The sequence below is a fragment of the Geotrypetes seraphini genome, chromosome 10, assembly GCF_902459505.1.
Source record: "Geotrypetes seraphini chromosome 10, aGeoSer1.1, whole genome shotgun sequence".
Classification (NCBI taxonomy): Eukaryota; Metazoa; Chordata; class Amphibia; order Gymnophiona; family Dermophiidae; genus Geotrypetes; species Geotrypetes seraphini.
This window is the reverse complement of record NC_047093.1, coordinates 139,677,657-139,738,604: the sequence shown is the minus strand read 5'-3', so window position 1 is coordinate 139,738,604 and position 60,948 is coordinate 139,677,657. Positions and strand designations below refer to the sequence as shown.

General features: G+C 46.6%; 2 protein-coding genes across 7 annotated transcripts; both read right to left on the bottom strand.

Moving 5' to 3' along the window:
* Window positions 1-281: 281 nt before the first annotated feature.
* Window positions 282-33,541, bottom strand: LOC117367885 (C-Jun-amino-terminal kinase-interacting protein 4-like). Of its 5 annotated transcripts, XM_033960947.1 has the most exons (29): window positions 33,316-33,358; window positions 33,095-33,159; window positions 32,303-32,857; window positions 28,478-28,598; window positions 27,615-27,685; window positions 27,004-27,095; window positions 23,339-23,435; window positions 22,294-22,441; window positions 21,296-21,386; window positions 20,969-21,129; window positions 20,445-20,502; window positions 16,476-16,628; window positions 13,751-13,802; window positions 13,421-13,551; window positions 13,125-13,178; window positions 12,732-12,878; window positions 11,272-11,404; window positions 10,905-11,003; window positions 10,561-10,617; window positions 10,177-10,324; window positions 8,933-9,047; window positions 6,849-6,929; window positions 5,698-5,765; window positions 5,403-5,551; window positions 4,165-4,336; window positions 2,780-2,893; window positions 2,545-2,700; window positions 1,053-1,175; window positions 282-944 (listed from the first exon to the last, which is right to left on the bottom strand). In XM_033960947.1, exons 3-29 carry the CDS (start codon window positions 32,606-32,608, stop codon window positions 835-837), a joined length of 3,207 nt encoding a protein of 1,068 aa, XP_033816838.1. In that variant the 5' UTR covers window positions 32,609-32,857; window positions 33,095-33,159; window positions 33,316-33,358; the 3' UTR covers window positions 282-834. The 5 variants fall into 5 exon arrangements, with proteins under 5 accessions (XP_033816838.1, XP_033816837.1, XP_033816836.1 ...); XM_033960946.1 differs by lacking the exons at window positions 33,095-33,159; window positions 33,316-33,358 and adding an exon at window positions 33,413-33,541; XM_033960945.1 differs by having other exon boundaries at window positions 33,095-33,398.
* Window positions 33,542-36,868: 3,327 nt separating this feature from the next.
* Window positions 36,869-50,853, bottom strand: IL11 (interleukin 11). 2 transcript variants are annotated; one of them, XM_033962159.1, is made up of 5 exons: window positions 50,415-50,853; window positions 43,061-43,224; window positions 42,467-42,553; window positions 41,721-41,879; window positions 36,869-39,818 (listed from the first exon to the last, which is right to left on the bottom strand). In XM_033962159.1, exons 1-5 carry the CDS (start codon window positions 50,425-50,427, stop codon window positions 39,651-39,653), a joined length of 591 nt encoding a protein of 196 aa, XP_033818050.1. In that variant the 5' UTR covers window positions 50,428-50,853; the 3' UTR covers window positions 36,869-39,650. The 2 variants fall into 2 exon arrangements, with proteins under 2 accessions (XP_033818050.1, XP_033818051.1); XM_033962160.1 differs by lacking the exon at window positions 50,415-50,853 and adding an exon at window positions 44,828-44,986.
* Window positions 50,854-60,948: the final 10,095 nt, after the last annotated feature.

Here is a 60,948-nt window from a genome sequence, read left to right as displayed (position 1 = left end):
CCAGTACCCGGCAGAACCCCAAAGAGTAGCAACATTCCAGAGCTGAGATTGTGATGTCATAATGCCTCATTCCACCAATGCAAACAAGCCAACCAACCTCATCAGTGATGTCACAGTGGCTTGACTGTCCTATTCTTGGCTCACAAAAGAGCTGCCATACTGGGACAGACCGAATGCCCATCAAGCAGGCTCTGGTGTTTCCACAGTGGCCAATCCAGGTTCCAAATCCCTTCAGTCCAGTTTCTTAGATAACTTTCCAGTAATCTGTACGCATGTAGAAAAATGTCCAATTTATTGAGGTCTGGAATTTAACACAGGTTCATCCCTTTTCAGTAAGTTTGTTGAATTTTTTTTTTTTTCTTTCAGAAGGTTTTAGATCTCTCTAGGCTCTGTGATGCCCCCAGATCTCCACCACTAACAGGCACTTTGATGTCACCAGCATAGTGCAGCATAACACTGTCTCCGGGTTGCAACCCAGTCCGATTTAACATACTCTTCGGGATTTCCTGGGATTCACGGTGCATTCCCTTCCAAGTCGTCCCTGAGAGCAGACACTAATTGAACAAGCACCATCCACCCCAGCACAGCACCTGCCAACGAACCAGTTGAGTGCGATGTGCTGGGGTGGAGGGGAAGGATTTCTGCAGTTAATTTACTTAAATACATGAAAAAAAAAAACACCCCTTCTGGGAAAGGACTTGGTTCATGTGAGTCCGAGACTTTGTTTATGAGTCCAGCATGAAAAGGGACGACAACGCCACTATGAGGTCTGGCCACGAGACCCAGCTGAGCTCAAATACCCGTTCTTCCACTCCTCCTTCTCCTTCCCGGAAGTCACGTCTGCACCTGCCACACGATGAGATGGCTCCTTTCAGCCCGTCGGTGTCGGGGGTTCGTGAGAAGCAGGTCCCCAAATCCTTCATCTGTGTCTCCTGTGTCATCCCCTGGAGGGATGAGGGGACAAGAAAAACAGAAAAAGTCAAGCAGAGATAGGGAGATGCATCCCTCAGAGACCCAGCATGTGGCAATGGGAGGCGCTGTACCGCACTCACCTATCCGGAGGTTAATGTAACCTTCGCCCCCACTCATCACCAGCACGGTGCCTTGGGTGCCACCGCCATGTTCCAGCGTGCTCACCGTTTCCCGTGCTTCTGACAAGCCTGTACTGATGCAGCCTGGAGGCAAAAGACAGAAAGCAGAGAAGGAGATGAAGAGATGAGGAACCGGGCAGCCAATCGCTACATGTCACGCTCGAGGCGGACGCTAACACGGCACAGCTACGGGATTCTCAAAGCGAAGCGGAACCTCAGGGAAACAAATGCATCTCGGTAACGAGTGATGGAAAGTTCTAGAAAAGCAAAAAACAAAAGGAATTGACCCCAAAATATCCACAAAGAAGAAAATCCAGAGAAAACCAAAAAAAACTCTGTGGAGTGATGATGTTCCTAAATGGACTTTATTTGAAAGTGTCAAAGTTCCAAAGGTACACTGAAATCATCCACATAAAATAATTCCATCCACATAAAAGTAAATCATCCACATAAGAGCCTTAAAGGACCTAGTCCGCTAGGGATACAGGACCGAACACGATCCGCGTTTCGACAAAAAGTCTTCTTCAGGGGTCTCACTTCCGGCTCACCACACAATTGTTTCCCACGTACTCACCTTTATAGGACCCCCAGGGACCCCTGAAGAAGACTTTTTGTTGAAACGCAGACCGTGTTGGGTCCTGTATCCCTAGCGGACTAGGTCCTTTAAGGCTCTTATGTGGATGATTTACTTTTATGTGGATGGAATTATTTTATGTGGATGATTTCAGTGTACCTTTGGAACTTTGACACTTTCAAATAAAGTCCATTTAGGAACATCGTCACTCCACAGAGTTTTTTTTGTTTTCTCTGGAAGTTCTAGAAAAGAACAGGAAAACTTAGGGGGGGTGGAAAAGGATATTTGTTTGGCTTCTATTTCCCTTCAAGACTAGAAGTATAATGTAACATTCCCTATTTCTCCACCGTTAGCCTTGAGAAAAAAATGGGAAAATAGGGTTCAGGGTTTATATGTATTCAATTTTTAATTTTGTTTTGGTTTTTTCAGGCCTTCACACCTGTAACTGTAACACGCAGGCTGAGCAGAGGGACTGACAGATCTAGGACAGCAGGGACTGTGCAAGAGGATTGAGGGTCCCGGTAATATGGAGTGTCCCAAATCTGTCCTTGGAATCCCCCCAGCCAGTCATGATTCTTTCTTTCTTTTTGGTTTTAATTTTATAAACACAGTCATACAAAACATCCCAGCCAGTCAGGCTTTCAATTGAATATGCACAAGGCAGATTTCCACATATTGTTTTCCATTGTATGCAAATACATCTTTTGCATATTCATCGTGGACATCCTGAAATCCTGACAGGCTGTGAACTGGTTTAGCAGGCTCTGGTGCAGTACATCATATTCGTGTGCAGGAGGGCTGAGTGTTCCCACCGGAGGATCTACATGGCAGGACTAAGTGTTCCTACCGCTTGGCCCAAAGATGCCATGGTTTCTCTACCTGGGACGGCGACAAAGAACTTGACAGCGTCACGGTGCCCATGGAAGCATATCTGGGCGTAGTCAACGTCGCAGTATGACACAGTGGGAGAGGTCAGCGCAGAATCATTTGGCGTGCCTTTCGGGACCATCAAGGAGTTTGAATGGTTGGAAAATCCTGTCGGAAAATAAGAGAGTTTGAGCTGGGAGAAGGAAGGATCACTTATAGACTGGAAATGTGGAAGGGAGGAGCTCACCAGCAGAGAAAGGGATGGAGAGGACGGTACCACCCATGGTTCCGATCCACAACCTGTTACACTGCACCTCCAGTGCTGAGACATGGGTGAAGGGAGCCCCAAAAGTGCTACAGCCTGTAAGGAGAGAGGAGAAAAGGACATGACTCTCAGTACAACTCTTGTGGGGATTGAAAGCAGAGCTGGTGGGGTGGCATTTCTTAACTCAACATATTTGTAAAAATAAAATAGAAGAACGGGCAAATGCGTTTTCTGATTTAGAGACCTACACTGCACAAGCATTCTGTATCCCAACGGGAGCCCTGCCCCCTGGTGGAGAAACTGCATGCTTACCCTCTATTCTGCCCCCTGGTGGAGAGACCTCACACGACCCTGTCTCTCCAGCATTGGCCTCTGTTCATTGGTTGCCTATTGGAAGATGTTGTATCTTTAAGGCCCTGGTTTTGGGTTTTAAAATCTTTCATAATATGGGTTCCAGATTATATGTTAAAGAAATGATCAATTTATGTTCCTGGACGGTCTTTAAGGCCACAAGGAGAGAGACGGCTGTGTATGCCTTCAGGACGATCCCTTCATTTAGAAAATGCTCGTAGGTGAGTTTATTCTCATTTCATGCCCAAACAGTGGAATCAAATCCCATCTACTACCAGATGTACAGCGCTGTACAGAGTCACAAAGAAGAAAACAGTCCCTGCTCGAAAGAGCTTACAATCTAAACAGACAAACAGGATGTCATGGATTCAGCTGGCTGGGTTGGAGGGCAGTGGAGCGGGGTTAAGGATTGAAGACTATATCAAAAAAGTGGGTTTTCAGTCTGCTTTTAAACAAGGGAAGGGAAGGGGCTTGGCGGACAAACTTGGGTAATTTATTCCAAGGCATAGGGGGCAGCCAGATGAAAGGAACGAAGTCTGGAATTGGCCGATTGTTAAATCATTGGAAGGGATGTTGAGTTTCAGGAGAGCTGTGAAAAACTTATCTTTCAATTTTTTTTATTTTTTTTTAAGTCTGCAAATGTGGCTTTTGATTTTTAAATTGACACTTGAATGGGTTTTAAATATTCTATAACTGCGGAAGCTAATTTCAATTTGGGCAAGAGTGTTTAGATTATTCTGCTGTTGATTTATATTATGTGTGTGGATTTGTAACCCGCTCTGGGCTCTTTTAGAACAGGCTAAAGAATTGACCCCCCCCCCATCCAACACACACACACACACCCTTTTACAAAACCGCAAAAGTGGCTTTTAGCGCAGGTCGGCACGCCGAATGCTTTGCCGTTGTTCCCCACACTCATAGAACAGCGCTGAGCATTCAACACACCAGCCTGTGCTAATAGCCACATCCACTCGTTTGTAAAAGGGGGGGGAGGGGCTGAGCAAATCAATAAATACCCAGCATTCTCTGCACGAGGGGTTCCAGTGGAAGCTTCTGCAGTATCTGCCCTGTCTGTGCATGGAAGAGGCGTAAGGTGGCGTCCAGACGCGCCGATGCCCACACACCGTCCCCGGCTGCTGCCATATGCCGTACCTGCCTCTCAGGATGCAAGGTCGCCTCAAACCATTTCTACATTAGGGTGAGAAAAGAAGACAATGGATCCTGTGACTACGCGAGATAGTAGCTGTCTCGTGTTTTTCGGCTTCATTCTCAACTCTGTTATTTTAATTAATTTAGTTATTTTTAAAATACTTATAGCCCATAGTTCTGCTACAAAAAACACTCAAATATTCACTAAAACCTCCAGTGGTTAATATGCTGAATATTTTCCCTAAATTTCACCTTACCATAACTCAAAAGGTAGATACTGGCTAAGGGAAAAGACTTCAGAAGCCACGGGGTGCTAATGCTGAGAGGGAGAGGGAGATAAAAATATCGGCTCTCCCTCATGCATCGATCATCAGCCAAAACATCAAGTATCTGAAGAGATCGGCGATATTGAAGCCTTTTGAAAGTTAAGTTCAGCTTTTTGGTCCAGTAGAGATTGTTACAATACTCAATACGATCGTTACGAACATATTAGAGTAACAAGGGTTTTTGGCTGACGATCGAAGCGTGAGGGAGAGACGATATTTTTATCTCCCTCTCCCTCTCAGCATTAGCACCCCGTGGTTTCTGAAGCCTTTTCCCTTAGCCAGTATCTACCTTTTCAATTATGGTAAGGTGAAGTTTAGGTAAAGTATTCAGCATATTAACCACTGGAGGTTTTTGTGAATATTTGAGTGTCTTCATTGACTCCAGTTCCTCTTTGTTGCAAAGTAATTTGGGATTACAAAAAACGTACATAATAAAATCCAAAACAATGCATGCAATTAAATACTATTACAGAAGGTACAGGAAACAAGGGAATGGAAATCCTTCAAGGCCAAAGAAGGTCCATCCTACCACAAGAAAATTGAAGACCCTCAAGGCCACAAGAACACAACCTAATAAAATTAAAACAAACATTCTCTCTTCAATATCACAACAGAATCAAAAAATAATGACCATACTAAATAAAATAAATAAAAATGTTTATAAATTCTCTTTTCTCAAATAAAAATGGCTTTACACCCTTCCGGAACTCTAAAATGTTAGTAGCCTGCTTGATCTCAACAGGTTTTCTCCCTCACTCCAACTCCATATACTGCCTTACCTCAATCTTGGCCATGCATGGATCCACTACATAAATCCGGTTTCTGTATCCACACCACACCTTGTCCCCAACAGTTACAGCACATCGTATCGATTGAGGGGGTCTTCCGAGCTCCACCACTCGGGGGGCCTCCAAGTCCCACTGCCGGCCTATGAGGGAGGGGACAAGGTAGCAGAAAGTCGAGAAGATGAGAAGCGGAGTAGATCACCAAGATGAATAAATCAAAGGACGCAGAGGAAGACACGCTTGAGAATGGATTGTGTGGGATCGATCCCACTGGAAGGCTCACACCTACTTGCATTGCGATGGAAGATCGCCAAGGTCCCGTCGCCCAGAGCAGCAATGGCCCGGTCTCTGGTGTGACTGCAGAGAAGAAACATTAATATAGAGAGACTACTCCATCTATCCAGCTTACAAGGCTGTTGAGCTTCACATGAGCTCAGGGAAGGGAGAAGGTACATGAAATAAGGGAATGGAAATCATTCAAGGCCAAAGGAAGGTCCATCTGACTACATGAGCTAAGAAAATTGAAGACCCTCAAGGCCACAAGAACAAACATAAGGGAGGTCCCTCAAGACCACAAGAATCAGTGAGGTTTTGAGTAGCATGGAATGAACTTTGCTAGCATGATCTGCCAGGTGATCTGGACCAGCTACTCTCAGAGACAAGATGCTGGGCTCAATGGACCGCAGAACATACCACCAGTCCTAAAGATACTTGCCCAGCTCTCTCTCCCTTCTCTGATGGACGTTTCTCTAAGAGGTTCAGCACCCCTGTCTCCTTGTGAAGGGTAAGCTCTCACCTAAATGTAGGCATTAATCACAGGTCTAGTTTATAGACGCAGTTGGCACCTGGTATTTCTTCCTCTCCTCCGATCCCTCCCACCGTACTTTTGCCAGCAAAGAACTAGAGGATTCAATAAGCAGCAACGCATTCCCCCTTCCCACTGAATATCCTGTTTGGGGGACCAGGAAGTTGTGTAAGAGGAAAGACTCAGAGACGGTGCAAACATGGGGAATGAAAAGCTGCTGGTGCAAACCTAATGTATTTAAAGGTACTGGGGGGGTGTCTGGGGAGAGGAATTAAGTGACCTCCCAATTGCCTAGGGGGAGTTAGGGATGCCAGGTGAGGTGAGAAGCGGGGGCTGAGGTTGTCGTGCCTACCCATGCTGGATTCAGACCTGTCCAAAATTAAATTGGGTGTCTGCCCACACTCCTTATTCTCTGCTCACCAGTCTTAATCATTCCCATCAACAGCCGTTCTGTTTGTCTATCAAGTTCCCTATGATGTAAACCCCAATCTCTGGTCCTGTGTTCTTTTCTAGAGGAAGGACCTAGAACCAGCGAACACTCTGGAACCCCAATTCTCCAACCTCTAATGCCCGCTATAGTCTTTGGGTAGCTAGGCTGTCTTTAGGTGAGGGAGAGCCAAGCTGATGGTACTCACACAAGGCTGTGAATGGCGTCCTTCAGCTGTGCTGTCCGCACACATTTTCTCCAGTCGGATACAGCGGGGTGGATGTACAACCTGAAGGAGAAACGAAGAAAGTGAGGGGAGGGTTACTGGAAGACCCGATCTACTACGGGATCATATCCAGCCGGATATGACCGCTGTCATTCCCGGATATTCTTTAGGGTTACCAGATTTTCTCCTTAAAAAAGGAGGGCACCTGGCCCTGCACCGTTCCACCCCCCAGCCCCATCCCTCTCTGACCTCAGCCCTTCCTCCATCCCCGAGCTCGGGGCCGTCTCTGGATGTCCTCTGCACATGGGCAGACATCAACATGATGACTTCACACGGATACATGCATGCAAGTGATGTCACCGCATCGATGTCCACACATGAGCAGAGGACATCCAGAGATGGCCTTGAGTTTGGGGACTTCCAAAACCTGGACAAACTGCCGGGTTTTAGAAATCCCTCCAGGCACCTGGACGGTCCTCTAAAAAGAGGACATGTTCGGGTTTTTCCGGACGTCTGGTAGCCCTATGTGAAGCCAGCTAAGGCGTAGCCAGTTGTCGACATTCAGAACTTAAAAGCAGGTGCAGAAGAACAGGCGCAGATGTGTGCTTTCACTTTCAGCTTTGTTTGGACACGTGCACGTGTTTGAAACATGTTGTCTGTCTTTAAAATTTCCATGGGCTTCCTTCCACATGCATAACGAGACATAACCAGCATTTAAATGTGAAGGACTGACAAGAAATCTTCTCTGCAAAACCTTCCCAGACACTCACTCAAAAATTCTCACATTACATAGAAACATAGAAAATGACGGCAGAAAAGGGCTATAGCCCATCAAGTCTGCCCACTCTATTAACCCTCCCTAACTACCCTCCTAGAGATCACACTCAGGTGGCGATACTTTACACTTCCCTCGTAGAGATCCGATGTGGCCATCCCACTTATTCTTGAAATCAGGCACGCTGTTGGCCATGATCACCTGCTCTGGGAGCTTGTTAGAATGGTCAACCACTCTCTCTGTGAAGAAATACTTCCTGGTGTCGCCATGAAATTTCCCGCCCCTGAGTTTCAGCGGATGTGCGTGCATTAAAAAGGGCATGATTTTTTTATTACATAAGAACATATCCTAAGAATAAGCAGTTGATTTCCCTAAGCCATCTCAATAATGGCCTATTGACTTCTCTTGTAGGAAATTATCTAAAACTTTTTTAAACCCGGCTAAGCTAACCGCATACAATGGAATACCTAAATTACCTCATCGGCACACTGTACATTTTAATACTATTTGTAGTTACATCTTCTTCCGCACTAGTTAACAACCATGCAAAAGTTCTCTCTTTATTCCTTGGATCGTAAAACCTTCAGTAACCCTGCCGATAAGCCCACGGTTGCTTTCTGCATCAGTCTCTCAGGGAAGGACAAAGATAGACGGTGATTGTTGCATTTAAATCAGAGGGTTAGAGATAACACATTCTACAGGGTAGTGCATCCCTTGATTTGAGGCTGAATTCTGCACTCTGACATGGAGGTTTTTATGTGTTTGTTTTCATTAATTTTCTTTTTCCCACATGGGTTTAATTTGTGTACGTTTGATTTTAACCCACTTAGGGCCTCTTTTATGAAGCCATTTAGCGTGGGCCATTGTAGTAACTGCCCCAAAGCTCATAGGGATTTGAAAGGGCTTTGGGGCCGTTGCTGTGTAACTTTGTAAAAAGGGAGGGGCTTAGATTTTATAGATAACGCAGAACAGAAATCAAACAAATGAATGACAGTATCTCAATAAGGCAAACTGTCTAACTTCTCTGGAGATTTAAGGTTCTTTTTTTAAAGGAATTTCCAAGTTGTAGAGGTGAAAATTATTCCATCTTCACTGCTAGGAGGGAGGTTACACTATACCCCATCCCCATACTAGTTGTCCTTATCAAGGAAAAACACCCCCCCCCCCAGTCTGCAAAACTCCTACTACAGACAGAAAATTGTGGCAAAAAAACTAAACCAAGAACATAGAATATTCCCATTTTTTTACATGTACATTTATCTAGTAACTTTTGCCTTACGACTCCATTTACCTGCCTTCCTGGGTCCCAAACCACACTGTCACTAGGCAGCTCGATGTGGCTGAGACTGCAGCCGCCACACCCTCCTGGTCAGCCTCTGGGACATCTCCCAAGTCCAGTCTGTAGCCTGTCAAGAAAAGCACAAATGTTAACCCTGTAACACAATTCGTGTGTACCACATATAAATATCAGAGAATGAATGCGGAAGGTTTGGGGGTTAGTAATTCATTTAATAAAGTGTGGAGCTCATTGACGACATTTGCTACATCGCAATAATGGTCACGTATGTCTCCTTTTCTTAGATTTCCTTACACATCCAGGGTGGGTGGGTGGGGGGAGGGAAGTGTATTTTGAGGATTAAAATGACTTAATTATAATATTGAAGTCAAATAATATGTCTTATTGTATTAATAATTGGGAGGAGGGTGAGAGAAATGATTGTTTTATGTATTACTTGTGTAATTAATAGTGTGTTTTATGCAGTATTTTATGTTCAATTAATTGTATTGCACTGTCAAAGTTTGAAAATCAATAAAGATTAAAAAAAAAAACAAAAAAAAAAAACACCCCACTGTAACACAATTGTTCCTATGTGGCTGCTCAGGTCCTATCACTTTTATCCAAGTTAACACCTTTTTTTTTTTTTTTTTTTTGGTAAATCTTTATTCATTTTCAAATAAGGTGGCAGCACACTTCATCGTCCATGCTGGTCGTCCTGGGATACATATCTGATCTCTTTCATTCATCAAAGTACAAGCTGTGCATCGACCACAGCAAAATAACCCGCTGGGTTGCCATCGGATATTGAAAGCATTTTTAAATGCAGTTGAGGCTTTTTCTCCACTATTAGGAAATGTGCTTCAGTGGGTATCTTCACCACTAGGTTAATAACATTGAGTATATTTTTGAGATTTAAATGTCTCTATTGTATCCCCCTTTTCCCATACGCCCACCAACCATTTTAGTAGCCTTCCTCTGGACTGGCTCCAAGTGAATAAAGAACAAGTTAGTGAAAAAAGACCTAGAGAAATATTTGTCAGAGAAATCCCCACAATCAGCAAGCCAGTCCGCATTTGAAGCAAACATCACTGGCCTGTTGTGCTTCAGATTCCAGTTTCCCTCTGCAGTATACCTCTATACGAATAAAAATTTCTAATCAGCAAGCTGTCATATGTGATCTCGTTGTCACAAAGCCATTGCAGACACGGTTGTTTTTATAATGACAGATCAGTATTCCCCTCACTGCTCATGCTCACCAGGCATGCTGCTGACGCACAGAATGTGGGAGTTGGGGATCACAAACTGGTCCACAACATGATTGGAGCGACTGGCGTCGATCACCATCACCTCGCTGACAGAATGAGTTCGGGAGCAGATCCAGACTAAGCTAGGGGAGGGTTTGGCCTGCCAAGACAAAGGGGGAGACGTGTCAATGGAATTGTTGAGGGCAAGCAGGCCCAGATCCCAGCAAACACGTTCAAACTCTCACACACAACTCTCGGAGACAACACGAAGAGCAGTACTTGTCACCCCATATTGCATGTTCACATCCTCTATGCTTCCCTGCACCGAACTCCCTCGGGTCAGGTGTTCCACCCGGTGGCCACAGAACAAATAGCAGCTAGAGTTCAGAGCTTTACCTGTTTCCTGGCATCTCGTTCTGGATCCATGCTGCACATTCCAGTAGCACACCAGAGCTGAAATACATCAAAACCGCAGAAATAACAAAATAAATAAATAAAGAGAGGAAACCAGAGAAGGAGAAAGGTAGAAGAGTGACAAAAAAACAAGAAAAAGTAAGGCTGAAATAGGACACTTTAAACGAATCAAACCCAAGACAAAGGACCAGAAACAAAGATGAAAGAAACAGAATGAGGATGAGAAATAGAAGAGTAAGATGTAAGGAAAGGAGAGACAGAGAGAGAAAAATGAAGCTAGGAAGAGAGGTGATACACAGAGAATTCTGTGTAAGCTCCATAGTCACCTTGGTGCTGGGGTCCTTCTGATCGAGCAGACGCAGCTGAACCAGCGCAGGGATCCGCCCCCCGATCCTCTCAGCCTCCCCGATGCCTCCCTGGACCTCCTGGAATGAAGAAAGCAGCGCTGCATTATTGCTCTTACCACAGGGTTCATCGTTCTCTCTGTTTTATCCGTTATGATGATATACGGTAGATTTTATGCACTCTGTACAAGCCATCAATTGAAAAGCTGGAATAAAGGCTTAAAGCCTTCGGCCCTCTTTGCTCACAAAGCTGCAGCCGGGTGACTTGGGAAAACTCGCTCTGTTTTGCAAAAAGGTTTAACTTAAATTGCCCGGTTCCATCTCTCCTCAACTCCCCTCCCCCTCCCACCTTTCTGGCTAACGCTGGTGGGTAACTCCAGCCGTGCAGCTGTTCCCGTCCATGTTCATTCCAGATGTGTGCTCGGATCTGGCGGTACTGCTCCCTCTTCTGCTGCCGCGCAGACACTGAGGCGATGTCCCCGCTGTGGGAATGGAGGAAGAGAGAGAGAGCATGCGGTTACAGCGTGGTCAGAAGGCAGGTCTCCTTCATGCACAGATAGGATCCAAGGAAAAGATAGATCTCCTTTCTACAACATGCAGGATTATAACCTGTGCACAGGGCAGGTCTCCATTTCACAGCGCTCAGAAACACACCTCAAGCACAGAGCAGGTCTCCTTTACACAGAACATAGGAACACACACGAAGCATAGGGCAGGTCTCCTTTACGCAGCGCTCGGGATCACACCTCAAACACAGGGCAGGTCTCCTTTACACAGGGCTGAGGATCATACTTCAACACAGAGCAGGTCTCCTTTATAGAGTGCTCCAGATTACACACTTAGCACAGGGCAGGTCTCAGTAAAGGAGATTTGGATATAGTGAGTTACAATCAGATACACTTAGGTATTTCCCTGTACCCGGAGGCCTCATAATTTGTTTGTACCTGGGGCAGTAAAGAGTTAAGTGACTTGCCTTATCTCACAAGATAGCAGTGGGATCCCTGATTCTCAGCTTGCTGTATTAACCAATAGATTATTTATTTATATATTACCTATCAATGGAGATTGTCTAAGTGGCTTACATTCAGCTACTCAAGCATTTTCCCCTATTTGTCCTTGTGGGCCCACAATCAATCTAATGTACCTGGGGCAGTGGAGGATTAAGTGACCTGCCCAAGGTCACAAGGAGCAGCGTGGGGCTTGAACCCACAACCTCAGGGTGCTGAGGTTGTAGCCACTTGTGATGTGATCTGAGTGCTGGCTAAAGGAGGACTGGCCGTGTTCATGAGGTGTGATCCTGAACACAGCGCTGGGTAAAGGAGACCTGCTCTGTGCTTGAGGTATGAGCCTGAGCCCTGCGTAAAGGAGACCTGTTCTGTACTATGTGTGTGAACTGGAGCACTCCATGTTGGCTGTCTCGCCCCCCTCCCAACCCTCCTTCACTGGGGTATATCGACACATGCCAGATCCAGTGGCGCTCTTGAGCAGTGACCACACACTGAGGGTCCCCCTTGTAATTGGCCATTGCTTTTCTCCTGAGGCTTGCCTGAGGTGAGATTTGAACCTGGCCCTTCCCCAATCCCAGCCTGTTGTTCTTACCATTACACTGCTCCACTGACAAATACAAACAGCCTGGTGAAACCTCCATGTGTTTTTATATTGTTTAAATAAGACAGGATAACTGAAAAGCTTGTCAAAGACACATTGAGTTATTTAAAGATACCCTTAGTCCAAACACAGTTATCTGCTGGACTATGTCTCAGAGACAGAGCTCATGGTGTGGCTCCCCCTGGCTCTCATCTCACTTACTCTGCCTGAGAGGCGTCCCGCGATGAGATGCCCCCAGTTCCTGTTGGATTTGGATAGGTCACAGTGGAAAGAGAGTGAAGCGCGTGCAGCTGGGGTGGGGAACCCGAGGACCTCTCTCCCGCATCAGAACTGAACAAACGGTCAAAGCTACAGCGGAGAAAGAGAAAAGAACAGCACAGCGATTGAGCGTTTCCATAGGAAATGATGCAAGCAATACCTGGAGGAAGTCACAGCTCCTGCAGTAACAGCCTCTCCCAGCAGGAGGTGCTCTAGGGAATGATTCAATAGTGCTGGGTGCAGGGGAGCGCCTAACTCCTGCGGCCCCAGCCTCTCCCAGCAGGAGGCATTATAAGTGACACTGGAAGAAGTTAAGGGCGTTACAGTCCCACATACATTTTCCAGAAGGAGGACCGTCTAATCTGTGCGTTCTGAACATCCTTTGAAACCCTGCGAAATAAGCAAAAACCAAATAAATCTCTGGAAGTTTCAATTTGCAGTCAGACAAAAGTAAGAAAGGTGGGACACAGACAAGCTGCCGTGCAGACATAACCTCTCTTGGACTCTTTGGCCCCCGCTGCATGCTGGGAGTGGTAGTCCTCTGCCTTTTTGTACAGAACTCAGAGCTACCTCGTCTTCCAAAGCTATAAACCCTAGTAATCTGGTACCCCTCATCCTATCCTGTGACGTACCGGAGCAGTTCCGTCCGGCGAATGGCCTCTTGCAGCTCCATTAGCCTCTCTTTGTACTGATTGCGCTCCATCAGCACCCGCGCCATCTCAGCCCTCGTGAAGCGCCGGCGTTGAGCCGCCGGAGTGTCAGCCTGACGAGAAAACATAGAGGCGAAAGGGGTAATCATGAAAACATATCCCTCACTTTCCTCATACTCACCCTAGAGCCCTCCACTGTGCTATTATACGTCAAGACCCTCATTCCCAGCCCTCTCTCCCCCTCCCCCCACCCCGTCCACAGCACATCTTTATCTGCATCGGCACGGCACGCTCTTTCTGATCGCAACATACCTCTGAGTCTTCTCTGCTCTGTTTTCTGGCTTCCTCCAATTCCTGATGCAGCCTAGATGAAACATTTTAAACATGTTTTAGAAAAGAAAAACGGATGAGAAAACGTCAATCTATATATATAAAATCGGAGGTATGTATGTATGTGTGTGTGTATGTGCCGCGATCACGCAAAAACGGCTTGACCGATTTGAACGAAACTTGGTATGCAGATCCCTCACTACCTGGAGTGATATGTTCTGGGGGTCTCGCGGCCCACCTGCACACGTGGGCGGAGCTACAAACATAACATCAGATTTCAACCATTCATGTCAATGGAAAAAATGTAAAAAGCTGCCATTCTCACAGTAATTCAAAAACGGCTTGACCGATTTGAACGAAACTTGGTATGCAGATCCCTCACTACCTGGGGTGATATGTTCTGGGGGTCTCGCGGCCCACCTGCACACGTGGGCGGAGCTACAAACAGAAAATCAGATTTCACCCATTCATGTCAATGGAAAAAATGTAAAAAGCTGCCATTCTCACAGTAATTCAAAAACGGCTTGACCGATTTGAACGAACCTTGGTATGGATCCCTCACTACCTGGGTTGATATGTTCTGGGGGTCTCTTCACCCAAGAATTTATATGTTCTTGCTCCTGGAGGTGAAACTAAAAATGTTGTTTCTAATCAAGTTTTGTGTTAGTTGTATTGTATTCATTTTGTCAAATATTTCACATTATAATTTGAATATTGTACTTTTTATAAAGCTGTAAAAAAATAATTTCATCCACCACTATAAAGTATCTTTATTTGAATCCATTTACAGTGTTATTGCTATAATTAAATACCCGTGCAACGCCGGGTCATCAGCTAGTATTTATTAAACGTCTCCAGAGCTCATGATCTTGTAGGAAACAGTTACATAATACTCCTGCATACCCAAGCATTACCGGCTGTAAATACAAAACCTTTCTGGATAGAACTTTTATGTACCAAGCAAATAAACAACAACACTGGCTAGACAACTACATTAATGGAGCTAGACTGACCTATAATGCCTTTAGAAAAGCCATAAAAACTGCCTTATTCGACAGAAATATCACCTAAAAAGTATCTACACCAAACACTATTATTTCAAATATGTCCACTCCTGTGTATAAGTCTGAAATTCTTAATAATTGTAACTCGCTGACTGTCCAGCTCTCTTCGATGTGAACCGCCTAGAAGTCTCGTATAGAAGAATAAAGTTATTATTATTATTATTCCTGCGTGTCTTTTACAAATATATGGATGGGGTGATGAGCTATGTTTGCGGGGATTTGGGGAGAGGGAGGACTTTCCGACACATTTGGTGAATTTGTCTGAAAGGGTTTTGGAGGGTGTGTTAACATTATTTTACCAAACCATAAACATTACTCATGGAAATTAATTTTGGCGGCTGCGTGGACACATCTCCAGTCAGTGAGGTCCTTGCCAATGTTGACTATATTTACCCGATGTCTAAGTTGACGGCCGTGTGGAGGGGACTCGGTAAAACACGGACCCCACGGATCTTACACGCGCGCCTTTAAAACTCTGCTCACCTCAGTTTGGACAAATGCAGTTTGTAATTTCAGTTTATCTCTGACGGACCTCACAGCCTTAGCATGGGGTCTGCAAAGATCCTTGTTTTAACTCCCAAGAACCTCACGTATCCTACTCACCCCATGTATCTTCATCTTACCTCCTCCAACAGATCTATGAGGTTCACGGGAGATAACACAAGGCTCTAGAATCAAGTGATATTGTATGTTTAAATGTTATTTTATGATACACTTGTTGTAAGATGTAAAATAAATAAAGAATTTAAAAAAAAAATTGGAGTATATCAAATAAAAAAAATTAAAAAAAAAGGATCCGTAGAGTGAGCGAGATCCGGGAGGACCATGGGAGTTAAAAAAAAATGAGGAACCCTAAGGACACCATACCACGGCCGCTTTCTTTCAAAGGTCATGCGCTTTTAGTTCCGTGTTTTAACTTTTACACTTGCTGATTTCTTTTCCCTTTGTGGTTGGGATCGGGAGGGGGGGTAAAACGCGGACCCCACAGAGATCCTCGTTTTAACTCCCGCAGATCTCAGGGATCCCTATCATCCCCGAGGTGAGCAGATTTTTATGGGCATGCGGTTAAGATCTGCGAGGTCTGTGTTTTTACCCAGTCCCCATGTAGAGGAGCAAGCTTGATTTCATTCTAAATGATCTGAGATACTGTGGGTGTAACTCTACAAGACTCGGAGAGACCACTCGCAAAGAAGGTGAGGTCTGGATTAAATGATCTGTTATGTACAGTTTACGGAGAGGAGTCTATCCATTGTACTGGGATGGTATGGCATGGGTGGTGTCAGGGGAGGGATATTTTTATTTGCTAATTGTTACCATGTTCAGCAAAATTATGTTGCCTGAATTATGTTTGGAGAACTGTGGACATAGTTAGAATAACAACTGTTATCATTTTAATTGAAAATAATATAAATAAATAAATAGAAAAGAAAAATGATAATCATGGAAATAATTCTTGGGTTGCAATGTTAGTGAATGCTATAGAGATTTCTTCCCCTCAACCTTGCACAATGGACTGAAAGAGCATCGAGTGGTTGGATGTCGGTCAGTCCATATTCAGGAGCCGTCTTTGCTTCAGGAAATTCAAGGTTGGTTAATAAAGAGACAGAGAAAGGAGGCTGAGCTTCTCGCTTCCGCCCTGTTACCTCTGCACCTCATGCTCCGTCTCCCGGATTTTCGTCTGTCCGCGTCCCAGGTTCTGCTGCAGAGCTTCCACTTCCCGCCTCAGGCCCTCCCTCTCGGCTGTCAGCTCTTCCACACGAGCAATTAGGCTCTTTCGGGCCACATCAACCACCGTTCTGAAAAAGTGAGTTGAACGTAAAGATGGAGTGCACCTCACCTCCCCCCCATCTCTTAGATTCAGTATGGTGGAAGTTTCCTGCCCTTGAGACCGTGCTCCCAAATAGCCCTGACCATTCTCAACGGTAGACTCCAAGATACCCAACACACCAAGATTATATCATTCCTAAAAAAGAACAGAAGGTGACTAGACCTCTAAATACCCAATGTACTAAGACTGAACCACTCCCAAGAGGGCAGAGGAGGGACATTGACCAGATCACCAGATATGCCAAGAACCAAATTCTAGGGAGAGAAATCGAGCAGGTGCACAGACCCAAACACTTAAGGATCTAAGCAACCCGAAAGGGAGCTATAATGAGCAGACTCCTAGATGGAACAGGAATCAAACACAGTCAAGGAAGAAATGCCAAGGAGATAATCAAATCCCAATGAGCAAAGAGCCTACTTCTGCCAAAAGGAAGAAACAAGAAGCAACAGGGGAAAGGAAATGGGACTTGTATACTGCCTTTTTGTGGTTACACATTCAAAGTGGTTTACATGTATTCAGGTACAGGATTAAATGATTTGTCCAGAGTCACAAGGAGAAGTACTGGGATTGATCCCACAAGTTCTGGGTGCAGCGGTAGCATCTCTACCACTGGCCTGTTCTTCACCTCCAGTAGTAATTGGAATCAATACTACACACCAACTGGAACTAAACTAAAACTTAACTTTATATACCGGGTCTTCAACCAAAGGAAGCTCGACGCGGTTAACAATAAGTTAAAAGATAAGCTAAAGTACAAGAGAATTCATTTTCAAAATGGTTAGTGAATTAAAAAAGTTTTTTAAAGATTTACGAAAAGATTGGAAGGAGCTGGGACACCTCAAAATTAGAGGAAGTTCATTCCACAATTGGGGAAATTTAAACACCAGAGAAAGGCTAAAATTCTCAACTCCTTGAATTCCTTTCCCAGGAGGGAGAGAAATTTTAAATCGATGAGTACCTCTCGCATATGAAAATCTATAAACATTCCATGGAAGAGGAACAAGCGGAACAAAAATACCATATAAAATTTTTAAAATAACACATAAACATTTAAACTGGATTCTGAGATAAACCGGGAGCCAATGGAGATTCAAAAGCAAAGGAGTCACAGAGTCGAATTTAATTTTTCCGTAAATCAACTTTGTAGCGGTATTCTGAATCAATTGTAGTCTTTGAAGGCAGTTCTTTGTGATGCCGAGATATAAATGATTGGACCAAGACAGAAAAATGACGTTGATGGAAAAGAGATCTGACCTTCCTCAGCATTCGTAAACTGAAAAGACATTTCTTAACCAATATATCAACACAGCACACCCACTGGAATCAACATATCACTAGCATGTACCCAATGGAACCAACATATCAACACCACGCACCAATGGAACCAACATATCAACACTGTACACCCACTGGAACCAACATATCAACACTGTACACCCACTGGAACCAACGTATCACTAGCATGCACCCAATGGAACCGACATATCAACACCACGCACCAATGGAACCAACATATCAACACTGTACACCCACTGGAACCAACATATAAACACTGTACACCTACTGGAATTAATGTATCAATGTTATGCACCGAATGGAACCAATGTATCAACACAGCACACCCACTGGAACCAATGTATCAATAACATGCACCAACTGGAACCAACATATCAACACTGTACACCCACTAGAACTAATATATCAACACAGCACACCCACTGGAACCAACATATAAACACTGTACACCCACTGGAACTAAAATATCAATGTCATGCACCCAGTGGAACCAATGTATCAACACAGCATACCCAGTGGAACCAACATATCAATACCACGCACCCAATGGAACCAATGTATCAACACAGCATACTCAGTGGAACCAACATATCAATACCACGCACCCAATGGAACCAATGTATTGTGACAGGGAAGCTCCTGTCACGGCTAAAAAGACTGCTAGCCCAGTCAAAAATACAGCTCTCAAACCTGCAATCCCTAAAATAAAACCTGTACACCCTGCTAAAATCCCTAGTCTAGGACAGAAGGGAGAAAAGGCAGGTGATGTCACAACCAGGAATTCCAGCAGGGAGGGCACACAAAACACTATGTATCCCCTATTATTCCTATCCCTGCTCTAAGGAGAAACAGAGAGTCAACACAGAAGGGGGTGGAGTTTTCTAGAGGCGCTGCAGTCACATAAGCCTTAAGCAGGAGGAAGGCAGGTGAATAAATTAACCCCAGCTGACTCTAACAAGGCAGGTAGAAGGCAGCACACTGAGAGCAGCCCAACGCTCTTTGCAAACCACCAGGAATGTGTGATTGCCCCAGGCCAACAAGCAGGGAGATGAATCCAACAGCCAGCTAGGTATTGTGAATTCCCAGGGGAGCCTGAGGGGGTAGAGCTAAAGGTTCTTTCAGATGGAGAAGAACCTGGCCAGGAAACTTTCCCAAACACCCAGAGAGGGGGATGGGAGGTGGAGAGTGAAGCAGGGAAATGCATGGAGACTAAAGACAACATTATAGCACCAGTGACCCAGGTTGGTGTGGTGCAGTGAGGCTGAAGCAGAGTTAAGTGTGCCAGAGGAATGTATGGAACCTGATTTAAAAGTTATAAGCTGGGACATTCATCCATCTGAAGTAAAAACTGCACAGAGAAGCCTGTGCTCAATTAATGCCATAGAAGCAGCAGAGCAGCGGTGCCTGTCTGTTTGAACCAGGCTTAAAAGCCTTATTAGCAAGCCAGATCCTGAGGTAACAAAAGCTCAAGGATTGTGGTAGCATTTGGGAGGGTCTGAACAGCAATGTGCAAAGGGGGGCTTGCTTACATACAGACTGCAGTGCAGGCTGTGAAAGTCCTTAATGGGACAAATTGCTAATAATAATAAAAGCCAAAAGAAGAAGTTTTTTTCTTATCCTATGGTGTAGAGAAGGGCTGGTACCTGAAGTGCCAGAGCCGTGCTGGCCAGGACCGTGGCATAAAATAGCAAGTGGCCCTAAGAAGGGCATACTAGCCTATTGAGGGATGGAGAAGTCCTATTTTGATTTTCTTTTGCTTATAAAGTGGTGACAAGGACTGTCCAGTCCCTGGACTATATTTCATACAACAGACACTGGAATTATGTAAAGTGAACAGTGTGACTAGTGACTGTGAAAAGCAGCTTAGGTTTTGGGATTTTCTTTTTCCTTATAATAAACCCGGTGAATTTTTGTTTGAACTGAATCCAATGTCCGGGTTTTCCTTTCACCGACCACATAAAAGGCGCACAAAAATCTTACCTGTGTTCCGAGCCGGGTTTTCCCACTTGCTCGGGACCTGGCTCAGCCACAGTATCAACACTGTACATCTACTGGAACCAAGGTGACACCACTCCAGCACCCCTGAGAGCTACAGAAAAAGCCTAATATTCTAAAAAGTAGTCATTCCATTTCAGAACTGAAACACAAACTTTGCCACAGTGTCTTTGACCTGTAGCCAACCTGCGCATGAGATCCCTGGCCCAGAGACCTTGCTCTTCATCTACAGGCATGGCAGATCACAACGAGGCATTTTTGAAGACATTTATACCCCATACTAGCCTCTACAGTTCAGTGTGGCTCACATGAAAGAGACCGGGCATTCCTGGGAATTTACAAAACACCAGTGCTAACTGATCTTACTTAGAAATAACAAATTTCCAAAATAAAAAATGCATGCGAAATATCCCACGATTGGTTTGACACCTGACCCCTTTCGATAATAGATTCCACCATCTGACTGCTTGATTTTTCCCCCCAGACTACTCACTGCATGTCTCTCAGAGTTGCATTCTCGGCCATCAATGCTTCCAGAGAACTCCCAGCTCCTGGAGGGAAACACAGACAAAGATAATTCCTCAAGCTCTGCCAACATGAATTAACATTAGCCCTGTTCTATTATGGCACAATAATGTTCCTCGTTAGTCGTAATAACACCCAACAACCTCATTCCTGCTTCTCCTTTCAAGGATTTGATGCAGCCTGGGTCTTGGAAGCATGCCACCGAATCACACGTCCCAGAGGTAGCTGCATCAGTGTTTGCGTATCTGGAATATGGTAACGCTTTTGGGGGTCAGTTTTACAGAAGACCGCAGATTCTATAAGGGTATCTGAGCACCCAGAATCCATTACAGAACACTGGCGTCAGTTGAATTTATAATCCAACCTTGAGGTATGCCCTCTTCCGCCATGTCGACAGCAGGCCTGAATGTGGCACCATAGTGCATAACAGTGCTTACAAGTCAATTTTTGCACTTAAAGTTGAGCGTTGGAATTTATACTAGGAGGAGGTACCTTGGAGATCAGCTCCTTCATCCACATCAGTAATGAGCTCAGGGCTGGTGACAGAGACCTCAGCAAAGAGGGAGTCTGTATTACGTTCTTCGTATTCATCCTCCTTGCTCTCCTTCTCTTTCTCCTCTTCCAAGTCTTTCTCTGCCTGCCACTGGGGTGCGCTAAGGACCAGACACATACATGTAGCCTGTATCTCAATGTTAAGTCAGGAAGTTCTACTTCAGAAAGTTAACCAGTATTCCCAGTGAACCCACATCAACTTTTAAGCCACCCCCCCCCCCCCATCAACATTACAACAGGTAATAATGTTATGCTACTGCACCCTACCTCTTTTTCAAGAGCTCACTTGTCAACTCCAGCTCTGGCGTGGAGTTAATTATCTCATCGACTTCCAACAACCTTTCTGTCACTGAGGACTCTGTTAAAGAATTATAAAAATTAACTAATTAGTGAGATGTTCTGGAGCTAGTAACCCCCCAGGAGAAAAAGTGACCACATTAACATGCCATAGCTCCTACGTAGATGATAGATAGATGGGAAGTGTAATGGATGGTTGGGTGAGCTGAAGGATGTACAGGTGAATGAATGGGTTGATGTAATAATAATAATAATTTTATTCTTATATACCGCCAAAGCCATAGTAGTTCGAGGCAGTTTACAACAAGAAGAGCTGGACAGTCAGCAAAGATAATTTCAATGATGTCGTTGAGTACAATTGGAGAAGGGTGGATACAAGTTGAGTGGGTTTAAGTCAGAGTGATAGACGCAGAGTACAGGCATCGAGTACATGTCGGAAGCGTACTTGGTAAGGTATTAAGAGTTCTTGGTTACAAATCGGTTGAACGGGTTTGTTTTTCTAAAGTTGAGATAGGATGAGGCGTGCTTAATGATGTTACCCAGCCAACTGTTCTGTTGGCCTGCCTGGAAAGCTAGGGTCCTGCCCAGATATCTCTGGAATCGGTTGGGTGGATGGATAGGCAGGTGATGAAGGGATAAGTTGATGGGTAAGTGGATAGTTTGATGCAGGAATAGATGGATGGCTAGATGGGTAGAAGATGAGTGATTAGGTAGACGATTAGATAAAGAATGAGCAGGTAGTTGGGTAGATGATGGGTCAAATAGTAATGGATAGATGGTTTGTGATAGGTGATTAGGTAGATAATGGATGAGTAGATGTATAGTGGGCAGATGATGGATGAGTGATTAGGTTGGGTGGATGAGGGATGACTAGGTAAATGGACGGATATAGTTCATAAGTGCATAACTATAGGTTGAAGAGATATTAGAGAAAGGGGTGGGTGGACTTTTGGATCTCTCTGCACCACCTTGTTTCTCTGGCGCACCTTCCTCCAGCTTCAGTTCATCCTGTAGCATTTGGCCATTCACTTCCGATCCAAACTGCACTGGACAGCTGCTCTTGGTTAACACCAAGCCCCCCACAGGAGAGTCTGGGGTTTGGCTTTGGGCCACTTCCTGGAGGATAAAACACAGGATATTCCCCCCCAATTAGACTACTGCAACTTGGTTCTCATAGGTCTCTCACTAAACCATCTCTCCTCTTCAATCTGTTCAAAATTCTATTTATCTTCCACCAGTGTCACTACAGTCGCATAACCCCTCTCTTCAAGTCACTTCATTGGCTCCCTATCCGCTTCCATATACAGTTCAAACTCTTTCTACTGACTTACAAGTGCACTTTCATCCTGCAACATCTCAGTATCCTTCATCTCTTATATCTCCCTACACTCTTCCTCAGGAACTCCATTCATCAAGTAAGTCACTCTTATCAATACCCTTCTCTTCTTCAATCTTGCTGGAATAGACTTCCTGAATCGGTACATGTCGGTCACTGGCCCTATTCAAATCCAGGCTAAAAGCTTTTGGAGGATGCTTCTCCTCTTAACCCCTTTTTTTGTCTGTCTAATGCCGATGTTGTCTTAATTATGTTCATAATAAATAACTCTCTAATCTCTTATTTGTCCTCTTTGACCATCTTGAATAGATTGTAAGCTCTGTTGAGCAAGGACCATCTTTTAAGTGCCTGTGTACAGTGCTGAGTACGTCTAGTAGCAGTATAGAAATGGCAAGAAGCACTAGTATTTGGAACAAAATATTCTGAAGCCTCATAAACTTTCACGACACCTTGCATCGGCATTTAGCTACTTTGCTTTCCCCAAGATATAGGGTTCTAACTCACCTGTACTATCACCTCCACCCAGTAGTAGAACTTTGCCTCCCCCCCACCAAGACAAATTTGTATCGGCTTCTTAATGAACACACATGCACACAAAGGAACAAAACAAACCGAAGGACCATGGCGTCTACCTGTTCCATAAAACTAAAAACAGTACCAACAAACATCGAACCCACCCCATCCGTGCTGGAGGATTCTGGGCAGACGTGGCAGGTGATGCTCTCCAGAGAGGAAGGGGCTTCCTGAAACTCCAGTAACAGGGTCTTCTTCTCGCTGGTGGGATAAACAAGAGGGAAGGGTTAGAGGTCACTGGGACCCTCCTGGATTCTCTCTATTTAGAGCAGCCCGGGAAGATACAGGGAAAAAAGCGCCATCATCAGCATGAGAATTTCACCTTGTCATGGTATAATCCCCTTGAGTCAGTGGAACAATTATGCACCCATGCCCTGGTTGTAAACCCCCCACCTTCCATCTCCTCCCCTGTAAACAGCAGTAAGAAGGGATTCCATGGGTTGGGGGGAGTCATGAACACAGGAGAACATGAAAAAGGGAGGGGGCGAGAGGAGACAAAATAGGAAATTGAATTTACAATGAATGTCTAATTATGTTTTTTATTCATCTATAAACTGCACTATGAGAAAATGTGCACCAAGTATGCACAAAATTTCAGAATTTTGGAGATGTACAATGACGCTTTGAATTCCTCCCTTCTGAAAACAGCCAAATCGAGCTCCTCCCGTAAGACTCTTGGCAATTAATTCTTCAGAGTATGTGGTGATACTGTGAACTCTCATTTTCGCTGACATCTAGAATGAGGCTCCACCTCACTCTGTCAGGTTGTCAGTTGATTCCTTGGCCATGAAGGATGTGAAATGTAAAGCAGTGGGATTAGTTTGGGATTTGGGGGTCAAACTAGAGGGTTCTTAATCATCAAGAGCAATATTGAACAGCTTGAATCTTGCAACCAACTCAACAGCACTCTCACAATCGTGGTGAACCTTGTTCTCTGAGTGAACCACCCGAAATTAATCACGGGCACAGTATTCCAAAAATATTGAAACTTTCTGATCAAATATCCAAATGGAGGCCACCATAACCCCATTGCATGAATCCAGATGAGTGACCACAAGACACGGATCGTCCTGCTTAATGTTTCTGATTCAAGAAACAGTCAGAGCTGTCTCACCACCTGGCACTTGAAATGAAATTTCTTGGATCTTTCCAATAGAAAGGAGGCTTCCCTAATAAGTGAACCCTTTAATTTGACTCCCCAATAAGTAGCAGTACTTCCACTACCTTACATTTCACATCCCCCAATGGCCAAGAAATCAACCAACAAAGTGACAGAGCGAGGTGATGTGTTCCCACCCGGGAGCTGCATTTGAGATGTCATGACCAAGGAATCAACGGTCAATCAAGGATCTACCAACCCTATATTCAAAACCTCAGTCAGCTTCAGTTTACTTGCCTCAAGCACAGAGGAATTTCCCTCAAATGCTCATTAATCTTGTCCGCCAACCTTGACAAGCCCCTTCCAACTGGAAACAGAAATTGAACGTCATTGGTGTAAAACCAATGAATCATATCAAGCACCTGCCGCCTAGGGGGAACTATATACATATTAAACAATGGGGGGAAGAGGGCATAATGCTGACCCCGTATGGCACTCCACCATTATGCTTCTCTTAACTCCAGTATCTGTGCCCCAGCACCCACAAAAGTGACTATTTACTGATGGCCCAGGTCTGTCAACTTTACAAAAATTCCATGATCTACTGTGTCAAAGGCAGCAGAGAAGTCCAACAGAACCTCTTATCAAGAACACAGAACTCTGTACCAACCAAAGAGGAAAATACCATGTGGTTCTGTACGCAATACAACGGAGAATCCCTTTATCCAGGACATTCAACGTTGCATTAACCGAAAAAGGACAATACAGCGTATTCTATTCTGTCAAACGCACCGGAACAATCGAACACAGCCCCTTATTCAGAACACGTAACGTCGATTCTACCAAAGAGGCTAAGATAGCTTCAGTACTGTGATAGCCCCTGAAGCCAGTTTGAAACAGGTCCAAACCCAACATAGGCTCCACAGATTCGGCTAGACTAAGGCCGCTCCATCTTTGGCCATTGTCAAACGCTCTTTTTGAGATTAGCCTGTAATTACGCACTGCAGCAATGCCAGGCCACACACCCATTTATAATCACACCTCCTCCTTCCCTGGAGTTCATGGTGGAATTACCTGCTCAGCGCGTGATGTAATCTTTTATGTTAAAGTGCGTCGTTCGTGTGATCATATAGTTATTTCATAGTTTCATTTGATTTTATTTTTGTCCATTTGTTTGCTATCTCGTAGAATTATGGACCTTCTTAATGTCTTCAAAATATGTGTGAAATGAACACGTATGAATTCCGTACCAGGTGAAAATCCAGTTATTTTGCAAAATAAGGCGTTGCCAGACTCCTTCAATTCCACTGGCTAATAACCCTTTTCAAATGAGATATTCTCTTTGTTACATGGCGGGTGAAATGGTTCACCTGCCAACAGATTTGGGGCTGATCCCACCCTCTCCCCATGATTTGTCATCCCCCAGAAAAGCCTCTCCCTGGTCACCCCCACCACCACACACACGCTCTCTTTCCCACAACCTTCCATAACTACCAGGAGGGCGATGAAAAGTTCTCAGCCCGCCCAAGAAGGCAATGATGTGGAGCCACGAAACTTACCAAGTTAATCCACATATCCACCCCTAAGTTCAACACACTTGGCGCATCGTGTCTGAAGCTGCTGTAGCCCTTCCAAAAATACTCTGGGGTCTGGTCACCGAAATACTACTCCGCTGTCGCAATCGCCTCCGAAACACTCGAAAATTGTCGCCCTTTCAAACTCTTTTTAAGGTTTGGAAACAGAAAATAGTCAGATGGAGCAAGATCTGATGAGTGGGGGTATGCGCTGAAACCCCCAAATGCATCAAACGTCCATTGTTTTCGCCAGCCTTGTGAGCAGGTGCATTGTCTTACAGAAAGATAACTCTTTTCCACAGCTTCCATGTCCTTTTTTCTTTCAATGCCTCCTTTAATCTATTCTAACCTAATCAGAATTTCTGAATCGCACTTATCCAGTTCAGGTTCAAGGCGATATACAAGGTAGGAGGTCCATGCAGGCACATAGAGAAAGTTACATTGAATTGAAGAGGAAGGTTACATTGTTGCACACCAAGATACAGTAGTTTCATCAACCGGAATTTAGTCGTTCCAAAAAGTTCCAAAGTTCCAAAAAGTTGACACCAGTTCACTGAAAATGCTCCAAAACAACTTGGAGGTGTCCATTCGACATCGTTTCTTGTCAGCATCCAAACATTTGGGCATCCACTTGGCTGACAGCTTTGGCGTACCCAGCTGCTCGTGGATTATACAACCCAACACACTCCCTGGATATCCGTAATGTTTCAGCAATGGTTTTAGCCGATATTCACCAGCCTGACCAAAATCAGGTCATGGACGTGGTCAACAATTTCAGGAAATGACATCGTTTGAGGCCTCCCAGACCTTGTTGCATCTTTGGTCTTGAAATCTCCACACTGACAGTTTGCACACCACCTCTTCACTGTGGAGTATGATGGGCATTTGCCACTCAATGTTTGCATCGTACATTTTCAGCTACAATGGCAAAATAGCACTCAGAATTTAGGAAGTTGGTTGGGCTGAGAACTTTTCAGCACTCCCTCGTAAGGCTAACTTTTGGCTAATCGGCTGAACACCCCTCCATTCCCTTTGCCCTGATAAATGCCCTATAGGGGCCTGTTTAGATTACTCCATCCCCAGGGACCTCACTCACCTGTGGGGCAGTGGAGAGGAATGTCCCGATTGCCGAGCAGCCTCCAAGGACAGGGACCGCTGATACCTGAGGTCTTGGTAACTCTTCGTCAACTGCAGGGGTCAAGAAAGAGGTCAGAAAATGAGGGGCTGAAGGTCCCAACCAGGTTAGAGCATGCAATGAAGTGTGTGAGGGTCTCAGTACTAGAATAGGAGAAAGTGCTGCAGGGCAGGAGTGAGGTGCACTGGCACAGCTGTGGGTGGGTGTCTCAGTACTGGAGTAGCAAGGGGTGCTGCAAGGCAGGAGTGAGGTACATTGGCAGAGCTGTGTGTGAGAGTCTCAGTACTGGAATAACAGAGAGTGCTTCAGGGCAGAAGTGAGGTGCACTGGCACAGCTGTGGGTGGGTGTCTCAGTACTGGAGTAGCAGGGGGTGCTGCAAGGCAGGAGTGAGGTACATTGGCAGAGCTGTGTGTGAGGGTCTCAGTACTGGAATAATAGAGAGTGCTTCAGGGCAAGAGTGAGGTGCGCTGGCAGAGCTGTGTGTGAGGGTCTCAGTACTGAAATAGTGCAGGAGTGAAGTAGAGAACATGTAGAAGACCCTTGGCACCTGTTAACACGCTGTTCTTCTCACCTTGCTGTGAGTCTGGGCCAAGGAATTGAGCTCTTTACTGACAGCTGCCTTTTGCTCTTCCAGGCTGGCAACTGTGTGGGAGAGAAAAGATGAGATGTCAGGGTACTTCACCACAAAGCAGACATAAGACCTTTCTGTTTGGATATTGCTGCCTACAGCTGGCACAGGTGAGGTTCAGCCAGCAGCACACACCTGCGTTTCTTGGTGGCAGGAAGAAGTTTCAAGTTTCAAGTTTTATTAAGGTTTGTTCTATACGCGTATAAATGCGTATAACATTTTAAAAAATAGAGAACACAACAAAACATTTTTTTATACAATTGAATACAAATTACATACGTTCTAACACTGATACAGAAGGTGAGGGGGATGAACTACAATCTTTAAAGAAAGAGAAGAAACATTTAGGGAAGAACACAAAAGAGAGAAACAAAAACAAAAAAAAAGGGGGGGGGGATATAAAGGCAGAAATGATCATAGAAAAAAGAAGATAAATTTACGACCTACTCGTAGGTCTAATTAAGATTTAAAAGATTTAGTAATTGGTAAGTTAAGCTATCTATGTTTCAAATGCGTCCTTATACAGGAAGCTTTTTAAGGAACGCTTGAATTTTTCTAAAGAAGGTTCATTGCATAAGTATATTGGTTAATTGTTCCAAAGCTGAGGTGCTATAACCGAGAAAATGATAGATCTCCTGGTCCCTATTACTTTTAAAGAAGGGATAGTCGGTAAATGTTGAAGTGCACATCCAGTCAGTGGAGAAAAATTCAGGCCCGTCCCGCCTAAAGTCATTCAATGGCAGCCCCTGTTTCCTGGAGCTGGAAGAGGGTAAGGAAAGGAGGCAAAAATCCCAAGCAGGACTCACCCTGGTCAGCGTAGCCTCTCGCTTTCAGTTCCATGAGCTTCCTTTGGGACTCCAGCGATGCCAGTGACGCCTGGTACCCCCTCTGTTCCTGCTCAGCACTGTCCTCTGTCTCCATGCATCTCTGTGTGAGGGAGGGGAACAAGAGAACATCGGGGCCAAGGGCACAGAGGAGACCCTAGCTCCTGAGATAACATCATACAGCCCTGTAGTATACTATGCCTTAGCTGCCCCCTCCCTTCCCTTCCCTCCCCTCCCTTCCCTCCCCTCCCTCCTACACAGCAGCAGAACCCACTCCATCCTGTTAATACCTTTCACCTAACTACTGTCTTCAGCGCGAACAGCCACCAACTTACTGCCCGCGTCGGCTTTGGCGTCACTTCCTGGATGCGGGTCCCAGAAGTGACGTCAGAGAGAGCGCCAAAGCCGACGCGGGCAGCAAGTTGGTGGCCGCTCACGCTGAAGGGGAGGGGCGCATGCGTGGCAGGAGGAAGAGTGGGAAAGGAAGGGTGGTGAGGAGACGGGGTGCCGACGCCCGGGGCAGACCGCCCGCTCACCCCCCTCCCTTACTACGCCACTGATTGTAATTTTGGAAACTATGGGGTCCTTTTAGTAAGGCACGCTAACCGAATTACCGCGGGTCAAACGCTATGGACACGTTAGCATTTAGCGTGCGCTAAATTGGCTAGCACGCCTTAGTATGTAAGGTGATGTTATTTGAGAGAAAAATCTTTTTTGTCTCAGCTGTTTCTATGACTTTGTTGATTCCATTTTATGGTGTATGTTTTACTGTGCCTCGCACAGAATTGTTGGATGTTATGTATATATATGTTGCTCTCCAATATTTAATTAGAACGTGACTTGAAATTTTATACATCATTGTAAGGTTGTATTTTATTTTATTCTGTTTTTATTGTCTACCTTGCTTTTTAATTTTTAATTCCTATGATCACTGTTGCTGTATCTAGAATACTTGTGATGTTAAACTACTCACTTTTCACAAAAAATTTTTTCTCTCATTTTTCTTTACCTCTCTATTTTCTTAGCTAAGATATATATATATATATTTTTAGAATTACATTTCTCAAACCTATATGTTTTTTTCTATGTCTCTTGATAGCTATTTGTCCAAGGCTATTCTTTTGATTGATTCTATTCTTTTGATTGATGTAATTCTTTTTACCTATTACTAATTCACATTTTTTAATTAATTAATTTTTTAGTTCTTATGGTTTATATATATAACTTTTGGACTTTTTATGGTCATATTGAAACACTTATTAGATACAATTAATTAAAAATGGATAAAAAAAATTTTTTTTTAAATATATAAATAAAGGCTTCTTTTCTTTCTATTCTTCTCTTTTTTCATTTTTTTCCCTTCAAGTTCCTTCTATTTATTTATTAATTATTTTTTATTTATTTTTATTTTTGTGTTTTATTTTTTACTTTCCACACCTCTACCCCTGTATTGTAAAATTTGAATCATCTCGATATTTATTTGATGATTATTATTATTATTATTATTATTCTTTAAAATTATCTTTTTAAATATCTTGGTTTTAATATTGTACTTGTACTTATTAGGACCCCTGATGAAGATTATACGAAACACGGACCGTGTTGGGTCCCTTGCCTGGTAAAAGGTTTTTAATCTAATGTTTTATTTGTTATAAATAAAGTCTGCCTGCATCGTGTACAAAGTCTGCAGTTTTTTGTTTTGCTTGCTCTGGATGTTGGGAATAACACATTTTTTAATGAAATAAAATCTTTGCTAATTGGAGGACAACCTTTTCCGCTTAAAAATCTCACCTTTGCGAAAAGCGTCCCTGCGACAGCTGGCTCTGAACGGCAGAATTTCCACACGAGCAGCACAGCAGCCGTGGTATCGTAATGGTGGGGGGTCTCAGGCGCCTCTTCACACTCATCCTCTCGCCACGCCCGCGCCTCCCCTTTCCCTGTACCTGTGATTGCCCCAACGCTGCGAGCAGTGAGAATTTCAACGCGCTCCTCGCGACCGCGCCGCCTCTCCCGTGATATCGCATAGGAAGGGGCGTCAGAGGCAGAGCCGATGGGGTCGCGAGGAGCACGTTGAAATTCTCGCTAGAGGTACGGGGAAAGGGAAGGGGGGTTCGCATGCAGCGGGGGGGGATCGAGGAAGGAACGGGAGGCGGAGATGAGGATGGGGGAGAGGCACCACCATCCAGTCACCTCTCCTCCTCACTATACCGCCGACAGCGGGTAAAAATATTTTGCAGCAGAAAATAACATTTGCAGAGGCCCTCAATTGCTACGCCATGGTAGAGGTTTTTGCCGCGGACCAGAGCGCTAAATGCTCCGATGCTGCTTCGACACTCATAGGAATTCTAAGCGCATCTGAGTTTTTTGCACTCCAGGTCATGGTAGAAACTCTACTGCGGCTTAATAAAAAGTGGGGGTGGGGAAGTGACTAAAGTGGTTTTTCCAAGTAAACTCTGACTCTTTCCCCTCTGGAATATTGTCTCATAATTCTAACTGGATAGTTAATTTCCTTGTAACTTTTTCCTATTACTTGTGACTAGGTAGTCTCCATCTTACTTTTCTTCTTTATTTTTCCTATTCTTTCTGCATCCTACCCTCTTGTTCCTATCCTGCTTATTTTCTCTTAAGATATTATAAACCTTTCCTGCCATTTTTGTCCTCTTGTGTGTAGAATGGTTAATTTGACTCCGAGGGGACATGATCGAAACATTCAAAATACTGAAGGGAATAGACCTAGTAGAGAAAGACAGGTTGTTCACCCTCTCCAAGGTAGGGAGAACGGGAGGGCACTCTCTACAGTTGAAAGGGGATAGATTCCGTACAAACTTAAGGAAGTTCTTCTTCACCCAGAGAGTGGTAGAAAACTGGAACGCTCTTCCGGAGTCTGTTATAGGGGAAAACACCCTCCAGGGTTTCCAAGACAAAGTTGGACAAGTTCATGCTAAACTGGTGAGACTGGACTCATTTGGAGCACTGGTCCATCATCCCCAGTAGCCCATCTTCACAGTAGCCAATCCAGGTCCCTAGTACCTAGCCAAAACCCAAGGAATAGCAACCTTCCATGCTACTGATTCAGAGCAGGCAGTGGCTTCCCCTATGCCTTTCTCAATAACAGACTATGGACTTTTCCTCCAGGAACTTGTCCAAACCCTTCTTAAAACCAGCTACGCTATCCGCTCTTACCACAACCTCTGGCAATGCGTTCCAGAGTTTAACTATTCTCTGAGTGAAAAAAATATTTCCTCCTATTGGTTTTAAAAGCGTTTCCCTGTAACTTCATCGAGTGTCCCCCTAGTCTTTGTCATTTTTGACGGAGTGAAGAATCGATCCACTTGTACCCGTTCTACTCCACTCAGGAATTTGTAGACTTTCATCCTATCTCCCCTCAGCCGTCTCTTTTCCAAGCTGAAGAACCCCGACCGTTTCAGTCTTTCCTCATACGAAAGGAGTTCCATCCCCTTTACCATCTTGGCCTTCATCTTCTTTGAACCTTTTCTTGTGCCGCTATATCTTTCTTGAGTTAAGGCGACCAGAACTGAATGCAATACTCAAGGTGAGGTTGCACCATGGACCAATACAGATGCATTATAACACTCTTAGTCTTGTTTACCATCCTTCTTTTTTTTAATAATGAGTTTGTGTGTTTGTCAGGACTTGTTTTGTTTTGACTGTAGCTGCTTTCTGCTGCCGCCCTAGCTGACTCCTTAATCTCGCCTAATACTTAGGCCAGCCCAGGTGATCTGAAAGAGGTCGGACATACCTCTTTGGAGACCGTTCTGAGAGACAACAAAAGGAAATTTGGCTTACCTCCTCGGCACGCCTCTTTGCCCCTCGCTCCTGCTCAAACTGCCCCAGAAGCCGCCGATGGTCTTCTCGCAACATCTCCAGCTGTTCTTGCTGCTCCCTGGCTTGTGCGCTGGCTTCCCCCAGTCCCTCCAGCACCGACACCAACAAGGGCATGAGGCCTGTGATTGCCCCTTGTCCATAGGTGGCAATCAGTTTCTCCAGCTCACCGTAAATACTGCTGGACAACGCCATCACTATTTCATCGTATAGTTCCAGGCCTCGTCCCGGCTCCATGTCCTCTCCAAACACCTCTTCCAGACTTTCCATGGCTCAAGGCCCTTTCTGGGAAGGGAAAATTGTCCCGCCCCCCCCCCTTTGATCCACTTAATGAGGGGGGGCAGAAGGTGAGGGTGATTGAGAGAAAGAGGGTGTAAGAGATGAGGGTAGATGGGAGGGGGAGGGCAGGGGTTCAGAGGGAGAGGGCAGGAGAGAAGGTAAGGAGGAGGAATAGGAGAAAAGGGGAGAGGAGAGGGACAGAAGCAGGAGGAGGGAGAAGATGGGTTCCCCTTTCGCAGGCTGCAGATAGAAACATACAAAGAGGCGTTTAATACAGATGCTGACGTACCCTGAAACTATGTACACGCAAGTCAGAACAGACAGTGGAGGGCACAGGGAGGTCAAGTAGCTTGCCTTCCCATTACAGGACAGGCAGCGTGGACTGCATCAACCCCTCGCCAGCGCTCACACTCCGGTGGTGGCTGCAGCTGAAACCTCCCGGAAGGCTAAGAGCGCCTCAACCCCCGCAGTCCTTACCGGCTTTTCCTGTTCTCTTGGTGGCACATGGCACGCTGACTCTCTCTCTGGCATCCTGCCTGTCCCTGCCAACAGATAGGCACAGAGAGTTTTGAAATCCCAGTCTGTCATCTGTCACTTGTGAGGCCCCCTCCCCCCCCCCCCCACCTTGCTTCCTTCCAAACTTCCTGCTGCTGTCAGCTGATTTGCCCGTGTTGTAAGAGAGTGGGAGGGGGAAATACCTTCTCATGCCCTCCTCTGCTTTTCTCCCCAGCTCCCCCCCGGGGTTTCTGGGGAGGGGGTGTCCTCTGCTGGGGGAGGGGTGCAATTAAACTTCACCTCTTTCCAGGAGCACGTTAAAGCCTTCAGCTGTGGGTGCCAGGGCTGCAGGCGGGCACCGAGTGACAGGCAGGGGGCGGCTCTGCTGTGAGTGATTCCTCATCAGACCAGTCAGCTCCAGCCTGATGATGCTGGAGAAAAGGGAGAAGCCCAATCCCCAGCCAGGAGAGGCGGCCTCAGCCTTGTTTTCCTGGTTGAACCTTAGATGTGGATGGAAAGCTGTTCTGTGGCTTCAAAGGTGAGGAGGAGGGGGAGAGGGCAGGATAAGAGGTACCTTCATGCCAGGTCATGTGATGCAGAGATCATATGACAGCAGGCAAGACACCTGAGCTGTGCCGAACAGCTGTCCCTGGTGCGGGCTGTCAGTCAGGAGCTGGCCAGCAGCCCTTCCACCTCCCAGGATCCCTTTGACTTTGTCCGGGGCTCTGTACCTACTTCTTTGAGTCTTACTCCGTGTTCTCCTTTCTTTTCATTGGCCCTTTTTTATTATAGGTAAGACAGTATATTTTATAAATCGTTCTGTCCTATTTTTCAGTCATCTGTGCAGTATACACACTTCGCATATTTTCTGTGTGATGCCTGCATGGGGCTCTGCGGAAAATCTGCTCTTCAGCTGTCTGTGCTGTATTCATACTTATCACTGTATTCATACTTTACACGTGTCAGTGTGACTCTTGCATGGAGCTCTGCTGAAGATCTGCTCTTCAGCTGTCCGTGCTGTATTCATACTTATCACTGTATTCATACTTTACAGGTGTCAGTGTGACTCCTACATGGAACTCTGGTGAAGATCCACTCTTCAATCCTCTGTGCTGTATTCATATTTTACAGGTGTCATTGTGACTCCTGCATGGATCCCTAATGAAGATCCATTCTGCAGCTGTCTGTTCTCTATTAATGCTTTACATGTGCCAGTGTGACTCCTGCATGGGGCTCTGAGGAAGATCTGCTCTTTACCTGTCTGTGCTGTATTCATACTTTACAGTTAAGTGTGACACCTACATGGAGCTCTGAGGAAGATCTGCTCTTCACCTGTCTGTGCTTGTGTTCATGCTTTACATGTATCGGTGTAGCTCCTGCATGGGGCTCTGAGGACATTCTCTTCAGTCCTCTGTACTGTATTTGTGCTTTACCTCAGTAATTTCTAGTGTGTCAGGGAAAAACGGTACTTTTGCTACCTCAAACCGGCCAGACAGATTCACTCCTGTTTTTGAACCGTTTCTAGCCCTGATTTCTGCTCAGGAAAATGTAGAGAACAGCAAGACCCAGCATGCACTGGAATGGAGAAAAAAAAAGCCAGGACCGGATTCATATATCCTACGAATCACAGAACCATCTGGTTGCCCTAAGCATGTGTGGGGGGGGGGGTGGGGGGGTGGGGGGGGGAGAGCATGGATAGCAGTATAAGGTTTGCTTTGCTTTCTGTATGTTGTGGAGAAAATTCAAAGGAGGGTTGAAGGCAGTAGCTGCACCCTTCTCTCTCTAATACAGACAGAGAAAGAAGTGAAAATATTATTTTTAAAAACTTCTTTTTTGTTTTCTGTGTGTTAATGGCAATGAGGCAGGGGGAGGAAAAGAAACTGTGAACATGAAAACGTGAAGTGAAAGTGACAAGCATCACTTATGATCAGGCTGGTTTCTGACATTGTGGGGCACGGCAAAAATTAAGAAGGGGCCTCCCCCACCCCCCACCCCCGATCTCCTCTCCTCCTTGTCCTCCCTTCCCCCTCCCCCCCCCCCCCCCCCCCCCCGCTATTTTTATATTTTCTACCAAGACAGAAATCACTGTTTTTCTTTCTGTGGTGTTGCATTGTGTGCAGGGCCTGACTTCTTAAGGGTTCCATGTAATTTTTGTCTACATATGAGGTATTTTTATCTATTAACCCTTACAGCTGCTTTATCATAAATTTTAAAATTATTTTTTCTACCTGGTCATTGAATATTTCTAATTGTGTTGATTCTGGCCTCTGGCTTCTGCCTTCCTCTATCTTCTCTTAACTCTCTCTTGCCAAGGTTTCCTGTCCAATTGCCATTTTTCTCTTTTCTTCTTTGCTTCCTCTATTATATCCATCTCCAGCATTGATCTTTTCCTTTCAATTTTTTGCATTTATTGTTCTGCCTCTCTGTCTATATTTCATTATTGCTATCCAATCTTCAATTTCCTTCTTTTTATTACATCTACCTAAAGGTCATTTCTTTCCCTCACCCTGGCCCTCCCATTCCCCTTTCCCTTCCTCAGACTTTAATTAACTGTGTCCTCTCCTCCTTCCATCTTCTTGCTCTCCTCCTATTCCATCCAGAGTCTCCTCCTTCTCTCTCTCTCCCTTCCAACCAGCGTCTCCCCTTCCCTTTTCCCCTTGCCATCCACTGTTTCCCCCCTCTATCCACTTCGATTTAGTGTTGCCCCTTTTCCCCTTTCCATCCAGAATCTCTTCCCCCTTCTCTACTACAGCCATCCAGGACCTCCACTGTCTCTCTCTCTTTTACATCCCCAAAATCCAACTTCTTCTCTATTTCTTCCTCATCTAACATGTCCTTTTGTCTCTCATTCCCCATCCCCCATTCAACATCATCTGTCTCTCCCCAATAACCCTGGCCCACTCTGTTTTCTTTCCCCCATCATGGCACAAGGTCCCCTCACCCTACCAATGTCCCATTCTCTGTCCCTCTTCCTCCTGGTCACTCATGCAAGTCCCTTCCTGGTCCCTTCCTTATGGAGTGCCTGTAGGAATCAGAGGCTCACTTCCCTGCCTGTCACCTGTGCTGTGGGTCCCAAACCCTAAGCGTGCCGCTGTCAACTTCCCACCCTTCCCATGCGTGTCGCTCACTTGCTCTCCCTCCCACCGCAGCAGCAGAATGCAAACAAAACTAACCCATGCTGCAGGGCCCAAACGCCATGCGTGCCGCTGACGGCTTCCTTTCTCCTTCCTACCCCTCATGACATAACTTCCTATTTCATGGAGGGAAGAGGAGGGAACTCAACAGCGGCATGAGTTAGATTTTGTTTGCACATGGCGGTGGCAGGAGAGAGAGGGCAGCAAGTGAGTAACAGGCAGTCGAGGGCCCCTTGTAGCTGTGGGTCCCAGCCTGTTTGCCCCCACCCCCACACCAGCCCTGCTTATGACTGAAATAAATAATATGTGTGTTTGTGTGTGTGTGTGAGAGCGAGAGAGAAGCTGCATTGTTTCTTTCTATGTTATACTTGTTCTCTTGGGTAGGTGGGTGGATGTGTGGGTGGGAGGGTGTGTTTGTGCAACCTTTGCATTGTTGTTGTCTGTGCTGTATATATGATCTGGGGTGTGTCTTTGTGTAGCATTTGCACTGTTGTTGTCTAGGCTGTTCTTGTTCTCTGGTGTGAGGTGTGCATGTGTATATGTGTGTGTGTCAGTCACACCAGTCTTCTCATCCCACAGAACTGAATCACATTACTAAAGACTGAGCCTCTCACTTCGTATTCCAAATCCTAAGAAAAATTTTATTCAAGTTTTATACAAAAAAGAATGCACACGCCCACACAGACAGTACAATCTGATAATAAATAGAGAGCATGCCACGCATTCTTCATAAATTAAATAATTTAGACACATATCTCTACCAGGAAGCCACAGTCATGCTCTCAGATTAATAGGGCATTCTCCAGCCCTTCCTTCATGTCTTCACGCTCAGTCATGTTCCTCGTTTGTTTGTGAGAGACGACATGAGGAAGATGATTTCAATGTGCAAAAATAAGTCAAGTTACAAAAGCCAGAGAGCACTGCTACTGGTCCCTCAGTGAAAGAATTTGAAATTTCTATTTTAAAAAATGGAAGACGCTGTTCCACAGTGACGATCTCACAGGCCTGGTGTTCCTATCCCCTCCCCCACACTCACATACCCCTGTCCACACCCCCACACAGGTACACCCACACCCACATACACACACACACCCCATCAATACATGCATATTCACGCAGCTCCCCCAAACCCACAAACACACCCACACCCACAAACACACTCACATATCCCCACCTACACACATACACACACCAACAAACACACTCAAACATCCATACACACGAATGCACACCAACACCCTCAGCCATGCACACACATACACACTCCAACCCCCACACACATACACACCCACTCAACTCATACCCACAAACACACTCACACATCCACACGCATACATACACACCAACACACTCAGCCATACACAAACACACTCACACATCCACACCAGCGCACATACACACATCCATATTTACACATGACCCCCTCCACCACCCTCTCACAGTCTTTTGCATGCATTGAACTCTGAATTTCCCTGCCAATCCCAATGCCATCAAGTGCAGATGAGATAAATGGAAGAAAATTAGGAACAGTGGACCATGGAAAATCTATCACTGCCCTACCTACCAGGACACATAAAAATATAATATTAATTCCCTAGTTTGAAACATTTCAATAAATACTAAGAGCAACTAAGTGAGGGCCCCTTTTTATCAAGCCAAGCTAGAGGTTTTTAGCGTGGAAATGATTTGACGCTCAAAGAATTCCTATGAACATCGGAGCACTTACCTCACCGGCCTGTGCTAAAAACCTCTAGCGCAGCTTGATAAAAGGGGAGTGGGGGGTAAGTTCGTAAACACAGGTAACATCAGAAGGGGAGTGACAATAAAACTGTACCACAACCATTTCAGTAATAATAGTTTTTATGAACTAAGGCACTGGAAGATAAAATGACCTCCACACAAAACACACACTCCCCCTCCCACCTCAAGTCACACAGAGAGTCAGTGACAGAGCCAGGGATTAGAGCTCAAGTACAGGTAGACACAATGACTCACCCCAGGGTCACACAGTATCAAGGACAGAGGCAGAGATTAGAGCTGAGGCACTGGAGGTAAAGTGACTTGCCCTGGGGGTGTCACAGAATCAGTAACAGAAGAATTAAAACTGAATTGTGGGATAATAAAGTGACGTATTCAGGGTCATACAAAGTGCTTTGAAAGTAATAAGGCACCCCGATTACATCTACAAATGCGAGCTGTGTACACAAGGGTCGTATCAGAGGAAAACAAATTTCTTATTCTACCGTTTGGTCAGCAGGTGCCACTGCTACATCAGAGCGAATCATAGAAACATTGAGATGACATGAGGACAAACTGTCTGCCTCAAACTCCCCTCAATTATCTTATATTCTGCTAGCATACTCCACCACCCCCAAACCACCACCACTGAGACTTTCATAACACTACTTAAAAATCATGACTATCCCAAATTCACCCTTTCCTAAACAAATCCTAGGCAACTGCACTGAAACACAGCATACTTTTAAATATTAAGTTCAGTTTTCAAAAACCATTTACCTAGTTAAATGGCTCTTTATCCAGCTAAATGAGGTGAGGGGTTTTGGTTTTTTTAGACACTCTCTCTTGCTGGCAGTTCAAGTTGTCTGATTGTCTGGATCTTCTGCTCTGGTTTGTCAGTCGCTGCAGTTTGCCTAGGTGATGCCTAGTTTCCCAAATGGTTAAAAGCCAGCTCTGTATGAGTCCAGCTCTCTGTATAAGAAGTCTCCCCAGCTCATCTTTCCCCCTGCTAAAACCACCCCTCAAAAGATGAGGGTTTGAAGTGCCAAGGGATTAAGTAACAGAAAATAACTAGAGTGAAGAATCTCTTCCTAGGAGGAGACGAGACACAGGGGAAACAGTGAAGGCGAGAGAAGTAAAAATATGGACAACTGGAAAGAGAAAGGGTTATAATAGTAAAAACAGGATAACTTCCAAAGTGCTAATCCTACCACCCACCACCAAAGAGAACCAACCTCACCCCAAAGGGCAGGAGAGAACTTGACTCCACACCTAGGCAACCCCCCCCCCTCCTAAATTCAGCATTCAACATGTCGAAATGTTTAAAAAATAATAATAATAATCATAATTATAATCATAATAATAATAAATAAATAAATATCAGATTATATAAATATTAGCCTGCTACATTTAAGTATCTCAAATAAAGGCTAAAATGACTGCGTCCATTTTTGCATGATCCCTCCGCTGGCATCCCCCAACCCTCCTTCCATCAGCTGGGGAGGAGGAGGAGGAGGAGGAGCTCCAGAGATGGGAATGAGAACTTGGCGTGTGCCGCTGACCTCGCCCACACACAGCAGAGGTCCTGCCTCCATTTTTAAAAATAAATTTCCCTTCGGTGCTGGTATGAGGTGAGGGTTGAGGGGTTTCTTCTCCATCCCCAATTTTCACAGTTTCTTGCGGATCACCACCAGCGCCCGGGCTGCCCAATCCAGGAAGAGGTGGAAATGATGGAAGATAGCGTGCCCACTCTGGACCACATGCCACCGGGTGGGGGAAGCGGGTAATGATGAGGGTGGCAGTTCGCTGGCCCGCATCACATTCAGCTTTGTCATCTGTGAGGGGAAAAACACAACAGTGGGATAAAGAGTTAGTAGGATAATCACATCTCCCCTTGTAAAACTAAATCCTCTCTGAAACGGAAAAAATGAGTTCCCGCGGGGACGGGGGAAAAACTTGTCCCTGTGTCATTCTCTAATCTGCAGTTAAATTTTAAAAAGAGCAGGTCAATTGTACATTCAAGTATTGGAGATGCTATGGTGTCAGTGGGGGGCGGGTGAAGCTTCGGAACCTTGCAGTTATGTGCGTCCAGATTAGGCTTTAAGAAACGATTAAAAACATACGTGTTTGTCAATGCATTTTTGTGATGGGATTTGGCTGAGGCTGAGAGGGGAGGCTTGTGAGAGGTCGAGGATTTGGTTTATGCACTCTGATGTTATTCTAAAGTTATGTAGGATTTGCCTTTATTAACCACTGTGTCTGTATTGTCAAATTTTTATGCATGTTTTTTTTATGTGTACCGTGTAGGCTATATGCGGTGTAAAAACTTTATAAATAAATAAATAGATCAGGGGTCGGCAACCCTTTTACAGTAAAAAGCCAATTTATCCAAAATGTTTGACCCAAGATTTACATAGAGCCGCAAGGCGTAGCTTCTCTCCCCCTCCAATCCCTTGCAGGTCTCTAAAACTCTCATCCTTCCCTCCCCCAACCCATTTCTACCATACTGTACCATACTGATTCTTGTATCTCGCAAATGTCGACTAGGAATCATCGCGGCTTACATAATATTAGAAATGATACAGAGGTATATGCTCCATGTACATGAATACGTTGTAACAGAACAGTGCAGTGAAGAGAACAGGCGTGTTTTTAGTGCCTTCTTGAATTGGAAGTGTGTGGCCCCCCCAACCCTTTAATCTCCCTCCCAACTGCACGATTACCCTCCCCGGGCCTACCGAGGTACCCTGTGGTCCAGTGGGAGTCTTTGTGGCAGGGGCACGCGCGGCCCCTCTCGCTCCTGCCTCCTTGCAGCTGCCTTCTAAAATGGCTGCCGTGACCTCTCGCGGTACTACAGGAAAATGCCATAAGCAGCTGTGAGAGATCGCGGCAGCTGTTTTAGAAGGGCAGCCACGGGGAGGCAGGAGCAAGAGGGCTGCGCTCCTACCACAAACACCCCCGCTGGACCACCAGGTACATCGATAGGCCCGGGGGGGATCATGGGGTTGGGAGGGAGATTAAAGAGTCGGGGCCTAGAGCCGCATATGGCTTGTAAGCCACAGGTTGCCAGCCCCTGAACTAGATGGAAGCTTGGGGAGAGCATACCCCAACTGCTGTGAGCCCTTAAGAACTGCCCTTTTATTCCAATGTTTATCTAACCCCTGTGCATGAGAGACATTTGCATATGATGAAGTACCAGGTATGCAAATCTCTCTTGCTTGACAACCTAACTTGCTGGCAGCTCTGGAGGACTGCGAGTGAAGGTCAAGGGTATTATAGTGTAGAGTAGAAGTGGGTAGGGTTACCAGATTTTAGTTGACTAAATTTTGCCCCCCTAGCCCCGTCCCATTACACCCACATCATGCCCCCCAGCCCCGCCCCCTCAACCTGTTCTCATTGGGAGAGAGGGCATCCGTGCATGTGCAGATGTCCTCCCGATGCAGTCCCAAAGGACAAGCTTCTCAAAACCCGGACAAAGTACCAGGTTTTGAAAAACTATCCGGATGCCTGGACATGCCCTCAAAAAAAAAAAAAAAAAAAAAAAGGACATGTTCGGCTAAATCTGGACATCTGGTAGCCCTAGAGGCGGGCAAGCTAATCAGATTTTCAGGATTTCCCCAGTGAATACACATGAGATACTGATAATCCGAGAGGGCTGCGTCCTTCAAGGACCGAGATTGCCCCCCACCCCCGCCTCCCCCCCCCCGTCATGGATGCAAAGCACCTCATCCCCTTACCAAGTACTCCAGCCTCCACAGTAACTTGTTGATGGAGCTATGTACGCTGTTAAACTCTCGTTCCAGGGGCCGGATGGCGTGGATCATCTGCTTGAGCCAGTCAAAGTGGTGCTGGTAGATGAGAAGATCAGTGCTAATCTTGGCCAGGCCCGGGGAAACCTGCGGGGAAGAAAAGAGTGAACGGTGGAGGGGAGACTGATTGGGTCAGTGAGAACACGGCAGTGCTGAGGGAGTGGGCAACAGAGCTCAGGGAGGTCGCCGAGGGTTGGGAGAGGGAGATGGCGGGGGGGCACTGATCAAAAAAAAAATGTTATAGATTTAGCGCACTGAAATTTTCTAAAGATGTCAGAAGACAGAGGGCATAACTAGAGTAGACCGGTATCCTGATTCCAACAGTGCCAGTCTGGCTCACAGGTACCCAGCAGGATCTCACACTGGAGAGATATGGTGGCATTTCCATGCCTGCGTGGCTAATCGTGGCCAATGCAGTGAAGTGCCAGGGTTGAGCTAGCCCATACAATCCTGAACGTAGCAACAGTTGAGAGCTCTGGGGGTGCTACCGATGTGGACATGCCATCCGATGAACTTGGACGTCTCACAGCACAGTGTAAGCCATCATGCCTGATGTCACAGCCGCCCTCTGGGTCTTCCGCAGTGGCCAGAGAGGACGGACAAACAGCTGTTTCAGAGGGTTGCAGTGGAAGGAGGGAGGGACTGCGGAGCTACAGCAATGCCACAGAGCTTACCTGGATGCTGGCGAGATCGGCGGCGTTCATAGAAAGCGTCGGCAACGTCTCCAGTATGTGCTCTCCTTCCAGAGGGTAGTTGATCTTCTGCAAGATAAAAAAAAAATCCACCTCAGCCCCTTATCACTCTGAGTCACACCCTGCAGAGACTGGCACTGGGTGAGCAGCAGGTCTGTTTACTAGTCAAACTCCATTGATGCACCTCATTTCTGCCTCATAGCAACCCCTCCTTATCATTCCAGTATTGAGGCATTCCTCACACATCTACAGTTCTTCCCAGGCACCCTATTCCTGCCCCACAGTACCCTTCCTTACCATTCCAGTATTGAGGCTTCCCTCATACACCTACAGCTCTTCCCAGGCACCCTATTCCAAACTACATCACCCTCCCCCCCCCCACCATTCCAGTGCTGAGACATTCCCTTTCCCCAAACTCACACACAAAGTTCTTCTAGGGCACCGCCCTCAGCACCCCTCTGCCATTCAGTATTGAAGCCCCCTCACTACACATAAACATGCTGCTTTTCCGGGGCACCTCACTCTTGCCCTGCAGTATCCCCTCTCTCCTTGCTCCCCACTCTCTGTCACACTTACAAAATGGTGGAAGAGCTTCTTGGTGTCTCCCAGGAGGTTTCTGGTCTGGTACACAATGGCATCCAGATCCTCCCGTGGATCATGCATCTTGGTTCTGAGGAGCGGAATGGCCTGCATTCCCTCGTAGAAGCTCCAGAGTGCTAAGACCAGCTGGTAGACACCGCCTGTAAAAATAAAGAGTTTAGAGCCACCATGCCATCAGCTTGCAGACCATGCCACAAAAACATTTCAAACACTCATTTTCCGTCCTGGTTTTCTGCCCTGGTGGATGCAGGGAACTGAAGTTCTGAAATCGGATTTTACTTCCATTGAAAATGAGATACAGTGGCTCACTGTATCTCATTTTCAATGGAAGTAAAATCCGGATGTCTCGATCCATCCTCCTTTTTCTGGAGCCATATGGTAACCCAAACCCATTGGCAATCAGCCTGAATGATGGGGGGTGGGGGGGAGGAAGAGGAGAATCCAGGCAACTAAGTCCGCCATCTGGGAGCAGATGACTTAATTGGATTCCTTGATTTCTCATTGTCTCATCTCCCCCTCTGCCTCCCTCCCTCCAGCCACCTCCTGCCGCTGCTTGAACTCCCTCCTTCCATGTCTGGACCAGCAGTTCAGGGAGGTCACAGACTGGAAGAACAGACACTTTTATTCCTTAAGTCTGAAGAGGGGAGGGGCTGAGGGGAGAGCCAGGCTAACTCAGGACCCATAGGGTCCCTGGATGGATTGAAACATCCGGGTTTTACTTCCATTGCTTACAACGGAAGTAAAACCTGGATGTCGCAATCTGTCCTCATTTTTCTGGAGCCATATGATAGGGGTGTCTTGCCCGCTTTCCATCCAAGCTTCTTGCACCTTTTTATCCTCCTAGTCCCAGGTCATATGGATGTCTCAGTCCAGCCTGGCTGAGCCCAGAGCCGGTGTTTCTCAAGTCAGTCCTGGTGTTCAGGATATCCTACAATGGAGGCAATCCATGCAAACCAGTCTCATGCCCATTCATTGTGGATATCCTGAAACCTGACTGGCAAGGGGGTACTCCAGGACTAGGGTTAGCATATGACTCCAGAGAAAAGAGGGCGGGTTGAGACATCCGGGTTTTACTTTCATCGGAAGTAAAACCCGGATGTCTCAATCTGTCCTCTTTTTTGTCTGGAGCCATTTGGTAACCCTATCCAGGACCGACTTGATAAACACTGGTCTAGTGCAGGAGTTGGGGGCAGGCATAGCAGTCAACTGGCTCGAGATTCACCCAGTAGGGTTGATCCAACCCCACTGCATGCTTGGAACTTGTGGTCTTGCTTTTCTTAGGGAATGTATTGTAAAATTCAGGACTACAAGTCCCAGCATACAATGGGGTAAAATCTGGACTGGATCAGCCCCGTTAGACAAATCCAGGGCCAATTGACAACCCTAGGTGCAGCGACAGTCTACACTATCATAACTTGAACAGTGATTGAAGAACAGTGAGGGAGGCGATGTCTTCCTAGCTTGAAAGGTGGACACAGAAGTGCGCAGTCCCTATTCAGTTCTTAAGCCAAAGGTTTCCTGTTTCTGTCCACTGTAATTTGGCAGAAGTCCTGAAACGCTTAAGCTCTGGATGGGAGCCCAGGCATTCTTCTGTCTCGGGTTTGGGGGAAGGCGGAGGGTGTCTCACATTCCAATAAAGAACATATAAATGCCCCCTCGGTTTTATATCCCTTGTCCTCCCATCCACCTCTCATCCCCCCCCCCTCCCGTGCTACCCACGCCAACCAGGTACCACAGCATCACCTGTTGCTGCTCCGGGAAGTGAGGAAGGAGGCTTACACAATCTGAGAAACTCCCGCTTCGCTAGAATGCCGGAAACCGAGGATGGTTTACGTCAAAAGGAGGATGATGTCACCAGGATCTTATGACCCGAAGAGTGGGGAAAGGTATATGTCAGCCGGGAGAAAGGAAAGGGAGCTCTGTGAAGGGGGGAAGGGAAACTTAGTGCCATAATAACGGCAGATGCTGCATGGCAGGAGTGAGGTGCATCGATAAAGCTGTGTGTGAGGGTCTCGGTGCTGGAATAGCAGAGGGTGCTGCAGGGCAGGAATGAGGTGCATTGGTAGAGCTGTGGGGGTGGGGGGGGTGGTTCCTCAGTACTGAAAAGGAGAGAGAGAGCAAGGAGAAGATACAGAGTATACATTTCAAGAATGTAAGTTTTAGGTAATGTTATACCACAGAAAGGTAAAATCCCTCTCTCGTGCTAGAACATTCTCTTATAGCCAGCATCAGCCTCCTGGGCAGTACTGGTGGTTTGGCCCCCCCCCCCCCCATCGTGTGGTGGTTTTGCTGGGAGGGTGAACTCTGTCAGAGGAAGAGGTGAGGGGATGGAGGTGGGGAAACCTGGAAATAAATTTGACACATTGAAGGCGCCAGGGGATAATCTGTTTGTGCCTGAGAAAATCTTAAATACAGCCCCCCCTCCACAGACACCAAACTACACCAACGAGGTGTCGTATGCGCTGGTCGGCAGCTCAGGGCATCTCCCTAAGGGGTGAATCGTTAAGATAAATGAAAATACGGTAGCCAGCGTCCCCATTACCATCACTGCATGTTCCATTTTAGATAATAAAGCCTATTTATTTATGTAGGGGGTGGGGCTGATGTGAGATGTCATGGAGATCAATAAGTGGGGGCAGAAGAGCCAGAGAAGGCCCAGGAGGGGGTTTAGAGATTTTAGCCCCCAAAAAGTTAGCGTTTACTTCTACTAATAATATTTATCTCTTATATAGCACTGAAAGGCACACGCAGTGCTGTACATTTTGACATTTAATAGACGGTCCCTGCATGGAAGAGCTTACAATCTAACTTGGACAGGCAGACGTGACATATGGGGTTGGGGGGATGCAGAATAGAGAATGACAAGGGGACAAATTTTTCCCTGTCCCCCACGGGGACTCATTTTCCTATCACGGCGAGTTCTTTTCCTATCCCTGGCCCATCCCTGCAAGCTCCGTCCTCATCTGCGCGAGCCTCAAACCCTTTAAAATCATAAGTGCTCGAGACTTGTGCAGTTAAGGCAGAGCTTACAGGAATGGGACAGTGACAAAACTCACGGGGACGGAGAAATGGAGTTCCTGCGGGGGTGGGGACAAATTTGTCCCCGGGTCATTCTCTAATGCAGAACCCAAAGTGAGAAGATTTAGGAGCCGAAAGCGTCTCGAAGAGGTGGGCTTTTGACCTGGACTTAAAGACTGCCAGAGACGGAGCCTGCCGTAGTTTCCCCCTATCAAGTGGAATTAGAAAGGCCCCCCCCCCCCGCCCCGAACTTGAACCCTACAAAGAGGGGTGCTGGAGGTTACTTATGTTTAAGGGTGGTCACACCTGGCCTGGTCCTGGCCTTACCTCACATTACATTTTGAAATTTGTAACCCTAATTTTCCCCATCTCTCTCTAATAGAAGAACATAAGCAATGCCTCCACTGGGTCAGACCCGAGGTCCATCGTGCCCTCCAGTCCGCTCACGCTGCGGCTCAACAGGTCCAGGACCTGTGCAGTAATCCTCTATCTATACCCCTCTATCCCCTTTTCCAGCAGGAAATTGTCCAATCCTTTCTTGAACTCCAGTACCGTCCTCTGTCCTATTACGCCCTCTGGAAGCGCATTCCAGGTGTCCACCACTCGCTGGGTAAAGAAAAACTTCCTAGCATTCGTTCTGAATCTGTCCCCTTCCAATTTTTCCGAATGCCCTCTTGTTCTTATATGTTTTGAAAGTTTGAAGAATCTGTCCCTCTCTACTCTCTCTATGCCCTTCATGATCTTGTAGGTCTCTATCATGTCTCCTCTGAGTCTCCGCTTTTCCAGGGAGAAGAGCCCTGCATCCCCATCCCAAATGCAACTCCTGAGTGGGAAGGGTTCGCCCTAAAGGCTGTTTGCTACGTGTTAAAATACAGCACACGCCGGCCTGAAGACAGACAGGTTCCCACCCAAACACACAGCACCTCCACAATTAACACTTAGGATTTGGTGCCCTAGCAGGGAGGGCACCGACACACTGCACCGACTGACTCACCTCCCCTCAACAACCAGCCCTCTCCCTTCCCCTTCAAACTTATGTGATTGTCTGTAGAATAAATCCCTGTAGGTAAAGCTGGAAAGGGGGGAAGGGGAGAGAAAGGTATATGAAATTCTCCGTCCCCGCGGGAACTCATTTTCCCATCCCCATGAGTTCTTTTCCTGTCCCGTCCCATTTCTGCAAGCTCCATCCTCATCCGCACAAGCCTCAAACACTTTAAAATCCTAAGTGTTCAAGGCTTGTGCGGTTAAGGCGGAGCTTACACGAATGGGACAGGGACAAAACTCGCAGGGACAGGAAAATTGAGTTCCTGCAGGGACGGGGAAAAATATGTCCCCGTGTCATTCTTTACGTAAGAGTAGAGAATGACACGGTGACATAATTCATCACCGTTCCCGTCCCCGCGGAAAACCATCTTCATGTTATTCTTTAAGGAGAGAGGGAAGAATCAGAATACGAACGGCCACAACCACCGACCCTCAAGCTTTGCTTTGAAGAATGCTGGTGTAGAAAGACTGAGGTTGAGATAGACACTGAAGAATAACAGTCTCTGATATCCAGAGCAGATATTGTGATGTCATAATGCCTCATTCCACCAGTGCCTAAGAGCCAATCACATCAGTGATGTCACAATGGCTTCATTATCCTTGGCTCACATAAGCACAGCCAATGACCCGCAAGCTTTGCTTTGAAGAATGCTGGTGTAGAAAGACTGAGGTTGAGATAGACACTGAAGAATAACAGTCTCTGATATCCAGAGCAGATATTGTGATGTCATAATGCCTCATTCCACCAGTGCCTAAGAGCCAATCACATCAGTGATGTCACAATGGCTTCATTATCCTTGGCTCACATAAGCACAGCCAATGACCCGCAAGCTTTGCTTTGAAGAATGCTGGTGTAGAAAGACTGAGGTTGAGATAGACACTGAAGAATAACAGTCTCTGATATCCAGAGCAGATATTGTGATGTCATAATGCCTCATTCCACCAGTGCCTAAGAGCCAATCACATCAGTGATGTCACAATGGCTTCATTATCCTTGGCTCACATAAGCACAGCCAAAGACCCGCAAGCTTTGCTTTGAAGAATGCTGGTGGAGAAAGACTGAGGTTGAAATAGACACTAAAACATGACCTGGGATTATTTCCCGCGGTTATCCGCGGGAACGGGAACGGTGAATTTTGTCGCCGTGTCATTCTCTTCGTAAGAGTCTGCAGTGCAGAGTGTATACCACAGCAGAGGCCTTGCAGAAAAGAATGGCTGCCTCAGTTTATTATCCAGAGTTTGCTATACAGCTTCCCCTTCCTCTTCCCCCCCCCCCCCCCCCCCCCGAGAGCTTCTGTCATAAGGACATTATCACTAAGATGGCTCCTGTTTTAAGGTTACCCTTCCTGTACCGGAGTCTTGTAACAAGGACTTCACTGTTGCTTGCCCAATGCCCACAAGTAGATGATGCCTACCTCCGGTCACTGACCTTCTGATTATAGAATGACCCGGTGACAAAATTCATCACCGTTCCCGTCCCCGCGGATAACCGCGGGAAATAATCCCATGTCATTTTCTAGTGTCTATTTCAACCTCAGTCCTTCTACACCAGCATTCTTCAAAGCAAAGCTTGCGGGTCAGTGGCTGGGCCCATTCATACTCTGATTCTTCCCTCTTTCCTTAAAGAATGACATGAAGATGGTTTACCACGGTTATCCGTGGGGACGGGAATGGTGATGAATTTTGTCACCGTGTCATTCTCTACTTCTGATAACCATTTGGTAACTTTACTAGAAAGTTCACCACTAGCCAGGCCCCCTGATCAACCTCAGCAGCTAATTAAAGTTGATCGCAGAATGCAAAGCTTACAGAGCACGTGAGTTACACGGGAACTTGTGTGACCTGATGTGGCACTGGGTAACCCTGGGTTGTTTGTTTTTGTTTGGTTTTTTTTTTTCTCGTTATTGTAAAATGTTCTCAATTAAAAAAAATCATAAAGCAAGGAGCACTGGGAGAAGATGCTGTCAGTCATTCAATAGCCTGTGAAAGACCCACAGAATCAGTAATCATTCTGATTACAATCCTGTGGCTGAAAGAGAAACACATGGTTTTAGAGTTTGCCAAAATCTCCTGCCAACTGGCTCCCAGCACATAAGATCTGATAATGCAGGGAACGATACGGGTGCGTTTATCATAATCATAGCCCCATTCTACCCCAATACCGGCATCACGCTGAAATTCATAAAGCATGAATACAGCACAGACAGCTGCAGAGTGGATCTTCATCAGAGCCTCGTGAAGGCATCACACCAACATATGTAAAGCAAGAATACAGCACAGACAGCTCATCAGAGCCCGACGCAGGCATTACACCAACATATGTCAAGCATGAAAACAGCACAGATAGCTGCAAAGCAGATCTTCATCAGAGCCCTGTGAAGGCATCACGTCAACATATGTCAAGCAAGAATACAGCACAGACAGCTCATCAGAGCCCAATGCAGGCATCACACCAACATATGTCAAGCATGAAAACAGCACAGGCAGCTGCAGAGTGGATCTTCATTTGCGCCCTGTGAAGGCATGACACCAATATATGTAAAGCATGAAAACAGCACAGACAACTGAAGAGCAGATTTCCATCACAGCTTCATGCATTTGTCACACTAATCCATGCAAAGTATGAATACAGCACAGAAAGCTGAAGAAAATCTTCAACAGAGCCCCGTGCATTTGTCACACAGCACAGACAGCTGAAGAGTGGATCTTCATTAGGTTCCTATCCAGGCATCATAATACAGTATTACTGTGCTTTTACAGTATCAGTGACTCACGCTGTTTGAGGGCAATGTCTGGTCAATAGTAGCAAAAAAACCCAAAACACTAATTCAATTTGTGTCATGCATCATGGCCCACTTACACAGGTTATCGCTCCATTTAGAAATCCTTTTGTTCCTAGAATATTCTGCAGGGACAGACTCATTTCCTCAAATAAAAGAAGACGTCTCTTTCCCACCATACATCTTACGTTATAAGAGCCCCTCTCCGGACTGCCCTCCATTTACCCACCGAGACAGAAGAAATTCCTGGAAAAAATACGCCTCTTACTCTGTAACAATGCCTGTCATCACAGAGGGAAAGTTTTGTTACACTCAAATCCCTGTGTGTCCCATCAAAACAAACAAATACTGGAGATCCCTCTTGATGACAATAAAAACTCACCCTCCACCAGTAATAAAATCCATCTGCTCCCATCCCCAAACAGGAAGAGCAAAAGATCAGAATACCCTTCTAAATAAAAATTTTAAAAAAAATTGTTCACACTTACTGTTCCTTTTCATGTTTTCACTTTTGATATTCCAGTGGCTTTAAGTTCAAGTTAACAGGTTGGTTTGTCTGGTGTATATATAATCTTTCCTCTTGTCTGATGCTGCTGGTGGCTGTTTTACCCCTCCCCGGCTGCCCCCACCAGTGTTTTTTTTTTTTGTGGGCAAAGGGGGTGGAAGATGAGGTGGAGAGAGTTTCTGTCCCAAAGTTTTCCAAAAGTACTTGAGGTAGGAAAAATCTGAGGGAGGAGGGTGTGAAGAGAGACCACAGGTGGGAGAGATGGGGGACAGAGAGACTGAGTGTGTCCCGGGTGTGTTTGCGAGTGAGATTTTAGAAAGGGGGAGGCAGAGAGAGGGGAAGCAGTGTCTTGAGTGTATATTTGTGGGTGTATGAGTGAGAAAGGGGGGGGATAGAGAGATAGCACGTGTCCTGAGTGTGAGTGTGGCTATGTATTTGTCTTCACACCAATACAAGTCCGGGCTTATATATAGTGATCCAGAAGTCCTCTGTATGTATGCTTCTTTTTTTTTTTTTTCAAGAAAGGATGACACACACTTTTTTGACTCACTTTCCATTCAGAAAAAAAAAAACACTCCTATGAAAATCCTTTCTCCAAGTTGCTTGTACTGGATTCAAAGTGGGCGGCCAGGGGAGATGACACACTCCTCTGAAAATTTCAGACTTTTCTGTCTGTGTCGAAGATTTGGGTGGGAAAAGGACAGAGAGAGAGGGATGTGAGGTCAGAGCTGATGGGGACTCTCTCCTCCTGACTTTGCTTCTATTCCACCCCACTCCACCCCCCACCCCCCAGTGCATCTTTGGGCCAAGAGGGGTGCCAGGGTCCTCAGACACGTCTAAAGCATAGGAAGACTTTTTTGGCCAGACCTGATTTTAAAATGACATGCTAAAGTGTAGTATTTGTAGTCCATAGACATCAGAGCTGCAGGTCCCATAATGCACCGGGATGAGGTTGGCAGAACTCCAGGACTGGCCAAAAAAAGTCTCCCTTCTGGAATGGGTAACCTGGTCACTCCTACTAAAGCAGGTGAAAGAAAATTCTAGGCGGTGAGAGAGATGGGGAGAGGAAGGAGTGAAAACAGGGAAGAAGAGGGTATTGCACAGTGGTCTCACCGTCCCCAGGAATCACACTGCACTCTGTCTTCCAGGGTTCAGACGCACTCTCTCTCTCTGGGAGTCACACTGTGATCTCTCCAGTAATAAAGGACCCTCGGGAGTTCAGGAATCAGGGTCAGAGGAGCCTGTAGCAAACTTTAATAAGGTTAAACGTTAACATCCTGAGGGTTCCTGGGACTTTCCAAGGCTGATCCACAGAGAATTTAACAGCTGGTGACATCGCAAAGCCACTGGTCAACAGTAGCAGAGAAGGATAAACAATGAATGGCTTCACAAAGCCGCTGGCCAATTACAGGAAATAAGCAATGACAATGTATAACATCACAAAGCCACTGGCAAATCACAGCTGAGAAGCTTGGACAGTGGATGACATCACAAAGCAATTGGCCAATAGCAGCGAAGAAGCATAGACAATAGATGACATCACACAGCCACAGTAGCAATGAAACACGGATAGTGGATGACATCACAAAGCCATCACCCAACAGCAGCAGAGAAGTATAGATGATGAATGACATCACAAAACCATGGGCCAATAGGAGAAGAGAAGCAAAGGCAATGGTTGACATCACAAAGCCACCAGCAAACCACAGCCAAGAAGCATGGACTGTGGGTGGCATCACAAAGCAGCAGAGCATCATGGACATTGGATGACATCATAAAACCATGGGCCAATTGCAGCAGAGAAGCAAAGACAATGGCTGACATCACAAAGCCACCAGCAAACCACAGCCAAGAAGCATGAACAATGGATGAAATCACATTGCCAATAGCAGCAGAGAAACATAGACAGTGGATGACATCACAAATCTGCCACCCAATAGCAACAGACCAGCTCTGACAGCAATTCACAATCAAGGCACAGCCTGAAGTGTGATCTAACCAGTATCCAGGCTGCCACATATTGGGCAGCACCACTCTCCTCCTCCTACTGGGAACCTGGTGGACGGATGGTTCCAGTTCCTACAATGCATGTATAGAGGGAGGGGGAGGGAGAGATTTTTACATGCAGAGTAGAAAGGCAGGCAAGTCCAGAGGTGTGTCGTCATCATGGCCCAATAACCCCAGTCCTGTTGTATAAATGGGCTTGAAGGGACTACATCTCCCAAGCATGAAACATGAATCAGGATAAAAACCCAGCACCGCTTCAACCTGGAATTGTGGATCACCTTATCTGCATAGGTGGGGTGCCCTAGGCAAAAATTAAGCCTTATACCCCCCAATTAACTATTAGATCCCCAGTCTGCAGCCACCCTTCCCAAAGACTTTGATTATTAAACTCTCAATCGTGAACACACAAACATCCTATAAAAATGTACTTTAAAGTACATGCTGATGGTCCTTTGAGTTGGTCTGGTTGTCAGGACCTCTTTTGCTTTGACTGAAGCTGCTACCCTAGGCAACTGCGTGATCTTGCCTAGTTGATGTCAGCCTTGCTAAGCTGCAGGAGAGAACGGATGACTTTGAATGGGTCAAAAGGCTGAAGGGAAAAACAGTGACAGATTCTTCGGAGAATGCCATCCCTGCTGACATCAGCACCGGCTCCAAATGGCTACCATCCATCACTGGCTCCTAGGCCACTTGCCAAGGGCTTCTACCAACTGTCTGAATGGGCTGACGGCCAGGGGGGATATAAAAAATGCCATTGTGAAGGGTCAAGCGCAGGGTGTGGTGGGATCATGGCACAAGAGGACGCATTGGCGTCTGCAGTGCCAGTCAAAGGTTTCCCACAAAATACCTTTACAGATCCTGCAGCTTGGGGGGGGGGGGAAGATACTTCTCACCTTGTTTGCTGAGGATGTGAATCACAGGCTGGGAACTCTTCAGAGGAGCCAGAAACAAGGGAAAAAATGTCCCTTGCAAATCTGGATTAGTAAAACTGTTTCATCTCTCTCCTACTCTCTCCCCCTCACCTCCTCAGTTTACAGGAGAGTGTGGTGCAGTGGGTAAAGCTTCGGCCTCAGCACCCTGGGGTTGTGGGTTCAAATCCCCGCTGTTCCTCGTGACCCTGGGCAAGCCCCTACTGCCCCCAGGTACATCAGATAGATTGTGAGCCCATCAAGTACCTGAATAAACTCATGTAAACCATTCTGAGTTCTCCAGGGAGAACAGTATAGAAAAGTGAATAAAATAGATTCTTGCCTTTTCTGGAAACACTGGTCACCCCACAACTGCGAAAAGTGGGTCCACGAGGGCAAGTGCCTGCTTTGATATCACGATTTCACATTTCATAAACACTCCAGAGCTAGAAAGATGCTCCAAGTTAATCCTAGGACTTCACTTCTCTGAGTTTTATGCTCCAGCCTCTTCATTAGTCCATTAACCATTAACTTCAAACTACTTCTTAATTTAAACCGTCTTTTTTGTTAGCATATGCAAAATGCCACTTATCTTTTCAATTGTGCCTAGGTCAGCGGGTATTTCATCCAACATGTTTCGCCAAGCTGGGCTTTCTCAAGGACCATCCCTGTAAAGATAAATCCCAGCTCCTTCCGGGCAAAAAGCGGCATTGGATTTCTTTGCTGGCAGACGGTGGGTCCGCTCGGTCTCCATGCCGAGATCGAGTGGACGTCGCTGACCTAAACCATGAGGACTTGCGACGGCTGAAAAAAAAAGAGGAGAGTTTAAGATTCAGAGGGCGCGCCGTTGCCACGTTCACCCAGGAAGAACTGGGCTTGGGTGGCACGGCAGGCATTGATAGGTGAGTGGAGTTAAATTTATGAGATTATATGGAGGTATTTTGGGAGAATACGGCACTTTGATAAGAATTTACATTTACAGGGGTTGTCCTTGAGAAAGCCGGCATGGCGAAGCATGTTGCGTGGTGGACAATTGAAAAGATAAGAGGCATTTTGTATTTACTAACAAAAAAAGACGGTTTAAATTCAGAAGTCGTTTGAAATTAATGATTAATGGACTAAAGAAGAGGCTGGCACATAAGGCTCGGGGCAGTGAACGTTTCTTTTATTTATTTATAAGTTTCAAAAATACAATTCAAGATTAAACTTGTACAGACAGTGAAAGTTTCTTACGAACATAAGAAAGTGTAGTTACTTACCTGTAACGTAGGTTCTCCGTGGACAGCAGGATAGTCAGCCACACAACCATATGTGGCTGATTCATCCTGCTTGTCCTAGGAGAAAGTGTAGTTACTTACCTGTAACGTAGGTTCTCCGTGGACAGCAGGATAGTCAGCCACACATGGTTGTGTGGCTGACTCATCCTGCTTGTCCTAGGAGAACTGCCTCTGCTAGGTCAGACCAGTGGTCCATCGGGCCTAGCAGTCCGCTCACACGGCGGCCCTTAGGTCAGAGACCAGTGCCCTGAGTCTAGCCTTACCGGCATATGTTCTGGTTCAGCAGGAACTTGTCTAACTTTGAGTGGTGTCGCTGAAGTCCTAGAATTAATTTTGAGTATTTTTCTAGCCCTGGAGTGTATATGAATGTGAAATAGAGCTAAACAAAACCCCCGGGGAAGAAAATATTGGGCCTTGATATCACAGTAGGTCCCCCATATCTGGTGAATCTCTGAACCACACACACACACACGCAAAACCCGTGCCCCCCCTCGAAGAGCAGAGAACACGGTAACATGTGCTAACCCTGAACCATGGCAGCGGAACTCGTATCAGTGACGTAACATCCTAGAGCTCGGTTGACGTTAGGGGTTGGAAACCCAGGCATCTGCCTTGAGCCCCCTCAGCCACAAAGAGCCCCCGAGCCTGCCATGACACTAGGTTTAGGGCTCCCCCTCCCCCTGAGTTTCTGCTCCAGGCCTCAGCATGTGTGACCCCCCCAGCCCAATCACGGAGACAGCTCGCCATCCCTCAGTGGAAAAAAATAATTGCTTGGGTTCAGCCTTACCCAAGGGTTCTCCCCCACCCACCCATGCTGAGGAATATCCGAGGGACCCCAGAGGCCCCAGTTTGATGTCTCTGCCAGGCCACAGCATGAGCCATGTCGGAGGCTGCAGCTCCCCAGAGAAGAGCAGAGCAGAGGCCAGCGCTGTTTTCATAACCTTTTGCTTTTGGATGTTTATCCAGCAGCAGAGGTTTATGCAGTAAAAAAAAAAAAATTGCTTCTATGATGGGACTTGGCTAAGAAGCGGTATCTCGAGATGGTCCAGGAGAGCAGAATGAACCACTCGCCCAGCGCAGTGCAGGTACAACCCAGGCAGCTGCTCTCCGCCACTGCTCAATTTTCACCCAGATACCCCCAGCTCTTGCCCCCAGGCTCCCTCCAGGACCCTCTGCCCCCGGGTCATGGGACTCTCCTGAGGGCCTGGTCGGGCGATGGCATCCTCAGACAGGAAATGCCTTTCTCTGCTGAGATTTTGAATCTGTTTTAATTTCCCTGCACGCAGCAAACTTTTCCCCCTCCGGGCTCCGGCTTAAGCCTGGGCATGTTTGCGGGGGCACTCCGTGCTCCTTGTACACACAGCACTTTCAATAACCAAACAGGAAACTCTGAGCCTGCTGTGTAATGTCCTAGACTAGAGGATCCCCCCCCCCCCCCCCACCTCTCCTCAGCCGCACACACAGTGCCAGGTTGATATATTTCAAGGGAAATATTTTGGGAGAATGTATCTCTGCCGGGTACCAGGGTCCCAGTTCTGTGATGCCTCCAATTTGATCTGCCTCTCAGCAAGTTTGGTTTTGTTTTCCAGGTACTAAAGTCATTTCATTGGCTTTCCATCCGTTTCCAAATACAATTGAAAAGTGTAGTTACTTACCTGTAACGTAGGTTCTCCGTGGACAGCAGGATAGTCAGCCACATATGGGTGTTGTCCCAACACCTCCCAATTTGCGGATAAGCTCTCCAATAGCTCAGAGAGATTTTTTTTTTTTTTTTTCTCTGAGCACGTGCAGTGCCCGGGCCCCACTGGGCATGCCCGAGCCCTACCCATTTCCCCCTGCTTCCCCCTAATCCCCAGGATGTTCCTAGCTGTGGCCGGGTCGGCCGTATGGGGAGGCGGGTGGGTTGTGTGGCTGACTATCCTGCTGTCCACGGAGAACCTACGTTACAGGTAAGTAACTACACTTTCTCCTAGGACAAGCAGGATGAGTCAGCCACATATGGGTGACTCCCTAGCCGAGGGATGTACCGACTGGATCTGCGCCTTAGCGCTTTGTGCATCCCTCGCCTGGCTGTGGAGGCCGAGCCGGGCAGGGTAATCAGGCAAAGCAGGTAAAGTTGTGGAAACAAGGTTTTAGATAAAGTGCTGTGTTAACTGAGCAATAATACTCACAGAACAATGAACTGGTCAATGACAATCAATGAACAGTAAGAAACCAACTGGTCAACAGTGACCATTCGTACTTGCATGTGAGAATTCATACTTGCCTATTCCACATTCAGTCTAGACAGGAGTGCTGGAAGACCTACTTAACTCACAGAAAGCGAAAACTGGTCAATGACAATCAATGAACAGTGAGAAAACCAACTAGTCAACGGTGACAATTCATAACTGGTCAATAGTGACAATTCGTACTTGCATATGAGAATTCATACTTGCCTATTCCACATTCAGACTAGACAGGATTGCTGGAAGACCTACTTAACTCACAGAACAGTGAAATTGGTCAATGACAATCAATGAACAGTGAGAAACCAACTGGTCAACAGTGACAAATCGTACTTGCATGTGAGAATTCATACTTGCCTATTCCACATTTAGTCTAGGAAGGAGTGCTGGAAGACCTACTTAATCAATATCTATAACACCCTACTTGATCAGTGTTTGTCGATATTTATAACACCCTACTTGATCAGTGTTTGTCAAGGCTGTGCTAGTGGATTCTGTCCCTCCCGGGAGGGAAGAGCCACTTCCAAGACTGCTCGGCCGAATGCATTTGGAGCATGGAATGCTATGTCGAGGCAGTAGTGCTTGGTGAAGGTGTGCATGGAGGACCAAGTGGCTGCATCGCAGATGTCCCCTATTGGTATGTGGTGCAGATGAGCCGTTGTGTTGACTATGGTTCTGCGCTGGTGGGCGTTGGCTCCCACCTGCGGTTGATGCTGCGCTTTTCTATAGGTGAAGGGGATGCACTCTTATATCCAGCACGAGCACCTGCATTTGGTGGCCGGAAGTCCTGGTCTGTATTGGTCATAGGAGACGAACAATTGAGGCTTGTCTAATCTGCTGCATAGTCAGGGCCCGCACACCGTCCAAGAGGTGTTGCTGAGGTGGCAGTGTGCCTCCCTGTGAGGAGATGTAGAGTGCCGGGAGGCACGCTGAAGCCACCTTCGGTAAGAATCAGGGGTGGGTTCTGGGTACCACCCTGTTCTCATGAGGGAGTGTGTCGGTAGACACGATGGTCAGGGTTTTCCCAGCCAGTACGGGATCTGCCTCCCCCAAAGGTTTGAAGGGGTCGAGGTGAGATGATGCGGCACCAAGTTGAGGTCCCATCCGGGCGGTGGTGGTCTGACCGGTGGATGCAGATTGGACAGTCCCTTCATGAAATTTTGTGATTACTGGATGCTTCGACACTGGTTTGCTGTCTAGGCCAGCGTGGTATGCCGTGATTGCACTTAGGTGGACCTTGATGGAAGTGGGTTTTAGGTCCCCCTGAGATAAGCTCAGTATGTACTGCAGGATGTCCGGTATGGGGCAGTTGTAGGGATCTCGCTGCGTATCTGTGCACTGGTAGCGGAACCTTCTCCCTTTCAACCCATAGCGTTTTCTGGTTGAAGGTCTTCTGGCTGCCATAAGAGTGTGCTCCACGTCTTGTGGTAGGTTCATCCTCTCATCATCCATGCGGTCAGGGCTAAGGAACGCAGGTCGTGGTGGAGGGTAAGGTTCCCGCGTTGTGTAATGAGAACTGCACTGATCGGGAAGGGGGAGAGGTGGGTGAACCGCTATCCCTTGCCGGAACGGGAACCATGGTTGCAGGAGCCCAAACAGGGCAATCATGATCACCGTTGCTCTGCCCTGAAGAATCTTCTGCAGGACTTAGGGTGTTCCAACTCACAGACAGACCATTGGGGCTGAGACGGCGATGGGTTGATCTCTTTGCGCAGAAGGTCGAGTATTTTGAGTTCGGTTCAGTTGCAACAGGTCGATGCTCGGTGTGCCCCAGGTGCTGAAGATCTTCTTCATCGCCGCTGGGTTGAGACACCACTCATCGGGATCCAGCTGGTGGCTGAGTCTTTCTGCCAGGTCGTTCTGCTCCCACAGGAGGTAAGTTGCCTGGATGGGGCATTGAATGGAGTTGGAGAACTCCCACATGTGGCAAGCTTCCTTGCATAGCGAGGTTGACCCTGTCCCTCCCTGTTTGTTGATATAGTGCAAGGCCACCTGGTTTTCTGTTTGGGTGAGGACTGCCCTGCCTGTTTGAAGGTTTCGAGGGCATTCCCTAAGGCCCTGAGCTCCAGTAGGTGGGTGGTCAGAGGTTGGGTACACTGGTCCCAGTGACGTCTGAGGTGCCCTTTCAGGGATCACATAAGTAGTCTGCTGTGCTGCACAACAAAGACCTGAGCGTGCTGTCGATGAGCTGCTGGCAGGGATGCACTGGGCCAGGGATGTCATGGCGTTGATGTGGTAGTCCCGTAGGACGGCCTTGGTCTGCATGGTGTCGATGACTGCCCAGATGAACGATATCCCCTGGGTGGGTATCAGGTGGGATTTCATGTAGTTGATGAGGAACCCCAGTTCTTGGAGGAGGGTTATGGTGGTTGACGGGGCTGCCAGCTGTCGAGATAAGATAGGACGCGCACCCCTTGAAGGCGAGGATGTGCCACTGCCACGCACTTTGTGAACGCTCTTGGAGCCGTTGAGAGTCCAAGGGGCAGGACCTTGTACTGGAGGCTTCTGTCTTGGCTTTAGAAGCGACGATGCCTCCTGTGGGCTGGGTGCATGGGATACTAGCCAATACTCGGGCTGTAACAGGGCCAAGACTGTACCCAGAGAGTGCATCTGGACCTTGTGTATGCATCTGTTGAGCTTACAGAGATCCAGGAACGAGCGTTGTCCTTGTCCATGGTGACGTGGGGGTTCCTGGAGTAGAAACCCCTTGGTGATCTCCTCTGTTCGTCACCGCCTCTATTGATTCTGCCGAAGCAGGTCCTCTCCTTGCTGCAGGAAAGTTGGGTCGTCAGATGGAGGGTGCCCCACCCACTCGGGGGGGGGGGGCTGGAGTGGAGACGAATTTGGAATCCCTGCTTGATGATGCTGAGGGCCCACTGGTCGATAGTGATCCTGGGCCAAGCCTTTGCAGACAATCTGATCCTGCTGGGCTGGAGGGTGGTCAAGGTTCTGTTTTTGTCTTGGGGAGAGGGCTGCCCTTGGATGCCCCTGCCCCTTGGACGGTGCTTGTTTGCGTAGCAGTTATGTTACTGTTGCGAGCGCTGGGGCACAGACTGCTGCCAGTGTGGACTGGCTCAGTTGTGAGCTGGAGTCTCTATTTTATTTTATTTATTTATTTCCTCTCACTGGCCTCCTGATAAAGCCGCATCTGGAACTGGAGCGCAGCTATTCGTGCGCTCAGCATTGCGCCCTCGAAGGTCTTTTTCCCCGTGGAAACCAGGGTTTTTCAGGTCCTTCCCTGATGGGGGTTGGAGGGGGGGGGGTCGTGCTGCCCTGTTTCTCTTAAGCTACCGCAATGTCCATGTATGGCTGCTGCGGGTTGTCGAATCCCTGGGCTGGAAAGATCTGGTACTTCAATCCCAGTCTCCTTGATGTTGGTTGCCCTGAGGAGGGAGTCAGCCAAATCTTGTCTCTGCAGTCCAGGAGGTTCTTGTGGACTGGAATCGCCACTGCCTGCGTGAAGTACTGGTACTGGTAGTTCAGGCCTTGTAGTACTCTGTCTTGGGTACTTGTTGTCCACCCACGTGGATCTTGAGAAAGGCTGTGAGTTTCTGGAGGGACTTGGGGTGAGTCCTCGTTTGTGGGGTTTTTTGTTGTTTTTTTTAGTAAATATTTATTTTTGTGGGTGGTGACTCGGGGCGTGGCTGAGGCTGGTGTGTAGCTTGTTCCTCCGTTGCTTGGGTGCATGGCAACCCGCTGAACCGCGCCATGTTGTTGTGCGTGGCTCCCTCTAAAGGGGGACATTGTGGGGAGTGTAGCCCGCTGAGAGAGGAGTGGGTCAGCAGGAGGATTAACTGTGGCTGCTGGTCCCACCCCTGGTGGTTCGCAGGTTCATGTGCTGCTCCACTTGACTGGTTGGGTGGCTCCATGTACCCCACCGCCCTTCTCTGTCCTTCTTGAGAGGGGGGGAGAGCCTGCAGAGAGGGGGCAGGATGCACCCCTTCATCTGTGCCAGTGCTCCTGGCTGCGTTTCCCATTGTGCCTGGAGGCAGAGAAAGAGGAGTGATAATGCCTCTTGAGTGGGCTTCTGCTGCTGTACTGCCTATTGTATATTAAACTGTACAGCGCTGCATATGCCTTTCAGTGCTATAGAAATC

Coding starts and splice junctions, on each gene's coding strand:
- LOC117367885 (XM_033960946.1), bottom strand. CDS start 32,608: ATGGAAAGTCTGGAAGAGGTGTTTGGAGAGGACATGGAGCCGGGACGA. Junction 10,618..10,904: donor AGAAGGACCCCAGCACCAAG/GTGACTATGGAG, acceptor GATGTATTTCAG/CTCTGGTGTGCTACTGGAAT. Junction 10,325..10,560: donor AACGAGATGCCAGGAAACAG/GTAAAGCTCTGA, acceptor TTGTCTTGGCAG/GCCAAACCCTCCCCTAGCTT.
- IL11 (XM_033962159.1), bottom strand. Junction 41,880..42,466: donor CCGATCTCGCCAGCATCCAG/GTAAGCTCTGTG, acceptor TCTTCCCCGCAG/GTTTCCCCGGGCCTGGCCAA. Junction 39,819..41,720: donor TGTGGAGGCTGGAGTACTTG/GTAAGGGGATGA, acceptor TTCCCCTCACAG/ATGACAAAGCTGAATGTGAT.